General features: G+C 35.7%; 7 protein-coding genes across 8 annotated transcripts; 2 read left to right on the top strand and 5 right to left on the bottom strand.

Moving 5' to 3' along the window:
* Positions 1-1222: 1222 nt before the first annotated feature.
* On the top strand, positions 1223-1952 carry LOC121781975 (ethylene-responsive transcription factor ERF014-like). Its single transcript, XM_042179672.1, has one exon. The coding sequence runs from the start codon at positions 1256-1258 to the stop codon at positions 1829-1831; it is 576 nt and encodes a 191-aa protein (XP_042035606.1). The 5' UTR covers positions 1223-1255; the 3' UTR covers positions 1832-1952.
* Positions 1953-11303: 9351 nt separating this feature from the next.
* LOC121782973 lies at positions 11304-17856 on the top strand. Its single transcript, XM_042180989.1, has 12 exons — positions 11304-11416; positions 13858-13917; positions 13994-14047; positions 14131-14191; positions 14348-14424; positions 15324-15373; positions 15484-15566; positions 16443-16513; positions 16592-16748; positions 17194-17333; positions 17405-17506; positions 17624-17856. Exons 1-12 carry the CDS (start codon positions 11378-11380, stop codon positions 17693-17695), a joined length of 966 nt encoding a protein of 321 aa, XP_042036923.1. The 5' UTR covers positions 11304-11377; the 3' UTR covers positions 17696-17856.
* Positions 17647-19474, bottom strand: LOC121782972 (probable E3 ubiquitin-protein ligase RHC1A). Of its 2 annotated transcripts, none has more exons than XM_042180988.1 (2): positions 18087-19474; positions 17647-17981 (listed from the first exon to the last, which is right to left on the bottom strand). In XM_042180988.1, the coding sequence occupies exons 1-2, from the start codon at positions 19078-19080 to the stop codon at positions 17953-17955; spliced, it is 1023 nt and encodes a 340-aa protein (XP_042036922.1). In that variant the 5' UTR covers positions 19081-19474; the 3' UTR covers positions 17647-17952. The 2 variants fall into 2 exon arrangements, with proteins under 2 accessions (XP_042036922.1, XP_042036921.1); XM_042180987.1 differs by having other exon boundaries at positions 17647-17984.
* An 11393-nt stretch (positions 19475-30867) lies between these two features.
* LOC121782754 lies at positions 30868-33164 on the bottom strand. The gene is made up of 3 exons (XM_042180700.1): positions 32037-33164; positions 31365-31593; positions 30868-31273 (listed from the first exon to the last, which is right to left on the bottom strand). The coding sequence occupies exons 1-3, from the start codon at positions 32972-32974 to the stop codon at positions 31109-31111; spliced, it is 1332 nt and encodes a 443-aa protein (XP_042036634.1). The 5' UTR covers positions 32975-33164; the 3' UTR covers positions 30868-31108.
* A 6997-nt stretch (positions 33165-40161) lies between these two features.
* Positions 40162-42402, bottom strand: LOC121782605 (methionine aminotransferase-like). The gene is made up of 2 exons (XM_042180521.1): positions 42247-42402; positions 40162-41502 (listed from the first exon to the last, which is right to left on the bottom strand). The coding sequence occupies exons 1-2, from the start codon at positions 42292-42294 to the stop codon at positions 40345-40347; spliced, it is 1206 nt and encodes a 401-aa protein (XP_042036455.1). The 5' UTR covers positions 42295-42402; the 3' UTR covers positions 40162-40344.
* A 2852-nt stretch (positions 42403-45254) lies between these two features.
* Positions 45255-47033, bottom strand: LOC121781321 (zinc finger MYM-type protein 1-like). The gene has a single exon (XM_042179066.1). It carries the CDS (start codon positions 47031-47033, stop codon positions 45255-45257), a length of 1779 nt encoding a protein of 592 aa, XP_042035000.1.
* Positions 47034-55492: 8459 nt separating this feature from the next.
* LOC121781991 (protein NODULATION SIGNALING PATHWAY 2-like) lies at positions 55493-57041 on the bottom strand. Its single transcript, XM_042179690.1, has one exon. It carries the CDS (start codon positions 56954-56956, stop codon positions 55493-55495), a length of 1464 nt encoding a protein of 487 aa, XP_042035624.1. The 5' UTR covers positions 56957-57041.
* Between the last annotated feature and the right edge of the window lie 2368 nt (positions 57042-59409).

Below are 59409 nucleotides of genomic sequence, written 5' to 3' on the forward strand. Positions count from 1 at the left end.
CCTTGGTCTAAATCGGATAGCTTGTTGTCTAAGTCGAGAAGCTTTTAATGGTGAAACTAATTTAATTTCCAAACATAAAATTATTTATTAGTGCTGCATATGCTTCCACAGCCATAAGCTTGCCTTTTCCAAGCAAAACTCTGTTGGCCATTGAAAAGTTAGGCATTTCTCAGCTGTCTCACCATGTTACTAATTACTCCACAAAGCATATTTGCCTCAATTTCTCCTCCTTTTCACACATCAAAAGTTCCAAATTGGATACATATTATACTATAATCAATTAATGACTTTCTAAAATCAACCCCACTACCCCATAAACCCATTTTTAATTCTCAAACTCCAAATTAATATTTTATCTTAGCATTTTCAACATAGTAATAAATGGAGTAATTAATACTATCCCGAGTTTCATAAAAATAGTCACCTTCACTATTATTTTGGTACATTCAAAAAAATAATTCAATTTTTTTTAATTACCAATGGTATCATCAGCGGGCGTAGCATAGTAACTAATCCCCTCGCTGATTTGTAGGTACTTCAAGGATGGGACAACTTACCCTATGATTTAAAGCTCCAAGGATTTAAAGCTGCTCCATACCCAAAGGTAGAGATCGATCCTCTAACCATTTGGTTAAGAATTGACGAGTCTCATGCCACTCGACTACACTAATTGGGTAAAAAAATCAATTTATTGACATTCTCTTATAATATAGTATAGTACTCCCTACGTCTCATAGTAGATATCACACTTTCCTTTTTAGTATGTCCCACAAAAGATGTCACATTTCCTCTTGTGGAAAAAGTTTCCTCTCACATCAATTATAAAATTATATTTTCTTTCACCACTTAACACGCAAAACAACATCTTCTAAAATCTCATGTCATCTCCCAAGTGTGCCATTTTCTTTGGGACGGAGGGAGTATCTATTTTTACATGACGAATTAAGAGGCACTTAAAAGTGGTAGTAGTAAGTTAAAAAATTCATTATCATATGAAGTGAGTACGAAGCTCTCTTCTTTTTAATTAATCTCAGAATTAACACTGGCAAATATCTGTCAACCATGTCACAATTAACTAAACTTTGACCAAAACTATAGTTCCATTTTAAATTTTACTATTTCCTACTACTTCTTTTATTTATTTATTTCCAAAAGAATAATCTATAAATACCACCCATTCCCCCGTCTGCCACAACCTCATCATCCCATTTCCAACACCGAAACAAGCAAAAACAAAACCTCAGTTTTCCCAAAAATGGTCAAGACAGAAATCAAAATTTCATCGTCGTCATCATTGTCGCCACCTCAAAACTCAAAGAAGAGATTCAAGGGAGTGAGGATGAGAAGCTGGGGATCATGGGTCTCCGAGATCAGAGCGCCCAATCAGAAAACGAGGATTTGGCTCGGCTCCTACTCCACGGCGGAGGCGGCGGCGCGAGCCTACGACGCCGCGCTCCTATGCCTCAAGGGGTCCTCCGCCAACCTCAACTTCCCCGCTTCCTCCAAGAATCTCATCAACGCCGATCAAACCATGTCTCCCAAATCAATACAAAGAATAGCCGCGGCCGCGGCCGCTGAAGTTCTAGAAGGTTCTAGAAACCCTAGCCCTCTGTCGCCAATGTCGAGCGAGGGCGAGTCGTATCAGATCGAATATGACTGGATTTTGGCGGCGGCGGCGGGCTGCTTCGAGGAGGAGAATGACGTGGCGGCGTGGTACAACTTTGATTCCCCGAGGTACAATGAGATGATTAATGGGGTGTTTTTCGATCCTTTGATGATGGAGGATTATTCGTATGAAGATGGGGATATTCGGTTGTGGAGCTTCTCTTGAATATTTTTTTTATTATTGTTTATTTATTGGATGATGATCTTCAGTTTATTTTGACGAAGACATTACTGACTTATAAATATAATCAGGATGGGAACTATACATACATGGAGTATAATTTTTGTAATTTATTCACTACAAAAAACTGTCACTTTACTAGCGAAAAAATCTTGTTGCTAATTATCATAATTTTGTTGGTAAAATTGGTTAGCAATGGATTAACAACAGACCTGTTCCGCTGTTAAATACTTCGGTGCTAAATTTTAGCAATATATGTACCAAACTATCTTACTAGTTTTATTCAAGAAGCTTCACTAAACATAAAGAATAAGAATGAAGAACTCATAGTTAAATAGTTCCTTATTCCTAAAAATAAAAATACTTTTTTTTGTCTGTGTTTTAATAGAAATTTTCCATTTTAGAAAATGAACCCCATAGTCCACTAACAATAATTCCACTACTTTTTTCTCCTCATCTCTCTTACTTTATTCATTTTTTCTATTCATCTTTCTTACTTTATTAATTTTACATTAAAACTCTTGTTATTTCCAAAGTTTCTATTTTTAGAAAATGGAGATAGTAATAGATTTCATAATATAAATTTCATTAGCGACAGTAGCAATGTCATGGGATTAATTAATATTATTATTATTATTATTATTATTTTATAATTTTTAACTTAGAGTAATTATTAATTAATATTTTACAACTTTTTGTTTAAATAATTATTAATATTTGGCTCCAAAATTGTGTTTGGATTATACGTGTCTATTTATTTCTTTGTTGAAGAGAAAAATATTACAAACGAAATTTCTTCGCTACTGATTTCCCACGGACCAATCTCTGCTAGTGAACCAAGATCCACTACAATTTTGTTGGTAATTTTTTTACCAGCGGCATTTTTCCGTTGATAATTACTAGCGGACCACTTTACGTTGCTAATTCATTTGTATTTTATTGCCAGCGAAATTTGTCCGCTAATAACTACTCACGAGCCATATTCTGTTGCTAATTTGTTGGTAATTTATTACCAGCAGCATTTTTTTCGTTGCTAAATAGTCGCAAATCGTTCATCGTTGCTAATCTCTTGATAATTTATTACCAACGACATTTTTCTGTTGCTACTTACTAGTGAATATTATTCCGTTGTAATTTCGTTGGTAATAAATTACCAAAGACATTTGTTTGTTGCTATTTACCAGTGAATATCAATCCGCTGCAATATTGTTGGTAATTTATTACCAACGACATTTGTTCGTTGCTACTTACCCGTGACCATCAATCCGTTGCTATATACGTTGCTAAATATGACGCATGATGGATGCATCAAAATCCATCATAAATTTGCCACTAATTCCGCTTGTAAAATTATTAGTGGACATTCCGCTGCCAATCCACTATTAACAGCAACATACTATATCTGCTACTAATTTTCGCTGGTAAACCGTCAGTTTTTTGTAGTGATTGAGTTGAAGATTTGGGGTTTCATTCGCAAGAGAGTGACATTTTTTCATGGGCTCTGCTGGGTGAATTTGACTATATACAATAGTTTTGTATTTAAATTTCGTAACTCATATATATATATATATATATATATAATTGTGATTAATGTCGAACCAATTTTAAAGACCGAACTAGAGACCAAATCTGGGCCATTAGATCTAGTTTTTTTTATGAGATGTGCTGCTGTGTAAATTTTTCGGTCTTCATTACAAGCCCATTTTACTTCATTGTATAGGTTTATTACTTCATTATGTACGTAATACCTTGAAACTACAACATGTTTTTACTTTCTTCCAATAGGTTTTGAAATGATTCAACATATGTTTCATTTGAATTCATTGACCTGAGTTTTTACTTTATTTACATTAAAAAATACAATTTATTCAAGTGCGTTTATTACTTCATTCAGAAACGTTATTACTTCATTGGATAAGGTTTTTACATCATTCCAGTAGGACTTCAAATGCTTCTACACATACTTCATTCCAATAATTTATTACATCATTCCATGTGTTTATTACACCATATCAGCGTTGTGGTGGTGGTGATAGATATTGTAGAGAGAAAGAATGGCACGCGACGGCGAAACCGCATTAACATACTGGAATGAAGTAATAATCCTACTGGAATGAAGTAAAAACCTACTGGAATGAAGTAAAAACCTACTAGAATGAAGTTAAATCTTCGTAACATGTTAGTATGACTTATTTACCTTCGGATGAATTAAAATAGGCTCGTAATGAAGGCGGAAATAATTGATAAATTTGTGTCTCTCATCCAAAAAAAACTAGATCTAAAAACCCTAATTTGGTATGGTTCGGTGGTTCGGTCTTTAAGAGTGGATTTGTGAATAATGAGACTCTAGATATATATATATAGGTTAGTGATAAAAAAATAACTAATTTTAAGTGTATAACTAGAGAACTGACTCAACTTATTTTAACACAAGTAATACCCGCAAGTGTACGGGGCTAGTGTAGCAATCAGTAAGCAAGAGTATCGTATCCCACAGAGACAATTTTGTATCAGCTTAACTACCACGAACAAAGATCAACTACTATCTAGACAATCAAGTGCAGTTTTGTTTGTTCTAACATCTAATAAAAGCATATAATAAGCAAGTAACAATTAAGAGCAAGGAAACACGGTGTGATAATGATACGAAAGATAAAATGGGAAAAATGTAGAACTCAAGGATCCGATGCACAATTCCAAGCTCTTATCCAATTGATTCGCCTCACCTTTTGGTGTCTCTAGAGCTACTAAGTCAACCACGATTATAGATTAAACCCCCTCCCGAGGTGAGAAACCAGTAGATTAGATGCTAGAATTGAAGTCCCCTTCTAATCCTACAACCTCTAACTCCCAAAAGTTTGATTAGGTTAATGACCTCACTCAAAACCTCAACTCTCCCGAGTTCTATTGTATTAAGGTGTGATTTATTCTTATTTCCAGATTAATTATTTCATCTCCCGATTAATCTAATTAATCCTATACAATCAAGTGGTGATCAAGCAATTGAAAGAAATAAACTCAAGAACAATCAAATAACTACAAGAGCAAGGCAAGAGCAAAATCAATCGGATAAAAACTATGAAATTAGTGCATCATCACCAAGAATTCTACAAGAGATGTTTAGCTACTCATGTTCATGACAAAAACCATGTTCAATACATAGGAATTCAACAAAAACATGAAATAAAGATACTAAGTACTCCTGCGAGATCGATCTATGGAATGAAGCTTCAATCTTCCTATGTGGACTCTTCAATCTTCAATTCTCTCTCTCAAAGGTGTTCTTTGGGTGTGTGGTAGGTGTGGTAGGCGGTAGCTGCTGAATGCTCGAACCCTAGGCCTCTTCTCTTCTTAATTTCCCTTCAAAAATCGCGTTTTCAGCTTTCAGACGCGTCAGACAGTCCGACCCGGCCGGGTTATATTTTTGAACTGGAAATTCAGCCCGGCCGGGTCCCCATTTCAGGATCGTTGCTGGACTCAGGCCCTACCCGGCCGGGTTATATTTTTACACTGTAAATTCGACCCGGCCGGGTCCTTCTTCTCGTGCACCTGCTGCCTCTGAACACTTTATGCTCCATTTTCTCTTCTTTTCAGCTATCTTTCCTAGAACACTCAACAAAACACATAGAACTCCAAAGGTATAATAATCGGTTAGATGAAGACAATATCGAGTGATAAAATTAATATTTAGCACTTCAACATACCAATTACACCTATGAAAATATGAGTTCGTCAAGAACAAATCTCAGCCACACATATCAATGAAACAAATATTATTTATTTTAATAATAGAAAATATGCTGAGGGTATTTTTGAAAATTACATTATGAATTTAAACATGCGATCAAATCACCCCAAGCAATCCGAGATCTCTACATCGTTTTGCAGACTTGATTTTTCCCAATTTCTGTGATAGTAGATTCTACAATTTTATCCAACAATTATCGACAAAATTTTCGATGCGAGAGTCATGAAAACACAGAGAATCTGAATAATTAAGTTCATTCAATTGATATAGGGAGAATTATTTAAGATGAAAAATAGATAGGTTACAGAAGTACCAGAAAATCATTCCATAAAACAAAATTTCATGAAATTTCTATCAATATCTCGGCGAAGCCAAGCAGAGAGGAATTCGAGTGGATTGCTTTTGAGAAATCATGAGATTCTCCGGTGAGAGTGGCAGCAAAGGAGCCGCCATGAGAGGGGACATTCTACGCGTCAGGGGATCCGGAGCAGAAAATAGGAGAACCGAGTGGATTGCTGTATTTTGAGATACAGTTTTGTTCACAAACAGAAATATTCGGAATCTACCGGAATGAAAGCATGTCTTTTTCAATGGGACGTGGTATATCTTTATATATAAAAAAATATTTTTAGTTACTATTAATTCAAATAGCCTTAACTGCATTTTTTGGATCTCGTTACATATAACATAAGATGTATATTTGCTTATAATTCAGTTATAATAATAGTAACTAATAAACTATTTTTGTTGTATTTTGGCAGGCTACTCAACCTTCTAAAGATGTGACGGGGAACCTGAGTTATTATAAAGCTTTTGCAGTGAATTAAGAAAGAATGTATTTTAGTATGATGATTATCATAAATCGCGTTTTGTTTTATTAGAATATAACATCATTCTTATTATGATTTTACTTCACTCTTGTTCACAAAACACATCACTCTTATTATGATTTTACATCACTCTTGTTCACAAAACACATCACTCTTATTATGATTTTACATCACTCTTGTTCACAAAACACATCACTCTTATTATGATTTTAGTTCACTCTTGTTCACAAAACACGTCACTCTTATTATGATTTTACTTCACTCTTGTTCACAAAACACATCACTCTTATTATGATTTTACTTCACTCTTCTTTACAAAACATGTCACTCTTATTATGATTTTACTTCACTCTTGTTCACAAAACACATCACTCTTATTATGGTTTTACTTCACTCTTGTTCACAAAACACATCACTCTTATTGTGATTTTACCTCACTCTTGTTCACAAAACACATCACTCTTAACATAATTTTTCTTCACTATTGTTTATAAAACACATCACTCTTATTATGATTTTACTTCACTATTGTTAACAAAACAAATCACTATTAGAATTTACAATTTCCTTTTTTTCACATTTACATTTTACACGCACAAAAAAATGTACAATTTCCATTAATTTTCTTACTTGCAAATAGGGAAATAGTAGAGCATATACTATCTATTAATTTGCTTACTTGCAAAACTATCTAAAAGATTATCAATATCTTTCCATAATCGAAGCATCCACAAACTAAACACAAAAAAGCGTTCGACTAAATGTCTTACCGAAAAAGCGAGAGAGTAATAGTATTTTCAGAAACAGAGGGGAAAAGTGGATTTTTATGCAGTCTGCAAACGGTGAGAATTTTGATGAAATACAAAAGTAAGAAGGAAAACTCGGCGCAGTGCTTCACAATGTTGTTTACAAAACGCAAAACACAAAGGAGTGGATGTTGACGACTGGATAGCTACGGCGACGACGATGGCGATTGATTGAATGTGGTTTAATTTCCATAACAGAGAGGAGGAGAAGAGAGAAGAAGAATCACAGGTTCCTTTTCAAATAAATTTAATTTGCCAACCTAACCTGATGTTGGAGTAAATTCAATTGGCTATGCAATGACCATAATACCCATGTCTCGTTATTATGGAATAAATTTGTGATTGAGGGAACTAATTCCTCCTTAAATTCGAAAATTAATAATAGCCCTTGATTTTTTTAATCTTGTGGCTATGATTTGTTCTCTAGTTATTTGGTTAAGGGGTATTTGTCATAGATCACTACTCTATATATATATATATATGTGTGTGGGGGGGGGGGGGATTTGTCGCGTATAACATTTTAATTTATATTCTCTACATAAATATAGAGTGAAGTTATGTTTTCGTTGAGTTGTTCCAACTTAATTCCAAGGAGTATGGATCTTTTACAAATTACAATGGCATATTAGTTCAAAGAATCTAGAATGACAAGTAGTAAAATTTATTACTCTTTTCGAGGTGTAATAGTTGACATATTGTTTAACGTGGTTATTTAAGAGAAATTACAGTGTAAATGTGTGTGATTCATATATTAATAATGAATGTTAAGTAAAAAAAAATGTGACAAGTCAAATGAGACGAAAAGAGTGATTTTTATCTATGATTCTCACGTGGCAATCCTGTGTGGTTATGATACACTCACTCCGTCCCATTTAAGTAGAACATTTCTAATTCGACACATAATTTTATATAGTATACTATTGTTTTGTGAGTAAAGTGAATATAATAAGTAAATGTAAAGGAAAAAGTAATGAGAGTGTTGTTTATATATTTAAAAATGTATCATTTAAAGTGAGACATCCAAAAAAGGAAAATGTGTCACTTAGATGGGAGCAGAGGGAGTATTAGTACTAATCTGTACTATATACTACTACAAATTTTCGATCTTCTATTTTAAATATATCATTTAAAGTGAGACATCCAAAAAAGGAAAATGTGTCACTTAGATGGGAGCAGGGGGAGTATTAGTACTAATCCGTACTATATACTACTACAAATTTTCGATCTTCTATATATTTAAAAATGTATCATTTAAAGTGAGACATCCAAAAAAGGAAAACGTGTCACTTAGATGGGAGCAGTGGGAGTATTAGTACTAATCCGTACTATATACTACTACAAATTTTCGATCTTCAATAAAACTATGCAGTCACATTATAGTTGGTCACACACGTTTATTTTAGTAAATCAATATTAGGAAAATATTAATTGCTCTATTTTAATCGTTGGTAGTTTTAGTTTAAAAAATCTTAAATCGTTAATGTTTATTTTATAAAGTTTATATTTTTAAAAAATAATCTAATTTTTTTTGTTTGAATAGTTATAATGTTGATCATTTAGTATCACTCTTGAACGCGTTATAATCTCATAAACTCAATCTAAAGGAACGGAGAAATCAATAGGAGATGTTAAATTCACTTGAGATTTCTTGTTGGTACCAAATCGAATTTAATTTAAGATGTGCTAATTATTTAGAGGTTATTGTGGTTTGAAAATAAAATGGTAGAAACGACACAAGAATTATTTCATGATCACATGATTTTGAAGAAGTTTGTGTGACCAATGTCAATACCTGATCCGAACCCGATTTTGCACATGGAGCTGTCTATTTTTTTAGAGAAGGTGAAAGTGCATGGTTCCATTTTTTTTTTATTTTCTCTTACATTGTACTTGGCCATGTTCAATTAAAACAAAAATATAAAATTGTTGCAGGTCATCCAACACTATTAAATTTACCAATTTTTTTTATCGTGTTGTATTAATTGCTAGTAGGTAGATTTGGCAGGAGAAATAGTTTCTACCCTCCCTACACTTCATCTCAATAGTATCCATATTCTAATGGATAATGATGGTGCTGTCACCTATGTAATTAAGAATAACATATTATGAAATATTTGGATAAGTTTATGAAATTGGATTTTTGAGAGAGTAATTATAACCTACAAATAATGACATATTCATGTAGGGATTCGATCGATTTCACCGCCGGCTTACGAGGATCAGAAAACTCCATAAAATTCAGTCTTTTGGATCGACAACAACTCCCACTCTAATCATTCGGGATATGGTCTATTTCCATTCTTTGTCTGATCCATTGACAGCAATAACCGTCGCACCATGCTGCTTCTGACACTAACAGCAACCTTTTTCCACTGTGTCTAACCCATGAATTATGTTTCCCGACCCACTATTACATGTATAGCTTATCGTTTGAAGTTTATTATTCAAAGTAGCATATAATGTGCAACATAACATCTATTCATCTAGAAAATACTAGTTGGAAACCATCGTTCTTGGTTCGATGCATTGCGAGTGATGACAGTCGCACCACTTTTGTCACCGGAAACAATCTTCTTCATTATGTTTGACCCCCGAGTTCTATTTCACGAATCCATCATTTCTCACGTAACTTGTTATTTGAAGTTTGTTTTTGCAAACATGTCATGTGCAATATGGAGCATCTATTCATCAAAAAAGTAAATTCCATTGTTTTCTATATATGAGTCTAAATTTGTGATCACCACATGTCAATCTTTGTCTTTGGGGAACCCTAAGCCGATCTTGTATGCTGTGACATATGACATAACTTTTTCTTTCCTATATTATGCAATATAATCCAAGGACATCGTGGTATTGATCATATAAGTTAAGATCCAATAATGAGAAATTCTTTGTTTATAGTATATACTTATTACACTGTCCATATGCTTTGTACTTGATTAATCCAACATATTGATATTCGCTTGCGTCGTTACGTTTCATGGATCATGAATCCAATAAACTTTATGATATAATTGAAAACATTTGCACATACAATCAATCGTTGCAATAATTAAATATATTAAAAAAAATGACGACTGAATTGTAACTTTTTCTTATTTGACAAACTAATTAAGGCATTGTAGAAAACTATGTTGTCGTTTCTATTTTGGTATAAATTGAAAATAGTGTTGTCACAATAATAATTTATGAAAATTATGTAAAACCAAAGTGATTTCTAATTAATACAGTAATTATAACAGTGGGCTTTATGGATTTGGTGAAATTTTTAAAAGTTGCCTTTATGGATCATAGAGTTACAAGCCCAATAACAGCAGAGCCCCATAAGGTCATTCAAACAGGGCCATCAATATAAAACATGATTAATCTAGAACTCGTATTTAATTGATTTATACAAAAAATTAAGTATAATTTTTAGTTCCCTTTTTTAATCAAAAGTTCTCCAGTTTTCAGCATTTTCATAAGATGTGCCTCACCGTACAAAATTCCATGACAAAAAATTGATTCATTTCGCGTATGAAATGTTTTTTTTATGAACGCATAAAATAATGTTGTTTTAGCAAATGATAAGAAAAATTTAACACTGTTTGTGTCAAATTCATAAAATGACCTCACTTTTTAGTATTTCAAAAGTATGCGCAATTTTTAGCATATTCTATAAATAACCCACAATATTAAAGAAAACTCGAAATTGGGAATACAAACACTAGGATTATTAACTCTTCATATTTTTTTCCTCAACAAATTCCTTTCATGAATTGAGTGGCAGTTTAATGAGACAAAAAAAAATTGGAGACATTTAATGAACAAAATTAAAATATGAGATAATTTTCTATATACGCTTATAATTTGACATGAAACACTCTTAATTGCTACTATAAAATATTCAAAAACCAGTTTCTAGGGTATTTTTGAAGTGAATGTATTATTTAAAATATGAACTGTTAAAATATTTTTGTTCGTTATCACTAATAAAGTTTTAATATAAAATCAAGTTAAAACACTTCTATTCTAGTGGAGGGTATTATTGGAAACATATAATATAAACAAAATGAAATACAGTTTGCCCTCTCTTGACTGAAATACAACTGCAAATTTCACTCAGCCGCTTTAAGAAAAATTTAACCGGCGCTTCATCGGAAGAGAGATGGCTATCACGAAGGAGCAGCTCCTTAGTCGTTTACAGGTTCATTTTTATCTTCCAATTATTGGTCGCGTTCTTCAATTATTGCATTGGGGCGAAACTTGTGTTTTGGCGAGTTTATGATGCAGACGATATTCACATTGAATTGGATTTTTGTTTTTTTTTTCGTATGCATTTATGCTCGCGCAGTAATATAAAGTTAATTTGAGGACGGAGCTTGATCTTGTTTATATGCTTTTTTTTGTAAATGTAGCGTCGCGGTAGAATCAGCTGTGGATTAATTCACTTGAGCTGATTAATTATATCAAATGCAGCCGTAGAGTGATACGTGCATATCTATATGAAGATCCCCATATCTTTATTAAGTAGTTCATTAGTGATTTGTCATATCTTTTCCATATATGTTTAGAATATTTTCTTATTCCACTCTAATTAGCATTATAAATATGTGTCATTGTTATTCCTTTCAATTAAGGAATGAATGAATTTATGAATTTACGTTTCTTTCTGTTTTATTTTACGCACTCTGTTTAAGCTTGAGTTGTTGACGGGATTCCGCCTCCGTGACTTTTCTTTTATCTTGTTTATCGTCTCCGTCATCGTGATAAGGGAAATACCCTTATCAAATTGGTGCTTTCATCCTCGAACTCATGGCCGAAGTCAATCTTCATTCATGGCCGGAGATATCGCAAGCATCCGAAAACTTGCAACTGAATTCAATAGCTGCAACGCTGGAATATATCCTCGCTTGGCATGCCCGACTAGAGACCCGATTGAGTGAGCATGAGCGTAGGGCAGCAGCCACGCTCCCTCCGTTGCGCCCCGAGCCTGACCCACCAGACGGCCCCCCGTTGTACGCCGTTGCATAGCCGCCTTACCAGCCCTACCAGCCACCATCGGCTCCTTATCAGCAAGAGATATACCCGCAGCTGGAGCCTTACTACCAGCAGCCGCAGCCGACGTATGGGCCTGCTCCGTACTTTTTGCCGCAACCCCATCACCAAAATCCTAACGCTTATGGGTACCCGCCTGCGTCGCCTCAACAGCTACAATCGGTTTGAACCTGACTCCCGACTTGCTGGGACCCACCGCAAGAGTGGCAGCCCTTCGCTTGGGAACAACCCCCTCCATACCCCGTCCAACTTGATTGGCAGAAGGCATATCAGCCTTACACTCAGCCCCCACACGCGGACCGTCAGCCCTATGCGTGGCCGCAACCGCCGAGCCATCACCTTCGACACTACGACCTCCCTCTGCCTGAGCAGCTTACCACCAAGGAGCACCGCAGCAGCAAAGCACATCATCGTCTATTGAGCTGCCGCCCTACCATGCCGCACCAAGACCTTGGCAGCCCTTGCAACCGCTGCCGATGACAACCCCATTATTTGTCTCAAGCTCAAGGAAAAAAGAGGAGGATGCGAATCTGCCCGATGGTGAAGAAAAACTTTGTGCGAGGAAGAAGAGGTTGATAGAACTTAATAGGATGTTGAAGCAGAACAAGAAAGAGAATGACTCTGCTGAAAAAGAGGGCAACAAGGATTTTTCAAAGCTGATCGAGGGATAAAATATGAAGATTTTAAATCTAAGTTAGAGAAGAAGGAAAAATATTTAAGGGTGCTGCTTGAGAAGCCGAGAAAAAACAAGAAGATGGAGATTCAGTTTTGCGTATGATTAGGAGGGAATATCTCGCCAAAGCTTATGTTCGCAATGTTCTTCATTGTGTCGTGGTGTGTCGTGGTTCCCACCTTGAGGACAAGATGGATTTTAACAGTGGGGAGTTGATACGTGCATATTTATATGAAGATCCCCATATCTTTATTAATTAGTTAATTAGTGATTTGTCATATCTTTTCCATATATGTTTAGGATATTTTCTTGTTCCTTAAGTTAGGGTAATTAGCATTATAAATAGGTGTCATTGTTATTCCTTTCAATCAAAGAATGAATGAATTTATGAATTTACGTTTCTTTCTGTTTTATTTTACGCACTTTGTTTAAGCTTGAGTTGTCGACGGGATTCCGCCTTCCGGGACTTCTCTTTTATCTTGTTTATCGTCTCCGGCATCGTGATAAGGGAAATACCCTTATCATAGAGCTGGATGATTAAATTGATTATCCAGTTTACGTGCTCTTGAGGATACTGGATAATTAATTGAAATTAAATCGTGTTAATTGTGCTAAATTAGTTTAAGGAGGTTAGTTTATGGAAAAATACGTTGGTTATCAGAAACTGAATAATTTGTAAGACATGGATTTGCTGTTGTAAGGTTTTTTGTTTAATTTATCCAGTGTATTGACTATTAAACAGCTGCAGATAATCTGCAGGGTTGTTATTTGCGTCTATTCTGGAAATACTGCTTTGAAGTTAGGAAACTTGTGATGTTATTGGATCCACTATCCAGTTACCCATTAGATACATCCAGCCTTATTTGTCAAAAAACATTACTGCTTAGTTTTTAATCTCTTCGCTATATTTTCTTCAGGAGCTTCAAATAGGTTTCTCTCAGTATGAGCATCCTGTTGTATTGACAGTGGAAGCACAGGTAACAGACCGTTGAAGCTATTCATTTTTTTTTTATCAAATTTTCTAATTTGACGTGATTTTGTTGTTTGCACCAGGCGAAATATGTTGGGAACGAGAAAGGTGCACTGAGCAAGAACTTGTTCTTGAAGGTTAGATAGTGATGATATATGCTTAATTGTTTGTTCTCACTTATTTATGAAAGTCTCCAATGTCGGCTCTCTGTTATAAACAGGACAAAAAACAGAGATACTATATTGTTTCTGCTTTGGCGGACACAAAGGTGGATCTGAAAGGTATATATCTCCGATTGTCCATATGTTTCTCATAGGCCCATTTCTATGTTATGTTCCACTGAAGGACTTCAACTATAAAGTTTGGTGTCTGAAGATAAGGAACCTTGTAATGTCAATTTACTAATTCATGTTGGACTCTCAATTTGAACCACACAGTTCTTTCTCAGAGACTTGGTCTGGGAAAAGGAGGTGTAAGAATGGCTCCAGAAGAGACACTTTCAGAGATTCTTCATGTATGTCTGTCTTTTATTAATGAAGTTATTAACTGACTTATTTGAATAGTGAAATTTATTTTTTTAACTATCACTAGATTTTATGTGAATTATAGATTTGTTGTTAATACAGCTTAATTAAGTATTGATACTCTTCTTTTGTTATTTTTTTTCCAAGGGAATAATATCCTTAAATCTATTTCTGTTAGCTCACACTACTATTTGCTGGTTGATTAAGGTTATCTAAGTTTTGCTTGATTTGTATGAACTCATTATGAACATTTAGTATTTTTTGTATGTGAATATCAGTTCGTACTTGGGAGAAAATCAAGTCGTGATCAACTATTCTATATTTTATTATGTAAATTGAGGGGGCATTTTGCACCAAAGGAGATATGAAATGTGCCAAATTTAGCTATCATGCGGTGTTTTCAAGAAAATTATATCGAAAAGAAATTTTGTGAGATAGTCATGTTTAACTATTGATTTTTCATTATAGTGATCATTTTTATGATATTACAATTTGCATTCTTTTAAAAAAATACTCCATCCGTCCGCGAATAGGAGACCCATTTCTTTCCGGCTGGGGTTTTAAGAAATGTTAAGAAAAGTGGGTGGAAGAAAGTTAATGGAAATGAGTCCCACTTGTATATATTAGTTTTAAATGATATGTGAGTGGAATGAGTTAGTGGAATGTGAGACCTCTTTACCATTTATACTAATTATGAACTGGGACTCCTATTCGCGGACAGAGGGAGTAAAATCTATATATTTTTTTAAAATTAGTTTCCCTAGGGAGTAGGGGCATACATTTTCTTGCTTTGTCGCTGAGTAGGATATTCATCTAAATATCTTGATGCGCCAACTGATTCTAATGATAAATGGGCTTATATCTATTTGCATTTATTTTATTATAATAGGTGCCCCTAGGTTGTGTTACGCCCTTTGCACTTGTGAATGAATCGGCAAGGTACATTTCATTTTGGTTTTTTGGGCTCATCAATGTATTATAAGTCCTTACTGCATTTCTCTGGAATATGAAATTGCATATTGAAATAGTTCCTTTTTGCTTTTGTGAAGGAATGTTTCTTTGTTGTTAGATAAAGGATTTAAAAGTCAAGAATGCTGTTTCTTCCATCCATTGTCAAATGACATGTCAATTGGTAAGTGATAATAATATTTAGATTATTTTGAGCTGAATAAGGTTCTTGCTTGTACACATTGGATTTTGAGAAGTGGATTACCAAAAGAGGCACTGTCCAGAGAATTTCCATACATGCAGTATGATGGAGTGTTTTGCTGGAAATAATAGGGGAGTATTTGGGGAATTGAGTCTTTGATTGTTTCAGGAAGAGGCTGAACATCAAATTTGTGAGGAGTGCGGATTTTTATTAAAAATCTATCGGCTGGAGTGTAATGCTTTATGCTTGTATAATAGGATATGCTAGATGAGTTTCTGCGTATTTCTAATAATAAAATCCATAATAAAAAAGCTAATTTTCACTTTCTAGCCCAAAGTACGCATGTATTGTTTGTTTTGAAATTTCCCACACTTAATAAAGACAAATTAGTACTAATTACTAAGTAAATGTTAGATTCGAATTCTGGGACCTGGTCACTTTCCTGGAACTGAAGTTATGTTGGTGATTGGGAATCTTCCTGGAAATTGTAGTAAATAGAATTCTAATCTCTGCATATCTTTTGATTGTCAGCAGGACTTTTTTGGTACTGGATAAGTGAGCCCATCCTGTAATCAAAGTGAATTATTTGCTACTGATCTATCATTATTAAAATCATAGAATATTTAGGATAAAACATGCATACTTTGAACTAGAAAGTGATATCTACCTTTTAAAACTACACAGATAATGAAATGAAAAAAGATAAGGCATTTACCAGCATAGGCTTCGGTCTCCCTCAATGTGTTTATCCATAATAGTTCAATAGCACTGTCAAAGCATCTGCGGTCTAAAACTTCGATAGTCCTTAACATTCGATCTCAAGATCTTGTCTCTTAACACTTTCTATCTTCTCAACAGCTCTAAATTCTCATGATCTTGACAAGTTTCTGAATTCAATTGGAAAAACCCCTGCCTATGTTGATCTGGAGGTAATATTTAGTTAATTTGACATTTGCTTACTTTCTCACCATTGTTATTCATATTGAACTTTGGGACGGTTTTCACAGGCTACCCCTACTGTTGGGAAGGATCAACCTCCAGATCTAGCTAGTCTTGTCCCATCTGATGCACCAGTCTCAGCCGATCCTCTTGCAAAACAGGAATCTTCTAAAGGTCTGGAGAAAAATCACACATCTTCAGATAAGCAACCAGTAATTGCCGCAGGTATATTTTCTGCTGCATCTTTTCTTTTTGGTTAAAATATGCAGTATGAGTTCAACCTTTTATGCTTATGTACTCAGGTTATGTTCTAAGGTTAACACTTCACTATCATGGATCGGGTTAATATATTTGGTACACATCTTAGCAATATGCAGACTCAGCTTATATTAAGTAGTGCCTTTTTGGAATAACCAACTGAGTCATGTAATGATAAATATGTTAGGCCAAGTGATTAATATTTTTGGCTGTATAAGGAGTTGATGTTAGTGTTTTTTTGATGGGGAGCTGTTGATCTTTGATTGAATACTAGATGAACAATTTCCTTTTAGATCCGCAAGGGGAGTTTCTTTCATTCATTCTTTTTTTCTTATTTTTCTCACTTCTCCTTTAAGGCTGTGTATCGTGAATGAAGCATGAAAGTTGATATCCAATTCCTAATTTTTCATAGGGGCGAAACCTGCAAAACCATCCAATACTTCTACAAAGGAGAAACCATCTGGCCCGGTGAACACGTCTATCACTTATGCTGACCCTAATAAATTTGTTGAAGAGATTCTGGAAAAGACTAGAACCATAGTTCTCTCAGAGGTCAGTTAAAATCGTCTTCTGAATGTGTTAGTAAAGGATGCGTCTGTGCATCTAACCATATTCCACTACAGATAAAGGAGGACGAGAACATAGAGAAATATCGGGAGCAACTTGCAACTATTGTTTCTAACAATATAAGCAAACAACTTAGCATGGAGCTGAAGAACCTTGCTGTGAGTGTCAAATTTTCTCAGATTCCTGTTACATATATATAACTCTAATTTATGCACTGATAGCTTTCAAGCGCGAAGTGTTTCGATTGATTTGTAATTGCATGCAAATTGTTGCAGATAATATTCAAGAACACAGCATATACAGAAGGCTTCAAAGCTGGTATTCATCATCAGCCGAAGAGAATGTAAAGTTGTCCACATTCATAGAAAATGCATAGAAACCAATCATCAGAGGAAAAGCTAACTGGTGAAATGTGAACAGAAATGTTTGGTTTCATTTTTTCGTATGCAATTTGACTCGAGTGATGTGATTATTTAATCAGATATATGACGACAATTCTTAATTTTAAGTTTCCTGTTGCCTTCTATAATACATCATCACTGCTGATCTTGAACACCCGAACCATGGTAAGTAACATCCATCTTGTGTCTGTTTGCTGTGTGCTCTACATTATATTACACCTCCATGTTTCAGCTGCTGAAAACAGGTAGATGTAACTAATTACAGAGAATCGACAGTTTGCTTTTCAATTTGTACAGTTTTTTTTGCAGTCCGTTTTTAGTTTAGTTCAGTTCTCACCATTGTGATGTCTGGGACCATCTCCACGTGGGCGAAGTGGCCGATATCTGGAGCGGAACGGCCACATGCCTGCCAGCCGCCTCAGCTGTGGGCACCTCCTGTCTTCAACAGAAACTTGGCTGGATTCATCCTCACAAGTTTGGTTAGGAATCTCGACTTCATGACGGCATACTGGGCAAGAATTATGGAGCCTTAGCCATGGAACAATGCAGTCAGAATGAAAGATATGTTTGCATGGTAACTGTCTTGCTTCCAACCCAACTTCTAATTCTTCCTTGCAAACTGGGCATTCCGTGTCTGTCTCCAGATGTGTTTGTGCAATTTTAATTGTTGGAATAGCATCAATAGCTGAATCTGGAGCTGGTGGCGGGCCGGGCCTGTCGTTCTGAGTTATCTCCTCGATTAGCCCTTGCAGTCCCGGCCCGGTGAAGTAGTTTCTAGGGTCTACTCCCTGTGGGATTAGCCTTTCCCTCGGCCTGTTTCTGTTTGCAGGGATACGGCCAGTGGGCCGGAGAACAATCCAGGCTCTGGGCCGGGCTATAATCCCGCTTTCCGGACCCCAATCGTCATCGTCCTCCTCATCGATCGAAGGACGCCTCCTCCGGAACCATCTTCGGTTTCCTGCCTCTTCTGGCTCCCTATGACTTCGTCTTCGCCGCCCAAGTCCCCGTGTTTGGCCTGTAAGTGAGTGAGGATCAAGCATGAGGGCCAGTGCTTCGACAATTCGTGCCTCCGGGGAGGGATCAAATGCGGTGATTTCAAGAATGGGTTGAGGCCTTGCCATGTCGATTTCGTAGAGAAACTGGCCGAGGCACCGGGGGCAGACGATACTGGATGGGTCATCGGACGCGGTCCTGACAGTCCGATGACACTGGTAACACCAGTAGAGGTTGAAGCTAGCATTGCCGTTGGCTCTTGGAGGGCTCAAAGACATGGACTGTCTGTAAATATAATTATGCAGAAAATGGAAAGATAGCTGAAACAGGAGATGCATGGGTTAAATATATTGGATTAAGAAAGAGTATTGTTGTGTGTAAGGGAAAAAGGATGGCTTATTAAAGCTGCATGAAGAGATTCCCACTTTGTTTCTGCTTCTTAAGAAAGTAAAGAATTACAAAGAAGATGGAAGTCCTCTTGTCTTGCTTTTAGGTGTGATTTTATAATAAATGGTTATGAAGGGTTTAACCATCGGATCAATGAGGGTTTAGCAAAAAACTTGAGGGGGTTTAGTAATTTGTAGTTAGCATTAAATTTTTTTAATTATATCTTAATGATTCATAATGACTATTCCCTCCGTTCCACCACCATAGTTGAGTCGTTTTTTTCATTTTGAAAAGTTCGTTGAGTTATTTCCTTATATAGTAATAATTAATCATTTTTCTTTTTCTACTTCATTCTCATTTTACTTTATTCTGTGTACTTTATTCACTTCACTATTTTATTTCTTTTGTTTACTTTTCTCTCCCTTTATTTAAAACAATAAACATTTGTAAATTAATCTTCATGCCAAAAGAAAATGCCTCAACTATGACCGATGGTAGGGTGGAAGGACTATTTAGTAAGGAGTAGTATTTAATTAAGTTATATCCCAAGACTTTCTTGAGGGCATCGAATTACCCGTGGTTGTCTTTGATTTGTGGAATATATCAAAGAAGAATACGTCAAAAAGACATCGTTTTGGTAAACTTTTGAAATTACTTTCCAATAAAGTACTTGTTTATTCACTTCACAAGGTAAATTAGTTTCACCAAAATTATGTTATATAGTTAACTTTCATTTCGGGTATCTGCAAATCATGTTTATTTATTAATAATTAATCTTTTATCAAATTTCTCATTACCCAAGTTTTCCCGTTTGGTCGGTTAACTGACTACAAAGAGCACCGAAACTTTAATTGGAACTGAAATTGGGATGGATTCGATTAGCCAACTAATTGATCAGTTAATTAGTTAATTAAACATAACTAAAATAATTTGAAAATTTTATTATACTATTAGAATCTTATCATCGACCATTGTCATTTGAATTTGTATAGAATACACAAAAATATGTTTCTTATATGGAGCATCCCTATTTATAACAATCCACTCTTATTAGTTACTTATTTCCCATGTTATATAAAAATAGACAATTTTCGTGATTTTTATTTATTCTTTAAAGTTCAACTAATTTTAAATAAGGAAACTTTTAAACAACTAAATAATGCATTGAACTATTTAATTCCCTTTTAGTTTGGCCTTGAAAATTATGAAATATCTAATTTAGAAAATATTTGAGTAACATATTACCACTATACATTATTTTATTTACCACTTATATCATAATCCAACTGAACACTACTAATAATGTGGATCACACTATCAACTAACACTATTTCCACCATCTCTTCTCTTCATCTCTCATACTTTATCAAATTCACATTACAACTCGTGCCTTCCAAAAGTTCATTCGTACTTATTTATTAATGTAGACCACAAAATCCACTAATACTAATTTAATTGTTTTTTTCTTTTTCTCTCTCTTACTTTATCGCTTCCGAGTGGACATTAAAATCCAAGCCATTTCAAGTTACGTTGCATCTTCAACCGACATGAGTTAGTTTTCTTTCTTCTCTCATACACTTTCTTCTCCCTATATATTCATTTCACCATAACTGATTAACTTCTTCACAATTCTCCTTTGCTAACATTAGAGTAGGCATAATTTTATTCACTCTGTAAGTTGATCGAAAAAGTATAGCATCTATAATGGCCAAAATCATAAAAAGTACTCCCTCCGTCTCTAAAAAATATGCACTCTTTCCTTTGTAGTCCGTCCCACAAGAATATGCACTCTCTAATTTTAGAAAGTCCTTTTTCTCTAAAGAGGTGTGACCTATTTTCCACTAACAATATTTTATTTACTTTTCTTCTCTACCTATCTATTTCTTTACCAATTTTACATTAAAACTCGTGCCGACCGTAAAGTGCATATTTTTTGGGACGGAGGGAGTATCAGATAGAAATATTTTTTAAGTTTGAGTTTAGAGTAGACGATTGAAATAAACTATTTAACATAATATTAATACTCAAATGGATTTGAGTTTAGTCAGGGGCGGACTACATGGGGTCCTTGGAATCCCACCCATTTGAGATACGATGTATTACAAATATAAAATAATTTACCAATTAATATGCACTCCATCTGTCCTACAATAAGAGTCACATTTTATTTTTACCATACATGGTAAATAAGCTTCACATTCCACTAACTCACTTTACTCACATTTTATTATAAAACCATTATAAAAAAGTGGGTCTCATATTCCACTAACTTTTCTAACTCACTGTTCTTTACATTTCTTAAAACCTGTGTCCACAATAAGAGTGACTCCTATTGTGAGAAAGGGTTCGTATGGTTGGGGTTTCAACTTGGCTTATAAATATGTATATATATCTCTAATTTATAATGCTCATTTTCAAATTATTATTTTATTATATATCTTTATATCAGCTATGTATTGTTCAAGTCAGAATTGTTTCTGCCCTAGTTGATAATGAAAATATACAACAATTGTTAACAGTAGTTTGGACAATTCATATAAATTAGTAATTTCATTTATAATCTATATTCATGCATATGATATTTATTTTGTTCGAATTACACAATTCATATCCAAATCTCGAGAATTGATATTTGTAAAATGGATATGGAGATACAATTCACTACATAAAAGTTTCTTTACTAAAATTGACTAGAAATATTGCAAGCATCATCTATTTATAATTGCTGAATTTATTTACGGAGAGGAAAAGAATTTTGGGTGGATGAAAATTCCCAAATAGTTTGGCTAAATGAAAAGTATTTTTTTTACATAAAATTGAACAAAATATTAATTCTTGTTTGGATTGTGTATTATAGTGGTATGTTTTAGCATCTGAAGTAGTAGCAATTTTTAAAATTCAAGAGACATGCTTTTATTTTCAGATGTTTGTAAATCTTTCTTAATAGCAAATCAATGTTTAAATTTCATAGCCCAATAGCAAAATAAAGTAGCAGGACTGGGCTTGCATCTTTAGCCCATTTTACACAATACAAAAATAGTGGAGTGTTTTATTTTTTACAGTTCACACAGCAGTTAATTATTTTCTTAACTTGATCAATTTTCTCTTTTTTTCATTTGCATGGTTGAAGATGTTATGAAAAAATATGCCTCGACTCATTTCCCATGTTTTTATTGTTCACCCTTGTTGGTTGTTGTGATGTGCTTCCCTTCTCGATGATTGTTGTGTTCTTGCTATCGAGTTCTATCTCTCGGTGTTTTTGTTTTGTTTCAGTTGGGCACCTTTTGTTGTGTAGGTAGACGGTAGAGCTTGTTGATGTCGTACTTTGTCTTTAGGTCTCGTTAATTTTTAGTGTTCCGTCTATGTTAACGAGGATCCCCATGTTTAGTGATTTTGTGTATCCATGTCATAAAAAAGTAGTAGTAGTAGTACTACTAATAATAGTACTCCCTCCGTCCCATAGTAGATGTCACACTTGGGAGATGACACGAGATTTTAGAAGATGTTATTTTGTGTGTTAAGTGATGAGAGAAAATATAATTTTATAATTGATGTGAGAATGAACTTTTTTCAAAAGAGGAAATGTGACATCTTTTGTGGGACAAATTAAAAAGGAAAGTGTGACATCTATTTTGGGAATGAGTACTATTTTTACTATGACTAACCCAAAAATACAAAAGCCCACTTGATCAAATCTAGACTAATTTTAGGCCCAATATATTTTATTTTCTAGAGAAGTTTTTACAAAAAAAAGAGAGTGAATGTTCCGTTGCGGAGGCAGGCAATTTATTCTTCAATTCAATAATTCTAATTAAAATTAAATCATACTATACTCTACTAAAATTTTATTGAAAAACAGGAACTGGATGCATATTAATTAATGTATTTGGTCAATGATTTTGTGTTATATATACAGTATCAGAAACCTAACGTTGCCATTAATGTTTTGTGTCAAATTCAAAACCAACTTTTTCATACAACATAGCATTTCAATGAAGCTTTCCACCTCATATCATGTTGAACAATATCGTAGTTATATTCCAATTTTTAATCGTGCATACAAATTAAAATATGATTACTAAAGAAATATATTGTGCGTCAAGAACATAATTATAGTTACTTTTAATTTTTTTAATTAGATGATTTAAGCTATATATCAATTTATTGATTGAAGTTGAAAGGGAAGTATTTTACTAAGAGGCCGGCCGTTGCTAACATTAATTTGACAAGTATAGTAATTTTATATTGAGGTAGATTTATATTAATATTTAAATATTATGGATGGTGATTATGCCCTCGAGTTCAACTTTCACGGAAATAAATGTATTAATTTGGTTGTAAATTTCAACACTTATCTTATCTGCTTTGAACAGTCAAAAGTTGCATGATTGAACTTACTTTAGTTCGATTAGATAGTTTTTCCACCGCGATATAAATGTAGCGTAATGATAATCAACCAAATTTTATATAATCAAAATAAGATTATATTAGTAATTTTAATATATTAATTATATATTAAAATAATAAATATAGTTAGTTGACAAAGTTATAATTTTTGACCTCATTTTTATTTTTATATTTGAATTATCTCTTATATGCTTTTCAAATTTGAATTAAAGTATTCATTAATTACATTTTATGATTCTAAAAAATAAAAAAAAATTATACACAAATCATTAATATATGACCACAACATTATGCACATTCCATGTATTATATATGTGTTCTTATATTTTAATTAAATGCATAAATAAACTAATTTTTTTTATCAAATAAATTAGTTTTTGGTTGTACAAAATTTGGTCACATAGATTTATTGATAAATGTAATGATAAATGTAATTATAAGGAAAATTCACATATTTAATACCATCAAAACAATATATAATGTCGTTCTTTTATGTATTTTAAAGAAAATATGAAAAATTATAGAGAAAAACGACATCATTTTTACGAGTAATTGTGCCTTGAATTTGAAGATAGCAAAATTATACAATTTGAAATGTTACATATGAATTTCGATGTTAACTGGACTATTCATAAAGAGAAATTCACCATCGCCCCTAAAATTATATCGTAGATATGCCACTTAATAACAACTAGTAGATTATAGGATAAATGTATCATTACACACGGCACACTACTACATCCTATCCATACAAAACAATAGTAAAAGTCAATATAAAGATTTAATGATACAATCATGCAAACCTACAAATATACTAATGGTAATCTTAGGTAATTAGATAGTAATCAAGAAGATGATTTTTGTGACACCTTCATTAAATAGAATCAAAATTCATTAGACCGACATTTGTGTTAAAAGTCAAAAAGTGGGACTGTATTAGGTGACTTACCCTCAATTACCAAATTATTTGATGGAGAAATTATTCATCTAGATCCATTATCTTTGCCACTTTTGTTAACTCAGATTCATAAACTTTTGGACTTTTCAAATATTCGAAAAATATATTAAAATTTTTTCAAATACAATTAATGAGATAAGAAAATAAAAGTCAATTTACATGTTTGCATTTACTAAGCTTCAAATTTAATGAGACTAGAGCATGGGACAACATAAATGAGAGTTATAATTCAATCTCAAAGTCTTCTTAGAATAAACAAATGGAAAAATAGATAATCTTTATATTCAAAATTATGACACATTACTTAAAAAATTTCAAAATTTAATAATTTCGGATTAATCCTGTAACTTTAAAATTGGTTGATGATCAATTGAGCATCCTAAATATTTAAAATTTTGAAGTGGCCATCACTTCCCAACCCCATTATTATAGAGAGAATAATGAAAGTGTGGTTTGATATTAACAAAACCATAGTCCATAATGATTTTGTTGGCTTAAAATAAATGGTCCAATGTCATCATCAATGACCTCTTTTAAAGAGATCTTACTACAGCAAATTGATAACAATGTTTTTTTAGTTGAAAATTGACATAAAATCGTCAATATAAGCATCAATAAAACAAAAAAAGATGACGATGTAGCCTACTTCTAGATTTTTGTTCGAAACTTTTAAAATCACTTGGCGCCAGCTTTTGTAGTTCGTGATTTTGATATTTAATCACTTAATTTGAACACATATATACGTGTATATAAACTATGAAGAAAGCATGAGTGTAATATTTTATAACATAAATTAAGTTAATTTATCCTTAATTTTTAAAAACTTTTTTTTACATCCTAAATAAAAATGAAGTATTTTATAGTGAAATTTCCCGTAATTGCATCTTATTTTTATATCCTAAAAAATATGTTTTTTTAATACGTCGAAGAAAGAAATGGTATATTAATTGATTGATACTATACAAGATGAAGGAATAAATAATTTACAAGTGGAATGATGGATAAGTAGGGCCCATCGAGGCAGGCAAGAACTGCAACAAATTTATAATAATGTTCCTAACTTTTTAAGCCGTTGCATTATTTCGGTTAGCTAATAATAGTGTCTCTGCCGATTGATTTAATTTACAAAATTTGATGCATAATAGTAATTGATTATTGATACTATTGTCTCGATTTATGCAACTATTTATAACGTAGAGCTAGTAACTATAATGTCACAATAACAAATATTAGGACGAGGCAAAAAAACGTAGAGCTAGTAACTATAATGTCACAATAACAAAGATTAGGACGAGGCAAAAAATTTTATAAAAAGGAAAACAAAGCAAATATATATTGATTTTATTCACTATATTTGGCAGCAAAATTGATTTAGAAAAGTGTCAAAAGAGTTAAAAGTCTCATTTGGAAATTGACCAGATCTTAGATTCAATAAATGCACAAATAAACAATTAAAAGCACCTCTCTAGATAATGTGAATTTCCAGAATTTGAACCCCAAAAAGGGTGCATTGGATTTACTATTTTAATTAGAAATTCGAAACTTTTTTTAATGTGAAGACACATAGTGCACGACATCACACGCAGAAGAATAAATTCAATTTAAATTTTTTAGTCTATAGTAGATGATGTACCACAAAAATGATGTAGTCCTTGTTAAAATATTTTTTTCAGTGATTATGATTTCGTTGTTTTTTTAATTAATTGGTTTGGTTGTTGGTTGAGGTTCTATTTTGTATTACTACAATTAATGATATAATTCTAATTGATTTAGCAGTTTTTTTTGTTGTTGATTTTGTTATAAAATGCTTATATTGTTCTCCAAAACTTTTCTCAAACCATTTCCTCTTTTATAAACAAAACTACGTTTTTCATGCAACCACGAAATTATTGAACTTTTTTATTTGATGGAGTTTCCTAGCCACATGTGATGTACGTAATAAAGTAATCAAGATCTTCTTAATTAATTAAAGAAAATGTTAACTATTGAACGACAAGATCAATATTTCTAAACTGTTCATTTCGTCATTTTTCAAAATTCCCTTAAATTATTTTCTAAAATAAAAAAATATAAAAGTATATTAATAAGTTTGCGTGAAAAAATATTTTCGTGTTAGATGACTTATGTAGTTTTGCATTCATGCATACATATCATAATATTCCTTAATTCATGATTTCGGTTTTGACGAATTTGGTTGGATTCACAGTTTGTGATTGTGCCTTTTTTATAAACTTTATACTTTTATATATATATATATAGGGTGTGTTAAGGTCCTTCGTAGCTTTTCAGTCCAAGCTTCTTTTTAATCACAACCCTTGGATCCTTTAATTGGATAGTTGTGATCAATGACGGATCCAGAAATTGAATATCGTGGGGTCGAATCAAATAAAATATTTTTAAAATAATTTTTTAATATAATTATTTATATAAATATACTCCATATTTTAATTTAAATAATTATATAATTTTTCCGCAACATCCCCAATTTTGAAATTTTAAAATAATTTGAACTTAAATAATAAGGTTGAAATTTAATTATAAACTAAAATCAAAATAAATTAAGAAATATTTATACTCTTTTCGTCCCTGAAAAGTATGAACATTTGGTTTGCCATGAGTTTTAATACACAATTGGAAAAGTAAGAAAGATAGAAAGAATTTTTTTAAGTATCATTAATAGAGAAAGAGTTTCACCTCACTAGAAAGAAAAAGTTTTTAAAATTAAAAAATTCTTACTTTTCAAGGACGAACTAAAAAAGAAAAATAGTTCATACTTTTCATGAATAAAGTAATTATTAAAATACATTTATTTTGAATATGTTGATTTCACATATATAAAAAATATACTACTAGTACTTAATATTAATTAAAAATTTGTATTTGAATATATTTTTAGTAGACTTCAGAGAATTAATATAAATAAACCAAAAAAAAACATTCTACAATTGGATAAATCAAGTATCAACATATTAATCTTTTAATCCTAGATAAATTAAGCGGTCATGTTATCTTTCTTGATGCAATTTATTCATCTAATTTTAGTTCAGAGTGTAAATATAGGGAAATAAATCAATAATGACAGAAGACTTTCGTATTCATGAAGTTATCTTTCCTTATTCACTGCGCCATTAACCCATTTCCATTTCTCTCTCTCTTTCAAAAATTGAAAAGTTAAAGGCCTCTTCTGAATTTACTCCATCTCTTCATTCTCGACTACCGCCTCCCCCGCCCTGATGCTGCCGCCGTATTCCGGCCGCCGCCCTTCCTCACTCCCTTCCTTTCTCTCTGCTCCGTCTCATCATCTCACACTGCGTGATGTGGGGTCGGAGACGCGAATACCGTAGGGTCGGAGGCCGATGAAAGGAGCTTCCCGGTGGCACTCCGGGGCTGGTGGTGGGGTCGGCCGACCCCACTCGACCCCACCTGGATCCGCCGCTGGTTGTGATGATCTGCATTATTACACTGTAATGGTGCATTATTAGTCGGTGTGCATTATTCAACTGAAAATCTGCATTATTACACTATAATGGTGCATTATTAGTCGGTGTGCACTATTCAACTAAAAATCTGCATTATTAAATGACACGTGGCATCAATCTAACCGTCGGATGACAAAATCGTGGGGCTGAGATTAAAAAGAACTATAGAACAAAAGATACAAAAAGGAAATGAATACATCCATATATATATATATAGGAAAATGATCAATACAAAACTGATGTGATACAAACTCTATATATATATATATATATATATATATATATATATATATATATATATATATATATATATATATAGAAGTGTGATCAAATACAAACTCTCTATAATACAAACTATACAAACTGATGTCAACGGAGTGTACAAATTCTGTCAACGGGGGCTGATGTCAACGGAGTGTACAAATTCTGTCAACGGGGGGCTGATGTCAACGGAGTGTACAAATTGATAAATATCTATCATTTTGCACACTCGATGAACCATACATATTGATAAATGATATAGCATCTTATGCAACACATTAAACGATAAATACTAAAATGCTATAATTTGTGAATTGTAAATACTATATTAATTTATTGGATTCGGTGTGAGCGAGAATGATATAATTAATTATAAAACCTATGCCCATATAACATCTAAATTCTAAGCTTATCACCTTGAGGTCACGGGTTCAAACTCCGCCACCCGCTGGGAGATTTTCAGCTTTAATCCGCAAACCCTGTAGAGCAGGATTAGTCGGATTCCGCCAAAAGGCGGATTCGGCTAAACCAAAAAAAAAATAAAAATTCTAAGCTTATCAAACACAAATCAGTGCCAATTAATGCAATATCACACTATCCAAGAAAATTCCATAACAAATCATACATCACAACACCAGTCAAAGAAGCAAATTATAAAATTATGTAATAATAAAAGAATTTTTAAATTAATCACGGTAAGCAGTGCTTTAAATTTAATCTACTGGTTTGCCTTTGCAGGTGCATGTGGGGGTGGTTGGTTTGTTCTTGGATGTACAAAACTAATTTAACAATAATAAGATTAAAATCTAGGGTTCAAGATAGCTAAAAAGCAAATAAAAAAAGAAAGAAAAAGAACAGAAGAATCTGAAAAAGGCTTAGGCAAAAACTTTTCCTCCTTTTTCTCACTTAAAACATATTAACATGAAAACAGAAGCATGCATTGAACAAGAAAATAAAAAAGTTGGAACTTTTTTAAAAATAAATTCACCAAGTAAACCCCACAGCTACTACTATGCATGTGCTTGGATTATAACAATGACAAGATATGCTTGCCATTATATCTCCAACTTGATATCAAAAGGCACATGATACTTTTTCCAATTGTTTAATGAAACAATATTGGATACATCATGTGAGAAAAGTTCTATGTTTTTGGTCTATTCTTTTGCAAAAAAATAAAAATAAATGGTGTAATGAAAAGGTAACAATAATATTTTTTGGAGTCTTGTATAAGAATTTTCACACTACTAAAATATTAGCAATTACAAATATATCGTATTGTCAGTAGCATGATACAAGTTTTTATGTTGATATTTTGATTCAAGGTGGTGAACAATTTGTCAAGATCATTTTTCTGAACTAGTAAAAAATTGTTTGTCACATCTCATAATATAGGCATTGGTGTACACAATTGAAGAGGTCAAGAGGCTTTTATAGAGTTATCAATTTTTTTCGTAAATTGTAATGCAAAATTCTCTATTGATGATCTTAATCACCTAAAAATATATACTTTCAAATAAATTTTAGTCTTTATCAAATTTTTCTTGAATATACGCACCTGAATATACGTTAGAAATTTTTAGAGAAAGCTCGACCTTCAAATTGTAATATTTTGATATGAGTATTGTAACAAAAATATCGAAAGTCGATTTTTTGGGTTTGAAAAAATTGAACGAGATTCAGTGTGCATTTTGGGTTGGGAAAACTAATTTATGCTTTGTGAACTTAAAGGTTAGGAATCCTTTTATGAGAGAGGGAAATTGATTAAAAACCTCAAAAATTTGACTTAGATAGGAATCAAAATATTACACTTGAACTTGGCTTTTCTCAAATACTCCATCAGTCCACAACCAACAATTTCAAGATTATAAACCAACAATTATTCACACTTCATTTATGATAAATTTCTCACAACTCATTGCCCTAAATCCTATTACATTCTCTTAATTACAACTTGTATACACTCCACTAATTTTTTGATCTACACCTAATTCTTCCCATGTCCTAATATTTATTTAACTTCAATATTTCTATCCTCTACTATATCATTTTAATATTAAAATCCAAATTTCCACTACCACGAAAAAAGTACTAAACGTTACGACATTTTCTTGCTATTAATTTGGAATTCCCTCATTCGCATGTATTTGTTTAAGGAATATAAAAGGGAAAATAGCAATAATGCATAATTATCTCTAAAGGGGAAAAAGTTGGGGAAAGAAAAAAAAAATAGAATGCAATAATTCATCTCATTTCCCTTCAAAGACAAGATTTTGATTTTTGAGGTCTCCACCCTTTTCCCCTGTTTTTTCCATTCTCAAAAAACTAATTACTACTCACCTCCAACTTTCACAAACGCAACATTTTCAGACAAAAAAAGATTGTGTCAAAAACAAATAATGTTTGCTGCTTCTTGAATCAACATCTTCACCAATAGAAAACACAGGACACCACATGGTCCATGTAGATAAGATGCTAATGTAATAATAATAGTAAATGATGCTGTACTATAGCAGTTGCCCAACACACAATAATCCAATTTCAACCCCACCAAAAGTGGGGGACATGCTCATATAATATAGTAGGGGTAATATATTTATATCTATATATGATAAGAACACATAGCCTGTAGATGTAAATCAGAAACCAGCAACTTTTCTTGCAAATTTTGGCTAAAATTAGACAGGAAGGGTTGGATTCAGCAGAGAAAAATATATGTGCACTATCTAGAAGTATACAAGATCTATGTACATGTTACACAATGGTTAACCAAATCTCAACCACTGGCCTTGGCTTTCAGCCTTTCACCAGGGTGCCGGTGTTCGTTCGATATGGAAATTCAGTAGTAGTAAGCTTACGTTTACCACTTACATCTCACAAGTTAGTATCACAAAATCTTCCATCCATTCTATTCTGAACAGCTTTGATTGCAGCGACCCTGGCCGCGGTGGCAGCCCTGTTTGCAGCCACCACGGCCTTGTTCACTTGCTCATCAACCCGGCGGAGGTGGATTGCATTCTCAGCAGTTTTCCTAGCAGCCTGCATACATGAGTTCAATAAGAGTGTTGAACTTGCGACAGTAAAAAAAAAGGGCCTAATGTTTTGGGACAGGGTCGTCCGTGTTATTTACCTGAACTGCTCGGAGAACAGCATCAGAGAGCGGGGGAAGGGGGGTCTTGAGATTGCCATTATCCCATTCTCCACATCTGGCCTCACCATTTCGGAAAGTGTACATTCCGTAGCCCTGCTTCTGGCCTTCGTGCCACGACCCTTCGTAGAAATGGCCGTTGGCGAAGTGGTAGACCCCAAAGCCATGAATTTTATCTCCAAAGTACTCACCAGCGTACCTATCTCCATTCCTGTAACGCAACATCAGCCTAATCAGCATGACAAGTCCCCTTCCCCACAGATAAAAGGATACTGTATGAGTTGGTGTAGCATTTAATGAAAGTTAAGTCTTACCAATTCAATGATTAATTAAGAGCAAAATTACCAAATCCATAATTTGTAAGCATTCAACATCACTAATCATCAGGTAGAGAGAGTCTTAAATGTATCAATCCTTACAAGAACAGATTCTCCAAAAAAAGCAAAAATCTTGATATCAACATACAGAGATTTCATAAATCCAACAGATCAATCTATCATCTAAATAATCAAACAAGATAAAACACTTCATCTCCAAGCAAACGAAAAACATCTTCATCACCAAATTCAAACATCACATCCATATCAAATCTCACAAAATCAATCAATTCTAAGAAATCACAAAACCACCAATCAAAAAATCAAACCCCTGTACCTGAAATGGTAGTATCCAAGGCCATGCTTAACCGCAAACTTGAACTCGCCGACATAGCAGCTCCCATCGCCACAAGTCTGCGCTCCAACACCATGACTCTGCCCATTGCACCACTCTCCAGCATAAGAATCCCCTGTGTAAAACTTATACACTCCATATCCATGGCGCAAACCCTGCCGATACTGCCCTCTATACCTACTCCCTCTCGCCCAGCTCTCAATCCCATAACCATCATATTTCCCATCAATCCAATCCCCTTCATACCTCCCATTCACAAAGTAATTGTACACTCCACTCCCATTGCACGTCCCCTTATGAAACTCCCCTTCGTAGAAATCGCCATTGCTGTAAAACTCCACACCTTCCCTAACAATCTTCTTACTGCTCCTCTCCTTCCTAATTTCCTTCCCCCTCTCTAAACCCTCCGATTCAGCCTCGCCGATGAACCATTGCACAGGCTTCGAGTGAGTCCTCGAAGAAAAACACGAGAACCCTAACCTCTTACAATACTCATCACAATTTCGCTTCAAAAAACCGAAATTCCTACTCACTAAACCCTTATTTCTCGACAAAAAAAACAGCAAAACCACCACGAAAATCAAAGCTAAAAGTAAATTCTCCGAGGTCGCTAAATCGTCGGAATTGAAGAAGGCGAAGAGCGTGTAGAGCAGTAGGAGGAAGGCGGTGGCCAGCGCCAGCGCCAGCGCCGCCGCCGCGCGAGAGAGGGAATTTGATCGGAGAGGCGGCGGGCGGCTATGGGGCTTCTGCTCCTCGAGATCGTCGGCGTCGGAATCGGGCGCGATCTCGGTGACGGAGGACAAGCTGTGGATGGATGAGCGGATGGTGGGGGATGAGCGGAGGAGTGAGGAATTCGTGCGAGTGAGGCTCTTCTTCTGAGTCTGACCGTCCATTTTGTGATCTTCGCTCTCCAATTTCATCCTCCGTCGTCCGATTAGGGCAGCCGATTCCTGTACCGCGATAGGCGTATCGTGTGCTGCGACGCCGGTTTCATTTCCGGTGAGGGTGAAGGCGGAGGAAGCAGTGGAGCAAGCGCGCTGATTTTAACTTTTTTTTTTCCTAGAGAGAGAAAGCGTGTATCTCTGTGTGCGTGTGTGTGAGAGAGAGATCAGTTATGTTTTGGCATTTGGGTTTATTGTGGGGAAGTTGTATTTATACATGGCAAAAAGGAGAGGAGGGTGTGGGGCCCGCTCTGCGTGACGTGGACCATGAACGAGGGATCTAACGGGGTCAATGTTGGTCTTCGAGTCTTGGCCGTCCGATCGCCGATCTCCCGGTATTCAACGGTAGCCTAGAGCCGTCCGATCAATATTCTCTACCTTGTGCGTATATATATTCGTGTATGTATTGTATTGGGTGACGTCAGGTTGGCACGTGCGACTGAAAAGAAATTTTGAAGGGAATAACCTTTTTTTTAAGATTTGGAAATTGGAATTGTTTACAGAAAGAGGAAAGGAACTCGTAATTTTTTTTATGTATGTAATTATAGTTATTGTATATATAGTTTGATTTTAGGGAAATTCGTAAAAAAATTATACTATGAAATTATGGCCAAATTTTAATTTATTTGATAATTTTAAAATTAGCAAAATTATAAAATCTGGTTAAATTTGATATACTACTACTATATAATATGACTGAGAAATCATGCATGATTTTAATTTTTACCACCAGAAATAAATGATTAACAATTTAATCATAAATAAACGATGCTACTGCTATTTAGTTTAAAATATCATTAATATGTTACACGCAGGCAGACATATTTTTATCATGGGATATAAATCCGAGTTTCATAATTATCAATTTGTTCTTGGTTTTATTTATTAGTTATAGATTTGTTTATTAGTTCTTTTTTTGCATGTTAGTGATGATTGATTTGGAATTTGTAGCAATAATGACATTGGCTGATTGTCCTTAAAAATAATGATTAAGATAGAGAGTAATTATCTATCGGTAACACCCATAACGTATTGATAATACTCCCTCCGTCCCGCACTACTCGCACTTATTTCCTTTTTGGGCGTCCCAAGTTACTTGCACTCTTTCCATTTTTAGTAAAAAATTTCACCTACAGCCGTCATTTTTGACTTTCCTATACACTCATTCCTTAATCTCCGAGCCGAAAAGGAAATGAGCGAGTAGCCCGGGACGGAGGGAGTATATAAGATCATCAACCGCCGTTGAAATCCGCCGTAAGTCCGTCCGTGCCAGCGGCGCGGCAACCGCTGCTTGCCGCTGCGCTCTTGCCGCTGGCACGGTGCTGCTCGATGCATCGAGCACGTCCGTGCCAGCGAGCAGCCTACGTGTCAGCCTGTGATTGGCCAACGGCAATGCCGTTGGCAATTTGTTTTTTTTTTAAGTCGGATTTTAATTAAAAAATCAGATTAAAAATTAAAAGCAAATATTTTCCCACCTCCCAAAAAATTATATCCGTTTCTACCAACTTTTAATTTATTTTTCAATTTTTTTCCCCAAAAATACACATTTTCATCTATAAATACCTCCACTTCCACACCAAAAAATTCACACCACACTACCCAATTCTCATCTAAATTCTCTCATTTATATTCTTACAATTCTCAATCTTTCTTTCACTCACAACAAAAAAATGTCTGGCTCCGGCGATCACCTCTCCGGCTCCCACGGTTGGAACCCCGATTGGTTCGGTTCACAACCATTTCCTAGTCCAGAAATGGAATATTCGGCCCCTCCTCAAACCCAAAATTCGCAAGTTCCGGGTGGCTACCGGCCTTACATGATCGACGACCAAGATGCCCCCGAAGGGCAATACGGGTGGACACCCGAACCACCCGTACCTAGAGCGGGAGGGAGCGGCCCCTCTCAAACTCCTCCTCTTCCTACTCGTGGTGTCAGCACCTCGTACACTCCGGGGGAGATGAAGCAATTATTCAAAGCGTACTTGTCAATCTCCGAAGATCCGGAGGTTGGCACGAACCAATCTGGTGACCATTATTGGTGGCGCATCTGTCGCCGGTACAATCAAAACCGGCCGGCTGGAACAATCGAGTGCAACGAGAGTATGGTGCGCAATGCCATATACAGAGCCAACGAAGAAATCCAAAAGTTTCAGGGGTATTACCTCTAGAAAGAGCGGTCGGCGGGGAGCGGCCGGAGCGAGCTTGACATCATCAGTTCCGCCTTGGCGACCTACCAATCCATGAACTACAAGCCGTTCAAGTACCTCAACCTTTAGCACGAGGCGCGGGCGCATCCGAAGTATAGGGGAGGCGTATCATCCTCCTCTAACTCCTCCTCCAAACGGTCGAGGTCGGTATCCCTATCAGACGCCGGCTCCGAGGATGTGGCTAGCCAACTTGCCGGAGCTAACTTGGGTAGCCCCGATGCCGGCCCGAGCAGTTCCCAACGCCGGCCGCAAGGAAGGAAGAAGACAGCGGCCAACCGCCGTCGCGCCGTGACTCCATCCGCCCCCCGCTCCCTATGTGCCACCTCAACCCCCCACCAACTCGTTGTGGGGGATTTTGGCCCAACTCAATTTGGCCAATAAGTCAACTATGACCCCCAACTTCGATAGCATGTGGCAATGATACGGGGTCTCCAAAGAACATTGGGGGTAGAGCCGGATGAATAGTCATCCACGAGGGTAATTTTAGCCTTTAATTATGTAATTTTTATTTTTTCAAGAGTTTAATTATGTAATTTTTATTTTTTAGGTGTTTAATTATGTAATTTTTTATTTTTAGTATTTTAATTATGTAATTTTTAATTTTTTTGTAATTTGTAATACTATTCCGGGTATTTTTAATGCATTTTAATTTTGTGGAAATGTTTTTATTTAAATTGAATAATAGAATGGTGAGACCCTTAAGCTTGTCCTTACGGAAGAGCACGGATGTGGGTATTGTGCTCTTGCCTAAGAGCAGAGAGTAAAAGTAGGTCCGGACCAACATCCGTACTCGTTGGCAAGAGCACGGATGTGGATGCTCTTAAGATCTTACTACCAAATTTTATTTGAATTTAAAAGTTCAAACACACATTTATTTTCATGGTAGAATCTTTATCATCTTACTATATATTTAGAGCAATGCTATTCGACTAAATACTCTCTAACTCAAATTTTGTAATTTATTTATTAGTACTATTGTAGGGTATTAGGGTTAATAGTCATGAAGTTTGGTTAAATTTTAGTCCGTTGTATGAAATTTAAAATTGAAATATTAAATTACGGTCTCATCTATATATATATAATGTTGTCTTTAAATGATATTCAAAATGACATTTTTATGAAAATAAATACTTTTTTTTAATTTAATATACTTTTTCTTTTCTTGTTATAATGAAAAAAATTCGTTTTGAACATCATCAAAACCCGACATTTTGTACATAGACAAGACAATTGAGAAAATTTGAAACCTTATGATTTATTATTCCAATTTTAAATTTAATGGGATGTACCAAAATTTAACTAAATTAGAAGTACATGATTTAATTAACTATTAATGCTTAATTTACGAATATATTGTCATTATATCTGATCATTGTGGCCACATAGTTTTGTCAGGGAGTAATCAATTGCTAACTCACTCTCTAGTTGCTAACTACAACTAATTTAAGACCATAGGATTTTAGAAATTTAGTGGTCTAAAATTTGCCACGTGTAATTTTTATTTTTATTAATTAAATCGAAATAGATAAAAAAACTACCAAATTAGGGTTTTGGATGAAAATGTCAATATAGTGTTTTGAAAATATGAACACAATGCTTTGATAATGTCAACACATTGCTTTAAGAATGAAATTCTACATGTATTATATTGACATATTTTATATACTATGTTGACATTTGTTGTTATACGAAAAAATTGAAAATTTTTAAATTTTTTTTCAAATTTTGACATCGGAATATATGCAAGTGAGATATCGTTAGAATCTTTATGAAATTATCTTTAATTTGATATATGTTGTGCAAAAAAATAATTTAAATCGAGAAAGTTATATGTGTTTTAAAGTTATGTGATATTTTTTCAAAAGTTAGTTATAACTAATTTGTTGTAAATTGACCTTAATACCCTTATTGATGTTTTTTTATTGCATTGACCTTTCGGAACTGATGATCTAGACCCTTAATTTAAATATCTAAATGCTATTATTTAATTATAGTTAACAATTAAATATTGAATTAGCAATATAACACTCCCCTCTTTTCTCATATTGTTAAAAGTGAAATTTTGAATAACCGTGTTTGACACGGATGTCAATTGGGGAAAGAAATTAGTCTTTAAATAGAATGATTGACAGATTCTATATTGACAGAATATATGCAAGTGAGATCTCGTTAGAATCCTTATGAAATTATCTTTAATTTGATATATGTTGTGCGAAAAAATAATTTAAATCGAGAAAGTTATATGTGTTTTAAAGTTATGTGATATTTTTTTCAAAAGTTAGTTATAACTAATTTGTTGTAAATTGACCTTAATACTCTTATTGACGTTGTTTTTTGTTGATTGTATTGATCTTTCGGAACTGATGATCTAGACCCTTAATTTAAATATCTAAAAGCTATTATTTAATCGTAATTAATAATTAAATATTGACTTAGCGATATAACACTGCCCTTTTTACTATACGGTTAAAAGTGAAATTTGAATAACCGTGTTTGACACGGATGTCAATAGGGGAAAGAAATTAGTGTTTAAATAGAATGATTGACGGATGTCAATTGGGGAAAGAAATTAGTGTTTAAGTTGCCAAAATTGACTTGGTAGTGATCCACTTTAGGTTTTCTTTTGTTTTGAAAGAAAATTATTCATCATCTTTTAAAAGTTAAAAACACATATGATATATTCTTTATAAAAAAATGAATTCATAATCTTTCGCAATAAGATTCCAACAACCATCAAAACATTTATGATGTCAATTTTATCATAGTATTAAATTTTTAAAAGTGTAATGCATGTAATATAATGATTTAATGTCAAATAAAATATACTAGTTAGGAGTTGAGATTTTGACATTGGATGATAGGACATTTGATATGATTTCTGTATTAATGTGACTATTTCCAAAGACATCGTACCAAAGTGGCTAAGTTAGAAAGATGTAGATTTTAAAGTCACATTTATTTTTGAGTTATATTTGTTTTTCACGAAAAAATTGTACAACTCTTCAAAATATATTTCCAATGGGTTAGAATTATTCTTTGATGAGAATATGGAAATATGTTATGGAAATGGTGTGGTTTATTCCTTTAAAACGCGTCAATGTAATCAACTCCTATCCATAGCACAAACCTACACATAAGTACATAAATTATTGCTCTAGCATCTACATAATTAACTCTTTCGTAATCATTTTCGATTGTTCAATCGTAAAAAAATTCGATAAATACATCACCTTACTGGATAAATGCATTCATCTAGTTCTTAGTGTGGTAGATTTTATGATTGATGTATGCATGTAGTTAATTAAATTATGAAATTCGGTTAAATGTTAATTGATTTTATAAAATTTAAAAATAAAATACTAAATCACAACGTTTCAATTTTTTCTCAGCTCGGCCCTTATATTTACACAACTATATTTTAAAAATGTTATAAATGAAGTTGTTTCATTCAGATAAATATTTTTTTTCTTTTCCTATTCAAATTAAACAATAACGATTTGAGAATCATTGACACTGTTTTGTATATAGATGAAATCATTGAGAAATTGATTTGGCATTTCTCGTGTACTAAAAATCAGAAGATTTTTGTTTTAATCACATCTCATGACTCATAATATAATTAGAAAGTCATATTAAGTGATTTATGGTGGTGTAAATAAATTATTAATGCATGCCAACTTGTAGATTGTGTGTAGATCTCGAAGTTATTAGTTTTTTCTTTAAAAGAAAAGCATGTCATAGTAAAGCTATTAAACTCTTTATGCTACCAAAATAGACTTAAATAAAAATTAAGTTGAAATACTCCCAACTCAAAATAGACGTTGTCTTTTTCTTTTATTTAAATATTTGAATGAAGTAACTTTTTTTGGGAGCCTAAAGTGAATGGTATCCGCTTAAATGTTCTCCAAAAAAGGAAAGGTAACTTCATTGAAAGTTGCATTTACTACCTCAAGAAAAATAATCCAAGTGATTTGAATCACAAGAATATGGTCACGACGTTCATATCTTTATCTTTTAATTTAGAGTAAACTAAAAATCATTTATAGAAAACAATAATTAATTTTAAATATAGAGTATAAGAAAAAACGAAAGGGGCCTGAAGAGTACTGCATAATTTGGCCAAGCCTCTATACAAGCAGCTTAAATCTGGAGAGATAAAAAGATATTGGGATAGGATTGTATTAAGAAGACAAGCACTTCTAAAATTACTATGTATAGTATCGTATTAAGTTGACATCCACTTCTAAAATTACTATGTATCGCCAATGAGAACCCTTAGATTTAGGATCAGATTCAATCTCAGCCTGCCACGTGACAGGTTTGCCTGGCTATGTATTGTAGGTTGCTTGATTATCTTTGATTTCGTATCACATATTGTTTGGAACCATATGTCGAGTTGTTTACCTATGTATCGCATATTGCTTACCTAGGTTGTCATTTTAATTATGGTGTCACGATAGTACTCTGATTTCATATCTCATATTGCTTGGAACCATATGCTAAATTGCATGCTTATGTGTCACATATTGCTTGCATATGTATTGCAGATTACATGTTACTTGTTGACACGTTGTCACTTTAAGAGTGATATCACCCTAACGCATGAGGTATTCTCAAGTTGTATAGCCTATTTAAAATCACAAAATTTGATATGTGACTCCATCACCTTTCAGAAATATAAATGACAAATCACGAAATAAAATTTTTTTTAATTATCCTATGATAATCTTTTTTTAGACAAATGTGATGTTGAATTGGTACACACATAAATTTTTTATGATATGATGAATAGTGGCGCACATATGTATTAATGTGACATCGTTAAATAACATCGTTTTAAGCCAATTTAGTCGAATGAGACAATTTGAACCCTAAACAACCCAGTTTCAATTTTCCAAATCTAGATTGAAATTTTTTATAACTTTGTGATTGGTTATTTAAATTTTAAAACACAAGGGATAAACCAGAAATGACTTATTTTTGCCGACTTATATAGCCAACTTATATAGCCAATTAACACTATATATTAATACATCTCAGTTAGAGAGAAAAATGTCACTGAGAGCCGCAGTCTACATATTTAAATCACAATAATAGTAGCAAATAATTTAATTTTTCATTTCTGTCGAGATGAAAAATGACTCAATGCTTCTTGATTATCAGCTTCTCTTTCATCCTCTCAACGGCGCTTCGAAGAGTCTGTTCATCTTTGCAGAAGGTGAACCTCACCAGATTCTTGCCCTCTTCCGGGTTCAAGTAGAACACGCTCGTGGGGATGGCCACGACGCCGACTTCCTTGATCAGATACTCGCAGAAGGCGACGTCGTTTTCCTGCCCGAACAGGGTGTGATCGACCACCACAAAGTAGGTTCCGCTCGATGGAAACACCTTAAACCCCACAGACTCGAGCCCCTCCACCAGAATGCTCTTCTTAGCCAAATAGTCCCTTCTCAGCTCCTCGAAATAGGATTCCGGAGCTTGAAGGGCAGCCACAGCCGCGTGCTGCAGAGGCGTGGCTGTGGCAAAAGTGAGGAACGAATGCGCCTGCCTCACACCCCATGTCAGATGAGGTGGAGCTATTGCCCAGCCGATCTTCCAGCCTGTCAACGAGAAGGTCTTCCCCAGCGAGTTCAAGGTCACTGTCCGCTCGTACATCCCGGGGAGGGAGGCAATGGAGATGTGATCCATTTCAAAGGCTAACTTGTCATACACCTCGTCGGAGAAAACAAGAACATCGTGCTCAATGCAGAGGGAGGCAATGGCGTCAAGTTCCTCCCTCGTGAACATCTTCCCCGTGGGGTTATGTGGGGTGTTGAGAAGGATTGCACGCGTGCTTTTGGAGACGAGGGATCTCAGCTCGTCAATGGGGGCCGAGAAGGTTGGGGGCCTCAAGGTGATGGACTTTGTGACAGCGCCAGCCATGGAGAGGGTAGCTTCGTAGGAGTCGTAGAATGGAGCAAAGATGATGACTTCATCACCAGGGTTTACCAAGCCCAACATTGTTGCAGCGATAGCCTCAGTGCAGCCGGAGGTGACGGTGACCTCCTTCTCCGGATCAACCACGAGGTTGGTGTCCTTCTTGAAACGCTCAGCCACAGCCAAGTTGAGTTCAGGGACACCACATCCACGAGCGTACTGATTCTTGCCATCTCTAATGGCCTGAATGGCGGCTTCTTTGACGAAATCAGGGCCATCGAAGTTGGGAAAACCTTGCCCTAGGTTAATGGCACTATGCTTGATAGCAAGGCTACTCATTTGTGTGAAAATAGTAGTTTTAAACTTCTCCAAACGCTTAGCTACCTGAAAATGGAAAGCTCCTTGTGATGTACATATCAATTCCACTAGTTTGAATCTCTATCATTTCAGCAACTAATCAACATACTGAGTAATGAAAAGGGATATTTAATGATCTCAGTTACATCTACAAACCACAATTCGAAGGGCATCTCAAACCATTCACACCAAACTCGTACTTTTCAGTAAATGCAACATAAAACAATAATTTTACTTGAATCATTTACACCAAACTCAAACCCAAAACACTAATGCATCTATACTTTTTTAATCTCAACTACTCCATATTTTATCTAAATAAACTCAAAAATTAGGGATTTCTCATTGTGTTTGGAGCAACATTGAAGACAAATCTTAACTGAATTGCATTTCCGTTTTATTGTAGTTCATTCTAATGTATTGAAAAGGATTGAAAATCCCTTTCTAATAATCAAAATAACAATCTCCTTAGATTCAAAACTACAAAACCAAGCCAACAATATAATCTAACTGAATAAAATCCTCACATACTTCGAATTCCAATTAACCAATAAAGAACTTCAAACCTACAAAGGTTCAATCTTCCCTCCATTTCAAAGTTCTGACACAAACACTACACAGTCACGCATTCAATTTGAGATCACAGCTAAATTCAACTTAATTAAACATGAAATGGAGATTAAAACTTCATCAAAACACCCAAACAGACTTACCCCCAAATCTCGCCACAAATTTTAAAAAAAATACAGCAATAGAAAGCGAAAATCAGACCTGGAGAGGTGGGGGGACTGAGTTCTGAGTTGATTCGTTCTCAGCCATGATCGGTGGAACCCTCGAAGCTGAGAATGATCAGTTAATTTCAGTAACGCCGGCAAATTTTGGGCGGCTATTAACTGTTTAGGTTTTGCTGAAATTCATAGATATTTGAAGAATAATGTGGTCGTGATTAAGTCCAATTACATTACTCCCTCTCTCCCAGATAATTCATCTCACTTTAACCTGACACGAGTTTTAAGAAATGTAATGAAAAGTGAGTTAAAAAAGTTAATGAAACGTGGATCCTACTTTTATATATTAGTTTTATAATAAAAATGATAGTACGAATGAGTTAGTAGAATATAAGGTCTTCTAAAAAAAGATAAAAAGTGAAATGAGACAAATTATGTGGGGCGGACCGAAATGGAAAAATGAGATAAATTATCCGGGACGGAGGGAGTATTATATATTGGAAAATGAATAGCGGCGTGTATCATGAGGTTTTCTTATTTTGTCTATTATCATTATTATTTTAATGTATTTTTTACTTTATATAATTAATTTGATTATATTAAAAATCATTGTTGATATTTTGAAGTTTAAAATTTTCATTATAAGCAAAGTTCATTCTTTATTTTGATGTCGCGTCGTTGTCAATTTTTTATTTTATCAAATGATTAATTTCAATTATTCAGAAGATTATAACACTTCAAATTACTTAGTAGTATGATATTATTAATTAGTACTTTATTAAAAGATCAATAGAAATGAACACTTCAAATTATTATTACTTAGAATTGCAAACTGCAGCCCATTACAAATAATACAATAAATTTGAAAATTGGGTCATATTTGTTAATAGGGCCTGAAGCCGAAATCCAAAAAGAAAAGGAAAACAAGTTATGAAGTCTTCTTACTTAAGATTAAAAGTAATTGAATTAAGGAAATTAATCAGAATGAGATTAAAGGTTAATAAGCTGAATCGTCAATTTCATATCGTATGGCCCAAAATATAGTGTACAATAATGGGCTTACAAATATTGCTCGATAGTCCATATGAAATAGTAATAGTTACTCTCAATTCTCAAAAACTGTGTAAGCTCTTACGATTCATAAATGGTTTTAAAGCATAGTACTTATTATGTACCATGAATTATATGGGAGAGAAAGTGTAAAAAAAACATGAAGTTTCGTTAAATTATTGTTTGTCCTGCAAATTATAGAAAAACCAAAAAATATGAAGTTTGAATTGATTAATTTTTTAGATTTGTATGACAGTTCAGAATCACACGTCGGCATCACAGCTAGTGAGTTAAATGACGTCGTCTATTCATAGAGAAAATAATGTTATTTGTTTGGAAAATTATCAACAACAAATTACACGTCATTGACTGAATTTTTGCCATCAGATGATTGTTAACAAATCCAACTTCAATATATTTGATTACGTTTTTAGATTTTTAATTTGCATAATAATATTTAAAATTTATAAACTACGATGTATAATTAAAATAGAACAATTTGCTTCTAATTAATGTTGGTAGAAAGAATGAGAGAAAATAAATTAATAGTATTCGGAATTAGTGGGAGAGAGTAAGAATGCAAAAGTATTTGAAAATTAATTAAAATTATGAATAATAGTAACAAATAATTCATAATGTGGCTGGATTATTTTCTTGTTTAAAAGGACTCCTCAAATTGCAGCCCATATCAAATATACTTCTTTAATTCGCGTGGCAGAGAGTTATGGAGCGGTAGTAGTTAGAGTTTGTATACTAGAAATCACCTTTCGAGTGATTAAATATTGTAAAACTCTATATTTTATTTTTCAATGGATGCAACAGATTATTTTCATCATAATGTTGTTATGTTTTATATTTAATGAATGTTTATTGCATATTTAAATGTATAAGCAACGTAACAAAGTCTACTTTAAGATAACACGGTCAGTTCTGAACAAAGAAAAATAAGAATTTCACAACCCAGATAGACCTAGACTACCTATCGTGAAAGGTTGCAATGTCAGTCCGTATATTTCTAAGCCTTACTGAAATAAGATGACATTGGTGTGGTATAGCACTGAATTGGATATAACAGCGAGACAAGTCTTTATGCTATCTACTGAAGGACGAGGTCTTGATGATTAATTTCTTAATCAATGTACGTTAGCACTGAACATACAGTATTGGTTATGCACTACTTTGACTTACCAAATGATGCGGGTTTTTCGCAACCCAAGAATCCTGGTATATTGGGTAGTTGTGATTGATATCTAGCGGTGCTAGGATTGCTATTATATTGAATCGTGCGCGAGGTGAGTCTCATTTGATAACTCCACAAGAGGATCTCGAAACAATGTTTTATTATTCGGAACCTAGCTAGCTGGAGTTTGATTACTCTATGAATAATAAATAAGCGTTTCTTGCCAAGTCCACTCTTGGAGTTAATAATATGTTAATTAATTAAGTTCATAGCAGACATTAATTAATTAATGGAAGTTTCTATCTTAAGCGCGGGAAATGAACGACAAATAAATGGAAACCCAGAATACTTGTAATTTCATATTTGGATGGGCAGTGCAATATTACTTCTGTAGTGGCTGCTCGTAATATTCCAATATAAGCTTATATTAAATTGTGAGTTCAATTTAATTAGTAAAAAGCTTATAGATCACCGACTAGGCCCAATATGTGACTTAATATAAATAGGAGAATAAAGGAGACAGAAAATACACTTAATATTTTCAAACAAATTTCGTCCCCATCTCCTTGCACAAGTGGGACGATTTTTTAGCTCCCTCCGTGAGCAGTTTTCGTCTTCTTTATTTAAGTCCTAGTACTCTGGTGAGATCAGCCCACACTGATATCAGCGTACACAGTGGCGGAGCCAGAGATTTCATAATGGGGGGTCCAAAATTAAACTTCAAAAAAAATTACATAAATTAAATTATAAGGTTCAAAATGTAAAAGTCAAATGCAATCACATCATAACATTTGTCTTCTATTCTTCATCTTCTGAAACCGCTACATAATAGTTTCATTGGTAACTTTAACAAACACATCCTTTTCGATGTAAGGAACTAAGCAATCATTCAATAGTTGGTCTCCCATGCTATTACGTAGAGAAGTCTTGATGATCTTCATTGCTGAAAAGGCTCTTTCTACTGATGCAGTGGCAACTGGTAAGATCAATGACAACTTAACTAATGAATAAACCATTGGAAAAACTTCATGTTTCCTTGTAGAAACCATCTTTTGAGCAAGACCACTGATTCCTGATATTTGTGAAAACTTTTCATCTATGCGCACATCGAAAATAAAGTTCTCAAGTTGACTTTTAAGCTCGGACAAAGCAACTTCAGAAAATTCAGAAGGATAATACCGTGCAAGACGAAGCAGCTTCTCCAAATTAAATGCAGAAAATAAATCCCTAGGATCAAAACATGACATGCATAAAACTAAGTCTGTGTTGACTTCATCAAAACGTTGATTCAACTCTTGAGCTTGCAAGTCAATAACAGAACAAAAGAGCTCAACTCGATAATAGTGGAGATTCTTCATTTTCTCAGCTCTACGTCTTCCTTTTTTTCGAGCTACAAACTCATCTTCCATGTCAAGCACATCCGGTTCATATTTGCTACAAAACTTAGAAACATCAGCAAGCAATACATCCCAATCTTTTTCCCTCATTATTTGCAGACGTGATTTTGCTACCTTGACAAGATTCATCGCATTAACAATGTCTTGATCTTTCTTTTGTAGCACTTGGGAGAGTTCATGTGTGATTCCCAAGATTTGCTTCATAAGATGTAACACAAAGACAAACTCAAAACTATTTATAATTTCTAGCACATCATCAGCTTCAGCCCTTATTGAATCGTCATGACCATTCTCCCCAACATACTCAAGAACATCAACAATAGAAGAATATAAATGTATCAAGTTGACAAGAGTACCATAATGTGAACTCCAACGAGTATCTCCAGATCGCTTCAATGGCATTTCTTGATTTAGTCCTCTTCCTGTGCTTATTTCATCACTTGCAATCTCTTTAATAATATTCTCTCTCTGTTTCTCCCGAAGTATATCTCTGCGCTTACAAGAACCTCCAACAGTATTACACAAACGAGAGATAGAATTATAAAAAGATCCGACAATTTTATGTACATAATAAGCACTGGAATTTCTCTTGAGTATCAAACTCTTCAACCCATTGAATTCTCCTCTCATGTTGCTTGCGCCATCATATCCTTGATCTCTCAAACTAGATATACTTAAATCATAAGTAGACAACAAATAATCAAGTGCTTTCTCAAGTGAGGTTGCAGTTGTATCACTAACATGAACAACACCAAGAAAACGTTCTATAACACATCCATTCTTGTCCACATATCGCACCACAACACCCATTTGCTCTTTGACAGATACATCTCGACACTCATCAACTAATATGGAGAAAAATTCACTTCTCATATCATGTACAATAGCTTTCGTTGTCTCAACAGCAAATGCATTTATAATATCTCTCTGAATATCTGGTGATGTAAGTTTGAGATTGTCTGGAGCATTTTTTAGCACAACACTAGCTATCTCTTCATTGCAAGAAGAAATAACTTTCAAGAACTCAAGAAAATTACCTTGATTTAATGATTCTTCTGACTCATCATGACCGCGGAAAGGCAATCCTTGCATTATAAGATAACGAAGAGAAATAATCGTTGCATTTAATCTCAGGCGGTAGTCAAGCTTAGACTGTGTTGACTGTTTTGCCAAAGAGACCTCAATGTGTTGGGCTTGATTCATCAAATCCTCACATGCTAATCTGCACCTGTTATGAGCACTTTTATGGTTTCCAACATGATCTCTTAATCTTTCTTTCTTACGCCAGACCGTAAATCCCCCTGATACAAAAGCATCTTGTCCATTTCCGTGGAGTCTTGAAAAAAGATAGCAATATAAACAAAAAGCTGCTTCCTTTGTAACACTATATTCCAACCAATCCTTAAATTCATCAAACCAATGTGAGACAAATTTACGTTTTCGATTTCCATCTACTGTAGGACGAAAATCATGATTACGTGGTTGACACGGACCTTTAAGTAAGCTCTGCGAACTTGTTCTATTAAATTTGGTGGATAACTCATTATATCAAGTCGTTCTCCTGGATCACTTGGAAGATTCTCTAAATCAACCTTACTTTTATCTTCATTCGATAATTCTTGAGGTTGAAGAAGTGAAGGTTCAACTGATGAAGAATCAACGGAAGAAAGTTTCTTGAAATAACGATCCATATACCTACAAAAATAGTCAACACTGATTAAGTTCAAAATATTTGATATTTTCTGTATGCAAAACTATTAACACACACATCAAATAAAGAATTGGAGTTATAAAATTCCAACTACAGAACCACCGTAGTCCGTAGCCATTGAATTACATAAGCTATCTTCTTTCTCCCCGTTTGAATTATTATTGCAGCCAAACAAAAAAACAACATATGTAGAAAAATTAATTGAATTATATTTGAGTTTTGAATATACCTAGTTCTAGTTTACCAGATTTCAGACTTGGAACGGCAGAATGAATACGCTAAATTCAGACTTGGATTGGAACGGCAGAATGAATACGCTAAATTAAGAGGCACGATTCATATATATTTTGCTGAAACCTATCTCTAATATTATATTTATTATAAATTATAATTATTGTGAAATTACTAAAATACCCCTAAGTTTTTTAAGAATTAGTGGGGGGACCATGGGCCCCCCTGGCCCCACCCTCCCTCCGCCCCTGAGCGTACAGTCCGGGAACCAGTCAGAAGATCCATGGTTTAGTACTCAAGATCTTCACGTGGAAAAGGCGCTAGCCAACCTCGATTCTTTGGAGAATCTGCAAGGTAAATTGGCTAATTCCGTCGTAAGCATGTTTTAGGTTTCAATTATACTTAAAGCATGTTTAATTCAAATTATGAGCGTGATACATGTGATAATTACGCGAATAGAATTTGTCTAAATAATCTGCTAAATAGATCTGATTATTATGTGATTTATTTGATGCACGCTTTCGCTGTCAACCCTTCAATAGTTTGCATAAAAATAATAATTGTATGCGTAAGTACAAAAATCAACATGTAAGCAATGAGTTTAAACAGTTGTTTTAGCCATTAATCAACTGCATAAAAACAAAATCGTTGCACTGGATCATGGAATTCCGAAAAGTGGTTTCCTATTTTATTAAAAGAAGAAATCATTTCTTCTTCTTCATCTTCTTTTATCTAATGCCAATAATGCATTTCCAAACTAACTTTAATTAGCAATAATCATTTAACTTTAATTAGCAATAATAATATTTTGTTTCATATAATAATAATAATATTATTATTATTGAATTACACACTGACACATATGAAGTCACCAGCCTTTATAAAATTAATTTACCAGCTAAATTAAAAATAATACTTATCTATCTATTATAAATTATTGTTGTTATTATTATTATTGAATTACACACTGACACATATGAAGTCACCAGCCTTTATAAACTTAATTTACCAGCTAAATTAAAAATAATGCTTATCTATCTTTTATCATAGTATTATTATTATTATTATTATTATTATTATTTTTGAATTACACACTGACACATATGAAGTCACCAGCCTTGATAACATTAATTTACCAGCTAAAATAAAAATAATTCTTATCTATCTATTAAAAATTAATAACTAATTATACTTGGGTGTGAATGCATCAGAAACGGGAAGAGAATATGTTATTTAACACAGATTTTATAATATGTTAAATATGTTGTGATGTAATGATAATTTGGAAGTGTCGAATGAAAGGGAGATTCGAGGTATCTTCAAGTGATACCATTTCCAATAATATTTATTTATTCCTAATAATAATACGTGTCAGATAGGGATGTACCAACAAATTATTTATATATGTCAACCTGCGCACTTGGTCTATAGATTATATCATATTCATGTTTTATTTATTTTTAATATTTTTAGGCCTATGGGGGTAAATTTGAAGGGTTAGTTTTTTTGTTACTCATTGTAATCGTATTGAGCATTCAATCAAAGACTTTTTTTTGTTAATTGAGAGCTTTAAAATTTTTGTATGTAAATGCAAACTTCTTTTGGATTAAGTCAAAAGGAATCGAACCACTCAAATTAGGTATTGGACGCTGTAATAATGGAGTGCTCATTTCAGTTGGAAGAAGCTCGGCTAGAAAGGAGTTCGGTAAGCTCGGCTTACCGAGCTGAAACTAGCCTGGAACTAGCCGAGAAGAAGAAGAAGGCAGAAGTCGGTAAGCTCAGCGGTAAAGAAGCTCGGTATGGAAGCTCGGTAAGGAAGCTCGGCGTTGAGCTGGAATGAGCCGAGCAGGAAGAGTTCGGTTGTAAGCCGAGCCGAGAAGGAGTTCGGTTGTAAGCCAAGGAAGGAGTTCGGTATTGAGCCGAAGAAGGAGTTCGGTCTTGAACCGAGAAGGTAGAAGCAACCTAGCCGAACTAGCCGTTGGAGCAGCAGTTAGTTAGCCGAGATGTAGCGGTTATTCTTCTTGCTTTCTTGATTCTTCTTGTAGTTAGTTAGTAGCAGTTGCTACGTGATTATAGAGCTTTAAATAGCTCACCATGTATGTAGTTTAGAATATAGAGTTTAATCAATAAAGAGTTTTCCAGTTTTCTCTCCAAGATTATCATCTTCAATACTCAAAGTGTGAGTGTGTGTGTTTCCTGCATTGTGTGATCTCATACAACAGTGAGTGTGTGTGTGATCTTATTGAGTGTGTGAAAGCCTTGTGTGCGTAAATCCCAACAAGTGGCGCCGTCTGTGGGAAAGGGATATTGAAGCTGATTTGCAGAGGATCAAACGGTTTCAGAGATGGCAGCAAGGCTTGATGCAGAGAAGTTCACAGGCAAGAATGATTATGGCCTGTGGAAGATGAAGATGAAGGCGATCTTAATTCAACAAGGCTTGGCGGCAGTTCTTGCAAAACCAGATGAGAAAGGGAAGGCTCCAGTGCTTGATGAAAAAGCTCAGGCAAAGATGGAGGAGATGCAGCTCAAGGCACATTCTGCAGTGATCCTGTGCCTTGGAGATAAGGTCTTGAGGGAAGTTCAAGAAGCCAAGACTGCGGTGGAGATCTTGGACAAGTTAGATGAAGTTTACTTGGCCAAATCCTTGGCTAACCGGCTGTATCTCAAGAAGAGGCTGTATGCCTATAGTTTTTCTGGAGATAGGTCCATCATTGAGCAGCTAGAGGAGTTCAACAAGATCATTGATGACCTGGGATCTGTTGATGTCAAGATCTCAGATGAGGATAAGGCCATTCTCACATTGAATGCCTTACCTAGCTCGTATGACCAGCTAAGTGATGCAATTATCTATGGAAGAGATAAACCTATCACCTATGCAGAAGTCTATTCAGCCTTGATGGCCAAAGAACTCCAGAAGACAGCCAACAGAGGCTCTGCAAGCTCCAATGTTCAAGCTGCAGAGGCCTTGAATGTGAAGAAGTTCAAGAAGCAGAACTTCAAGAAGAAGTTTGAGGGCCCTAAATCCTCAAGTTCTGATGCTCAGAAGGAAACCAGAGCTTGCTATTGGTGCAAGAAACCTGGACACTTGAAGAAAGATTGTCATGCATGGAAGAGAAAGATGGCCTCTGAGGGACACAATCAATCTGATTGTGTGGAGAGTGCTGATCCCCCGGCGCAACTCATGAATATCAGTGATAGTGGGGTCAGTCATAGGTGGATAATGGACTCGGGGTGCAGCTTCCATATGTGCCCCAATAGAAGCTGGTTTCATGATCTTCAAGAAGCATCGGGTACGGTTGTTCTTGGTAATAACCACATTTGTCAGATCAAAGGAATAGGGAAGGTAAAGCTAAGTCTACAAGATGGCTCTATAAAGATCCTAACTGGGGTGAGGTATATTCCAGAAGTAAAGAGGAACCTCATCTCATTGGGAATGCTGGAACAAAAAGGGTTCACCATATTGATGAGTCAAGGAAAATTGTTTGTGAAATCTGGAGATGCAGTGATGATGGAGGCTGACAGAGAGCATATTCTCTATTATCTGAAGGCTAGGGCTGTTGATGGAGAAAGCAATGCAGTGTCAGATGATTCCATAATGCTATGGCACAAGAGATTGGGCCACCCAGCCGAAGGAAGCTTGAAAGAACTCATCAAGAAGGGTCTGATCTCGGGAGATTTCAACAAGATGGACCCCTGTGAGCAATGTATACTTGGAAAGGCTAAGAAGGCACCCTATCCTACAGGTATTCACTCTTCTACAGCCCCTTTAGACTACATACATAGTGATCTTTGGGGGCCTTCACCGGTGTGTTCAATTGGTGGAGGAAAGTATTATCTAGCTATCATTGATGACTATACAAGAAAGTTGTGGGTATATATTCTTAAAGAAAAATCTGAAACACTCACAAAGTTCAAGATATGGTGTAAGGAGGTTGAGCTAGAGAAGGGTAGAAGTGTTAAATGCTTAAGGACAGACAATGGCCTAGAGTTCTTGTCTGCTGAGTTTGATCTGTTCTGTAAAGAGAAGGGTATGAAGAGGCACCGGACTGTTCCTGGTAATCCTCAGCAAAATGGTGTTGTGGAGAGGATGAATAGGACAATCCTAGAGAGGGTAAGGTGCCTACTTCTTGGGTCTGGTTTGAGCAGCAGATTCTGGGGTGAGGCTGTGTATACAGCAGCCTATCTCATCAATAAATGCCCATCTACTGCCCTGAAATCTGAAACTCCTGATTACATGTGGTATGGAGCTCACAGTGACTACTCAAAATACAAGGTGTTTGGGTGTGCAGCCTATGCTCATGCTAGGCAAAGTAAGCTTGAAGCTAGGGCTCTGAAATGTATCTTGCTGGGATATCAGAGGGGTGTTAAGGGGTATAGGCTCTGGTGTATTGAGCCTGGTAAGCAGAAGGTCTTGGTGAGTAGGGATGTGGTGTTCTTGGAGGATCAGATGCCATTCCTGAAAGATAAGCCGGACTCAAATGAAGATGAGGGTGATTTCTTCAAGGTGGAGCCTGTGGGGGTTGGCCTAGGAGCAGGTGGAGTCATTGACTCAGGGAGTGAGTCTGATTCAGATAAAGAAGAGGCTCCAACTCAGGGCAACCAGGCTGGTGAGTCTATATCAGACTCCATCAGAAACTATCAGCTTGCAAGGGACAGAGTTAGAAGAGAAACAAGGCCACCAACAAAGTTCTCTGATGTTGTGTATTATGCTCTGTGTGCAGCTGAAGGTATTGATGGTGCAGATCCACTCACATATAAAGAAGCTATGCAGAGTAAAGATAGAGAAAGATGGATTGAAGCCATGAATGAAGAAATAGAGTCTTTACTCAAGAACAAAACATGGATTTTGGTGGACAAATCCAAGCTGAATACAGATGGAAAGGAGAGGAAGCTGATCAGTTGCAAGTGGTTGTTTAAAAAGAAGGTAGAAACCACTGATAAAGACAGAATCAGGTTCAAGGCAAGGCTGGTGGCTAGAGGCTTTACACAGCAGGAGGGAATCGATTTCAATGAAGTGTTTGCACCTGTTGTGAAGCACACTTCGATTAGGATTCTATTGGCTGTGGTGAATCAGCTTGACTGGGAGCTACAACAGCTTGATGTGAAGACCGCCTTCCTCAATGGAGATCTAGAGGAAACTATCTTCATGGAACAGCCAGAGGGCTATGTGAAGATTGGAGAAGAAGGCAAGGTGTGCCTGTTACAGAAAAGTCTTTATGGACTTAAGCAAAGTCCTAGACAGTGGAATAAGAAGTTTGATGCACAGATGAAGAAGATTGGCTTCTCCAAGTCAGAATATGATGATTGCATCTACATCAAGAAGGCAGGCAAGACTCCCATTGCCTACCTATTACTCTATGTGGATGATATGCTACTTGCAGGGCCTTCTATGACAGAAATTCAGAAAGTTAAACAAGATCTGAAGTCAAGCTTTGAAATGAAGGATCTAGGAGAGTCAAGGAAGATCCTAGGCATACATATTCAGAGAGATAGAGGCTGCAAGAAGCTGTGGATGCTGCAAACTGACTATATTGAGAAAGTGTTGCAGAGATTCAAAATGGAAAATGCAAAAGCTGCATCAACTCCTCTGTCTCAGAGTTTTAAGCTATCAAAGGAACAAGCCCCTAAAACTAAGCAAGAGGCTGGTGAGATGGAGGCTATCCCTTATGCTAGTGTGGTTGGAAGTGTTATGTACACTATGATTTGTACAAGGCCAGATTTGGCTCATGCTATCTCAGTGACTAGCAGATACATGGCAGACCCGGGGAAGGAGCATTGGAATGCTCTTAAGTGGATATTGAGGTACATGAAGTCAACTAAGGACTGGGGGATTGTGTTCAATGGCTGGGAAGGTGAATCTGAGGAGGTTGTGCAGGGCTATTGTGATGCAGACTATGCTGCAAACCTGGACAACAGAAAGTCCCAAACAGGTTATCTTTTCACCATGTTTGGAACTGTAATCAGCTGGAAGTCAGGGTTGCAAAGTGTTGTTGCTCTCTCAACAACAGAGTCAGAGTATATAGCTCTCACTGCAGCTGTACAGGAGAGTTTTTGGATTCAGGGAGTGATTTCTGACTTTGGTTTTGACCAAAAGACAATGGTGATTCATTGTGACAGCAGCTCAGCTATGTGCTTGGCTAAACATCCGGGCTTTCATGAAAGGAGCAAGCACATAGACATAAAGTTGCATTTCATTAGAGATGAGATTGAAAAGGGGAGAGTGAAGGTGATTAAGATTAACACCTTGCACAATCCGGCTGACATGCTAACAAAGTCTCTAGGTAGAGACAAGTTTGATCATTGCAAGAAATGGATCAATGTTTGTGCAAGAACTGAGATGAGCCCTCAGGTGGAGAATTGTAATAATGGAGTGCTCATTTCAGTTGGAAGAAGCTCGGCTAGAAAGGAGTTCGGTAAGCTCGGCTTACCGAGCTGAAACTAGCCTGGAACTAGCCGAGAAGAAGAAGAAGGCAGAAGTCGGTAAGCTCAGCGGTAAAGAAGCTCGGTATGGAAGCTCGGTAAGGAAGCTCGGCGTTGAGCTGGAATGAGCCGAGCAGGAAGAGTTCGGTTGTAAGCCGAGCCGAGAAGGAGTTCGGTTGTAAGCCAAGGAAGGAGTTCGGTATTGAGCCGAAGAAGGTAGAAGCAACCTAGCCGAACTAGCCGTTGGAGCAGCAGTTAGTTAGCCGAGATGTAGCGGTTATTCTTCTTGCTTTCTTGATTCTTCTTGTAGTTAGTTAGTAGCAGTTGCTACGTGATTATAGAGCTTTAAATAGCTCACCATGTATGTAGTTTAGAATATAGAGTTTAATCAATAAAGAGTTTTCCAGTTTTCTCTCCAAGATTATCATCTTCAATACTCAAAGTGTGAGTGTGTGTGTTTCCTGCATTGTGTGATCTCATACAACAGTGAGTGTGTGTGTGATCTTATTGAGTGTGTGAAAGCCTTGTGTGCGTAAATCCCAACAGACGCATCAGTAAATAACACAAACAAAGCAAAGGCACAAGATTCGACTCCAAAATGCAGATCAAAACATAGCAAATTAACGTATCAAAATGCACTGAACAAAGCAAAACAAATATGGCTTAAAAAATGCCTCACATTAAGGAAAAAATACAAAAGCGACAAGTCACCTTAACTACGATTATTCGATTCTCTCTGAACCATCTTCTCATTTAACTAGGTCTCACTACGGCAACTTGTTCAGGCGAAAAAGGAAATTTCGCACACTAATCTTTAGTCCACGATTTCATTCTAACATCAATTATAAAATTATATTTACTCTCACTACTTAACACACAAAATAACATCTCCTAAAATCCCGTTTTATCTCTTAAGTGTGACATCTACTATGGGGCGGAGGGAGTACTATTTTTACTCTGGCCAAAACAGAGTATGCAATCCGGCTAAAAGTGTCTTTGTTGAAGAAAAGAACTAGTTTTACTATGTAGATATTTTTTGCCTTGGTTGTTCCATTATTAATCTAGTTTCTTGGGACAATAACATTAATTTTATAACAACACTTTCACCATAGACTATGTGTCTAATTTGGGATGTGCCACTGATACAAGTCTCTTCTTTGGTTCATCCAAAAGAGACATCACATATTCACATCAATCCAAATTAAGACACAATATCTCCAATATACACTCTCTAAATTATATACACATAACCACAAACATGATTATTGTAGTAAGAAAACAAGCTCAAATCCAAATTAAATTACAAATCACAATCTTGAGAGGTCCAAATAGAGGCAGAAAGTAGGCGCCTTGACTTCCATCCAAGAACTAATTTATTAGTTGTCAATTCCTCAACTCCATACCCATCATTGTATAGTCCCAATAGCAATTTAGCTTGACAATGATTGGCAAAACTTATACTCACCGGACGAAAACCAACCGCACCCAACCACTTCCCCCAAGAGCACCCTTCCTCCGCCTCCCGGCCCCGGTATATCCGCGCCACCGACTCCATAATCCGCGGCCCCAGGAACACCCGCTCCACTAAAGCCCGTGCCCGGCTCTGCATCGGGAATCCCACCTCCAACGAGTCATACACGGTCGAGAAATGGTGCAACAAGTCCATGAAGCGGCCCACGAACCCCCCTTCGCTCGGCGGGGCCATCTCTTCCTCCACGAGCGTAATCAACCTCGGGTTCAGTGTCCCGGCCCCGGACAGAAATGATGTGATCGAATCCGGGGCCCGGTGACTAAAATGTGGCAAGTGCAACATACAATTGAACACTAACGCTTCCCCTCTCACTAATTTCAGAGAGGCCGGCCTGAACGTCTCGTCCGCGTCCAGCCTGCACTGGTGGAACGAGAACGGCTGGCCGATGGAGGCCGCGAAGGCCGTCAGGCGCCGCCCGGTCTCCTGGACGGTGCCGAATGAGCGGCGGCCGGTCCCGCTCCTAGAGATGGCGGTGATCCGGAGGTGCGGGGCCGGCGGGCCGTCTTTCCTCGAGACGAGCGCCTGCATTAGTGAGGCCCACTGGATCCCCTCCATGATGTCATAATCCACTATGTGGACCCTCCTGTCATTAGCCACCGCCTCCAATATAGCTTGATTGGCTGTGAAATGCCCAAATTTCACGTAAGGGGACATGTCTTGCAGCAATTGGAACGCTGCAAGCACGTCCGCCCGTTGGTGCTCTGCGGCGCCGGGGGCAGGCCTGCCCTTGGCGCCAGCGTCGAGCGACGCCTGCAAGGCGTCGCCGAAGTAGGTCGCGAGCCTCTCCATGTTGGTGCCGTCGGTTGGCGACACCAACTCCTTGAGCCGAACCAATATCACCCTGGCCAATCCGCGGCACTCGTCCCGGCCCGCCATCGCCTCGGCCGCGGCCATTAAGAGGTGGATGAGGCGGAGCCCCTTCGAGTCCTCGGCCGAGCCGGCCTCGTCGTGCATCGCCATGTTGTACTCCGGGGATGAATTGTTGTACTCTTCCTCATTAACTTGATCATCATCATTAATAGTCCTAATCGATTGGTGAAACACAACATTCTCATCGATCATTGAATCGATGAGGTCTTGGAAGTCTTCCTGGTCGTCGGAGATCTCGTTCCAGTCGACCACCGGCGACCAGTCGCTCCAGTTGCAGCCCTCGTCCGTGGACGAGGTTGTCGTGGTCGTGGTATAATCGAAAGATTCGAAGCTAGGAAAACAGAGGTCCATCACCATTGCCATAGCTAAATTAGATTGTGGATTTGCTCACAAATTTTTTTTTTGTAGAAATTTTTTTTTGGGTGAGATTTGAAGAACTGTGTCTACTAAAAAGGGAATGAAATTGGGGGAAGGAGGTGATGGTAGAGACAGAGTGGTCGAATTCAATATATAAAGGGGATTAGTGGAGGGTTATGATCTAATTGTGGGGCCCTTATACTTGTAATTTACTAATATAATTAAGGTCCTAATCATGGAGATCAATAATTATTGAGAGACTTAATCTACTACAAAAACCACCCTGACCAGGATCAAGTACAACCAGTGGCTAATAACCTTTTTTGTTGATTTAATAAAAGTTTGAGTTTTGAATTATTTATTGAGACCATACTGGTTGGAGGTTAAGGCATCAATGATTTTTAAAAAGTTAGTGCTAATTGTGGTATTAATTAACAGCAATCTTGAATGATCAATTATGTGCACAAGTCTTTTTTAATCCATAAAAGTTAGATAATAAAAAAAGGGTAAAAGTTAGATAGTGAAAAAGGCTTTACCGGTGAAAATAAGTACAATGGTATTAGTAGCAGATTACCCACGAACAATTATTAAAAATTGGATTAATCGACGAAAATACATACGAGTGCGTTAACGCAACGGATTACCAGCAAACAATAAGTGATTAATTGAAGATATATCAACGGTAGATCTTTGCGATTGAATAAGTGAAAATGGTTCTTTGTTCTCACAATAAAATAATTTTAAATTTAAAAGTACTACTATATGTTAGATCTATCTCAAATTCTGCAATTCTAACCATGAGTTCTTTAAAAATTGCATGCTCTTTTCATGTTTTTCCTCTTTTGTGCATAAGAAAATATAAATTAATTAAGAACATTAATCGATGAAATATTTAATTAGAAGTGTGGGAATTTTATCACGTTAATTTCGTTGAATTAATCTGTTACGAGCCTATTATTATTCTATTATTATTTAGTTTAGATATTATAGGGATTTAAAATATCTTTTTCTATATCTTTGTTTTCTTGTTCATTAAGTCAGTAGCATTATAAATAGGATAGACTGTTATCTTTTTTATTCATTCAATCAATTAATGAAATATTTTCTCCCCCAAAGATAACGTGTGTTTTCCAATCCTAATTTTGGATTCCCTCCGCCGATCCTAATTGGACGCCGGAGTATTCTATCAATCGCCGAGTTATCTGCCCGACGGGAGCGACTCCCGCGCACAGAAACTCCGCCATCGTCCGCCGAGCCTGTTGGCCACCGGAAATTTATCTCCACCGCCGAGCGAAACTCGCCGTCGGTGCTTGTTAAGGGAAACACCCTTAACAATTGGTGCTTTCATTGTGATCTCACCCTCAGCCTACATCGTGGGACCCCCCATCAACCGCCCCTCTTGTTGGGATCCTCCCGGTAACCGACCAATACCGAGCTTCCAGCCCTACGACCCACCACGGTCATGGCAGCCCTCTTGTTGGGAACCACCGTCTCACCGTGCATCGCAAGGATACTCGGATTATGATCAGCCACCACAGTGTCTGCCTAGTCGTTGGGATACACCCAGGCGACAAACCGATCACTTCCGGCAGCAGCGCAGCCCACGCCCGAGCACACAACCTTGGCGCCCTGAAATCATGGGGTTTGAAGAAAAGATGGTGGATGAAGAATTTTGCTATGAAATCGAATTGATTCCCGGCTGCCATTCTTCAAGCCTGGATCAAGAATCAGATGCTCATCAGGAAAAAAATGATTCCTCGAACTGGATGGGTAGTTTTCTTGAAGAGGCTGATGATTCAAAATCATCTCTAGTAGATGATAATAATCATGATAAGGCTACGTTTGATGATGATGAGTTCACAAAGATGGAATGCCATTCTGTGAAGATGAGTGATGATTCGGACTTGCTTTGGGATGTGGTGGGAGTGACTGATTCATCTTCATCACCATCATGTGTTGATAATTGTTCACAGCATAAGTGTTTGGACTCTGATGATGATTATGAAGATGATAGAGTAGATGGTGATGAGAGGCGTTCCTACAACCTCACTGCTGCGGAGTTCCAGCTGGTAAGAGTCCTTGTGCAGCGATTCATGGAGGACAAGCAGTTTGGGGGGCGTAGGAATGATGCCGACGTCAGGAGCCGGTGCATGATCCGGAGCCTCCTCCAAGTCCCAGCCATCGAGGATGATTTTGTGAAGACGAAGGCGAGAGAGGAAAGGGACGACGTAGAAATGTTGGTGGGAGTCATAAGTGAAATGATGGTGATCTTGTTCCTAATCGCATTCGATCCAGGAGGTGACGTTTCAATGCTTTTGCTATCGTCGACTGTGCCCGTGGTTCCATGGTTCCCACCTTGAGGACAAGGTGGATTTTAACCGTGGGGGAGTTGTTACGAGCCTATTATTATTATTATTATTATTTAGTTTAGATATATTAGGGATTTGCATATCTTCTTT

This window comes from Salvia splendens, chromosome 20, assembly GCF_004379255.2.
Source record: "Salvia splendens isolate huo1 chromosome 20, SspV2, whole genome shotgun sequence".
Taxonomy (NCBI): Eukaryota; Viridiplantae; Streptophyta; class Magnoliopsida; order Lamiales; family Lamiaceae; genus Salvia; species Salvia splendens.

Bases quoted from the DNA above. Each gene is read 5' to 3' on its own strand.
- LOC121781991 (XM_042179690.1), bottom strand. From the start codon at position 56,956: ATGGCAATGGTGATGGACCTCTGTTTTCCTAGCTTCGAATCTTTCGAT.
- LOC121782973 (XM_042180989.1), top strand. From the start codon at position 11,378: ATGGCTATCACGAAGGAGCAGCTCCTTAGTCGTTTACAG. The intron at 14,048-14,130 runs GTTAGATAGTGA...TGTTATAAACAG, and splicing joins GCAAGAACTTGTTCTTGAAG to GACAAAAAACAGAGATACTA. The intron at 14,425-15,323 runs GTATGTCTGTCT...TTATTATAATAG, and splicing joins CACTTTCAGAGATTCTTCAT to GTGCCCCTAGGTTGTGTTAC.
- LOC121782605 (XM_042180521.1), bottom strand. From the start codon at position 42,294: ATGGCTGAGAACGAATCAACTCAGAACTCAGTCCCCCCACCTCTCCAG. The intron at 41,503-42,246 runs GTCTGATTTTCG...TTCCATTTTCAG, and splicing joins CAGTCCCCCCACCTCTCCAG to GTAGCTAAGCGTTTGGAGAA.
- LOC121782972 (XM_042180987.1), bottom strand. From the start codon at position 19,080: ATGCATCTCCTGTTTCAGCTATCTTTCCATTTTCTGCATAATTATATT. The intron at 17,985-18,086 runs GTGAGAACTGAA...ACCTGTTTTCAG, and splicing joins TGGTCCCAGACATCACAATG to CAGCTGAAACATGGAGGTGT.
- LOC121782754 (XM_042180700.1), bottom strand. From the start codon at position 32,974: ATGAAATTGGAGAGCGAAGATCACAAAATGGACGGTCAGACTCAGAAG. The intron at 31,594-32,036 runs GTACAGGGGTTT...GTTGCGTTACAG, and splicing joins CTTGGATACTACCATTTCAG to GAATGGAGATAGGTACGCTG. The intron at 31,274-31,364 runs GTAAATAACACG...TCATGTATGCAG, and splicing joins CTGTTCTCCGAGCAGTTCAG to GCTGCTAGGAAAACTGCTGA.
- LOC121781975 (XM_042179672.1), top strand. From the start codon at position 1,256: ATGGTCAAGACAGAAATCAAAATTTCATCGTCGTCATCATTGTCGCCA.
- LOC121781321 (XM_042179066.1), bottom strand. From the start codon at position 47,033: ATGAATCAAGCCCAACACATTGAGGTCTCTTTGGCAAAACAGTCAACA.